Source organism: Nicotiana sylvestris, chromosome 5 (genome assembly GCF_000393655.2).
Source record: "Nicotiana sylvestris chromosome 5, ASM39365v2, whole genome shotgun sequence".
Classification (NCBI taxonomy): Eukaryota; Viridiplantae; Streptophyta; class Magnoliopsida; order Solanales; family Solanaceae; genus Nicotiana; species Nicotiana sylvestris.
Window position 1 is genome coordinate 113,159,198 of NC_091061.1, and position 72,089 is coordinate 113,231,286.

The following is a 72,089-nucleotide window of genomic DNA, read 5'->3' on the forward strand; positions in this document are numbered from 1 at the left end:
CCTAGGATTGATATTAAGAACATGAGGGAGTATTTACAGAACATAAACCCTTTAAAACAACCTCCCACACGAGCTGGAACGACACAAAAATGAGCAACAACAAGAAGAACAAGAGACTTACTAGCGCCACGGAATTCCCGACACTTGATTTGTGTTGTTTGCCCTTTTTTTGGGTCTTGAATCTTGAGAGAACCTTGAGATGATGTTCCTAGGGTTCTAAGGTCTGAAAATAGTGAGAAGAAATGACTTAAAGCGGGTTGGAGGCATCCTATATAGGTCCAAATATCTTAAACCGCCTTAGTGGGCCCCATAGAGAGGTGCTTGGCGCAGTCTCGCAAAAACGTGAATATCTCTCTACTCCGAGATCGTATCGATGAACGGTTTAATGCGTTGGAAACTAGACTCATAGATCTTTAATTTGGTTGGTAGATCACCCCGTAATTCCTTGTAAATTATGAGAAAAGATTAGAAACATTTGACCTAATGTTTAAGTAAAATTATGAACCTAAGTTGCGACAACTTTTGTCGACTTTTGTTTCATAACTCGTTTGACTTCAAGACTTATGATACGGATATTATATGATTAAAATACCTTAATAAATGACCTCTTGAGTGTATTAAGCACCGCTAGATTACCTGAAAATACGAGTTACAACATCCTTGATTCGTTTAACTTCTAATACTGGTTAATCACCCTTATACACTCTTGTATCACTTAAGACCAATAGGATTGACTTCTTATCATCTCAAAGATAATTCCTTCTTGGATTTATGTTAACTAATATATGGCATGAACTAACACATGTGGATATGGGTTGTAACACCCTCCCCCCTTAGGAACATTCGTCCTCGAATGTAAGGGTTTATGGGGAGTTTAAATCATCGTGGATTCCAATGGAAATTTCCGATCAATTTTCCCCTATAAAATGGTCACTAGCAAAACTTGCAAGTAATTAAGCCCAACATATGGCTTCACAAGGCTACACAAAGCATTATGCGTATTTACATTATCTACATATCACCATTTTGTATTAAGGAGGAGTATTCTCAAATTATTGCTTACCTCATAGAGCCGTTTCACCTTCCAATGTATCCTGTCTTCCACCAGCATCCTTGTTATCTTCATTCTGGAATAAGTAAGGGTATTTAGACTTCATCTCCTCTTCTGCTTCCCATGTCATTTCTTCCATATTTTTGTTCCTCCACAATACTTTGACGGAAGCTACATCTTTTGTTCTCAGCTTGCGGACTTGCCGATCTAATATCGCCACTGGCACTTCTTCATATGATAGGTCCTCTGTAACTTGTACATCTTTGATAGGGACGACTCGAGAAGGGTCTCCAATACATTTTCTCAACATAGATACATGGAATACCGGGTGGACAAATTCCAATTCGGATGGCAATTCTAACTCATAAGCAACCTGTCCAATTCGTCGAAGAATTTTATACGGCCCGATATACCTTGGACTCAGCTTACCTTTCTTCCCAAAACGCATAATACCCTTCATTGGTGAGATCCTCAGGAAAACCCAATCACCAACCTCAAACTCTAGATCACGACGTCGGACATCAGAATAAGATTTTTGCCTGCTTTGTGCCGTCCTCAATCGCTCCTGTATCACTTTCACCTTCTCAATAGCTTGGTGAATCAAATCTGGCCCATATAATTCTGTTTCACCGACTTCGAACCATCCAACTGGTGATCTACATCTCCTCCCGTATAGTGCCTCGTATGGGGCCATTTTAATACTGGAATGGTAGCTATTGTTATAGGCGAATTCTATGAGTGGAAGATGATCATCCCAATTCCCCTTAAAATCTAGAACACATGCTCGTAGCATATCTTCCAGTGTCTGAATGGTACGTTCAGCCTGTCCGTCAGTCTGCGGATGAAATGCAGTGCTGAGATTTACCTGTGTGCCTAAACCCTTCTGGAAAGACCTCCAAAAGTTAGCCGTAAATTGAGCTCCTCGGTCTGATATAATAGATATGGGCACACCATGAAGCCTAACAATCTCCTTGATATACAACTTCGCATAATCTTCAGCCGTGTAAGTTGTCTTCACTGGCAGAAAATGGGCACATTTTGTAAGTCGATCAATTATCACCCAGATGGAGTCAAACTTATGATAAGAGCGAGGTAATCCAATAATGAAGTCCATATTAATCACCTCCCACTTCCAGGTCGGAATCTCTATATTTTGAAGCAATCCACCGGGTTTCTGATGTTCTATCTTTACTTGTTGACAATTGGGACACTGGGCTACAAATTCTGCAATAGACTTCTTCATATTATCCCACCAATACTGCTCCTTGACATCATGATACATCTTTGTCGAGCCGGGATGGATGGAATATCGGGATTGATGAATCTCATTCATAATCTTCTCTCGCAACCCTGCCACATTAGGCACACACAATCGGCTCTGGTATCTCAGTGCCCCGTCTTTTCCGATCCCAAAAGCCATACTTTTACACTGTTGAATGCTTTCTCTTAATCGTACTAAGATAGGATCTTCATATTGTCGTGCTTTTACCTCGGCTACCAAAGATGATTCTGATGTATTCTGTACAGTAACACCTCCGTCATCAGAGTCTAACAATCTGATTCTCATATTGGCTAGCTGATGAAGCTCTTTAATCAACCCCCATCTACCTGCCTCAATATGTACTAAGCTTCCCATTGATTTACGGCTGAGAGCGTCTGCCACAACATTGGCTTTACCGGGATGATACAATATCTCGACGTCGTAGTCTTTCAATAATTCAAGCCACCTACGCTGCCTCAAATTCAACTCTTTCTGCTTGAAGATGTATTGTAAACTCTTGTGATCTGTGTAGATGTCAACATGGACGCCGTATAAGTAGTGCCGCCATATCTTCAAAGCATATATTACTGCAGCCAATTCCAAATCATGGGTTGGATAATTCTTTTCATGCTTCTTCAATTGTCTTGATGCATAAGCAATCACATTCCCATGCTGCATCAATACGCACCCCAAACCTATACCTGAGGCATCACAATATACCACATAACCTTTTGTTCCTTCAGGAAGAGTGAGCACTGGTGCAGATGTCAATCGATTCTTCAGCTCCTGAAAACTACGTTCACAAGTGTCAGACCACTGGAATTTGGTAGCTTTTTGTGTTAACTTAGTCAATGGTGATGATATAGAGGAAAATCCTTCTACAAACCGCCTATAATATCCTGCTAGCCCTAGGAAGCTGCGGACTTCTGATGGTGTTGTAGGTCTCGGCCAATTCTTTACTGCATCGATCTTCTGAGTGTCGACACTAATACCCTCATCAGATATCACATGGCCAAGGAATGCTACTGAGTTCAGCCAGAATTCACATTTGGAGAGCTTAGCATATAACTTACGATCCTGAAGCGTCTGTAATACTATCCGCAAGTGGCCCGCATGTTCCGCCTCCGAACGAGAATACACTAGAATGTCATCAATGAATACAATCACGAACACATCAAGATAGGGCCTGAATATAGTATTCATGAGATCCATAAAAGCTGCTGGGGCATTTGTTAGCCCGAACGACATCACCAAGAACTCAAAGTGCCCATATCTTGTCCGGAAGGCCGTCTTTGGAATATCCTTCTCCCTAACCCTCACCTGATGATACCCTGAACGTAAATCAATCTTAGAGAAATACTTGGCACCCTGGAGTTGGTCAAACAGGTCATCAATTCTTGGAAGTGGATACTTGTTCTTTATAGTAGACTTATTCAACTGTCGATAGTCGATACACATCCGTAACGACCCGTCTTTCTTCCGCACGAATAGGACTGGTGCACCCCAAGGTGAAGTGCTAGGCCTAATAAAGCCCTTATCCAGCAAGTCCTTCAACTGCACCTTCAACTCTCGCAACTCTGTCGGGGCCATTCTGTATGGAGGAATAGAGATCGGTTGAGTGTCAGGCAACACATCAATGCTAAACTCAATCTCCCTTTCAGGAGGAAGGCCTGGGAGTTCATCTGGGAAAACATCTGGGAATTCGTTGACCACAGGGATTGATTGTAAAGTAGGCGGTTTCGCCTCCGCATCCCTAACGCGAACGAGATGATAAATGTAACCTTTTGAGATCATTTTCCTTGCCTTAAGATAGGAAATAAACCTACCTTTCGGTGTAGCAATGTTCCCTTTCCATTCAATGACGGGTTCACCCGGAAATTGGAACCTAACCATCTTCGTACGACAGTCAACATTTGCATAGCATGAGGCCAACCAGTCCATTCCCATTATCACATCAAAATCAACCATTTCTAACTCAAATAAATTTGCCGAGGTTTGACGACTACAAATCATCACAGTGCAACCTCTATATACCCTTCTAGCAATCACAGAATCTCCTATCGGAGTAGATACCGCGAGGGGTTTACTTATCAATTCAGGTTCAATGCCAAACTTATTAGCCACAAAGGGTGTAACATATGATAATGTAGATCCCGGATCAATCAGCGCATATACATCATAAGAAAACACAGATATAATACCTGTAACAACATCTGGAGACGACTCGAGATCCTGTCGACCTACTAGAGCATAGGTTCGATTTTGAGCACCACTCGAACTCGGCACTGCACCTCTACCCCTACCACGACCTGTCGACTGCTGAAAACCCCGTGCTGGAGGTCGAACTGATGAGGAAGAACCAGACACAGATCCAGTCGGCTGAGCCATACCATCACCTCCTCTATTAGGACAATCCCGCATCATATGGCCAGGCTGCCCGCACGAATAGCATGCATCAGAACCTCGACGACACAGTCCAAAGTGGGCCTTGCCGCACTGATCACAATGTGGTGTTGGGGGTCTCATCTGACTAGTATCCCTGTGATGTTGCGAGCCAGATGCCCGCGAACTCTGACCTGGACCAGAATAGGATCGATCATATCGAGGCCTCTGAAACTGTGGAGGAGCACTAGCTACAGGTGGCGCCGAACTCCTCGAAAACTGTGGCCTGATGCGGCCTCTGAAGTCATCAGAATACCCTGCAAATCTCGCCCTCTTATGCTGGCCTCTATCCTGCTCCCTAACTGCCCTCTGCTGGCGCTTACGATCCTCTAGGGTCTGGGCATAAGCTTGAATACGGGAAATATCCATGCCCTCCACCAAGGAGGCTGTCGTACACTCATTTATCAGATGTGGTCCCAACCCATTCACGAACATATGCACCCTATCACTCATCTCGGCCACCATATGGGGAGCATACCTTGCCAAAGAATCAAACTGCATACTGTACTCTCGCACACTCATATTACCTTGTCTAAGGTTCAAGAACTTATCAGCTCTAGCTCGTCGTATCTCAACTGGCAAGTAGTGACGAAGAAAGGCCTCAGAAAATTCCTTCCACACAGCTGGAGGAGGGTTCGGACCCCTGGATCTCTCCCAACTATCATACCAGAGAACCGCTAAATCCCGTAGCCGATAAGAAGCCAACTCTACTGCCTCTGTATCACTAACATGCATAACCCGAAGTGTACGATGAACCTGGTCAATAAAAGTCTGTGGGTCCTCCTTGGGGTCTGATCCGGTAAACACTGGAGGGTCTAAATTAATAAAATCACGAACTCTTGTACTAACTGGTTTCTCAGCAGCACCTGTATTCTGCCTCTGAGCCTGAGCAGCTACCAAGCTAGTCAATAACTGCAAAGCACTCCGCATATCCTGGTCTGGAGTGTCAGACGGAGGAACTGGAGGCGCTGGGTGCCTTCTAATATCCTCTGGAGGAGATGGAGTAGATGAGGTATGAGAGGGCATCTCACTTTGAGCCTCACTTTGTCCTGCTCTGACTTGGGGCACCTGACTGGTACCCTCTCCCGCTGCTGTATCAAGCCGTCTACTAATCGTTTGCTTCCTAGTCGAAGGCATCACTGGAAAAAAAACAAGGTGAATATTAGAGACGAACACTTACGACTCAACTCTACGCACGATCTAGATTCAGGAAGAAGGTAACAACCCTAGATGTCATGTAGCCTCCTGATTATAAATGTGGCGCGCTACACATCCATAATCAAGACTCTACTAGACACGGCTCATAGACAACCCCTAGGACAGACTTGCTCTGATACCAAGTTTGTCACGACCCAAACTGAAGGGCCATGACTAGCACCCGACCACACTTGCCGAGCACCAACGTACATTTCATCTAACCTTCATTATTATCTTTTAGGGCTGACGAGATCAATATAAATGGTAGACCTAGATCATGGACAACCAGCAATAAAATATGACGGCATGAACATACATAGCAGGGGATGACCAGACAATCAAGAAACTACATATAAGGTATGAGCTACCACGCTACTATGAAAGACTATACAACAAAAACTAGCCGACAAGGCATACCAAACTATACATGAGCCGACACCTGTCTATGAGCCTCTAAAAGAACATAAGTGTTGCAACATAGCCGGAACAGGGCCCCGACATACCCATAATGTCTATAACAAAAATTGCATACCAAGACCAAGGCAAGTCCGGAGAAGGGATCTCGCCAATCACCGCTGAACTGGACAGTCTACTGTGGTGGGGGAGCTGCACCTGCCTGTCTATCAGGACCTGCAGCACGACATGCAGCGTCCACAAATAAAAGGACGTCAGTACGAATAAAGTACTGAGTATGTAAGGCAAGGAACCATAAATACGATCAGTAATGTAAGCAAGGATAGAGAATATACAACCTGTAACATCTTAGTACCTCTGAGGGCTACTTACATGAAATGCATGATACATATGTATAAATACATAAACCTTTAAAGCATTCGCCTCTGTGGGCATCATCATCATCATATCGTACCCGGCCATAATAGGCTCGGTAAAAAAATACATACCCAGCCATAATAGGCTCGGTAGAATCGTACCCGGCCACGTGGAGCTCGGTAAAACCCAACTGATCAGTGGTTGCACAATAGGTGTCGTACCCGGCCAACTATAGCGTGGCTCGGTAGAGTAAAATAGATACATATATATAATGCATGCTCGACTCATGGAATCACATTCTAAACCTTTCGGAGTGACGTAAGGTCGGTATCCTCTATACACGTTATTAGGACTAACTCTTCACTATGAACCTTATAAGAATCAGGAAGTACCAACAACATTGATAACATAAGAATAAGAGAAGCAACATTAACATCAATCGTTCCATAAGAGGGAAAACAATGTAAGTACTGCTAGCTTCTAAGAGTAGAGTATCTTGGAAGCTCGTTCATTACATTATGTACAATCGGAGTCGTGCAAAAGAAGGAAAGGGATAGCCTCACATACCTTGTATATACTGCCCCAATCTCAAGCTATGCAATTGTCAAAACTCCTTAGTCTACAATAAGAGAAACGATACTATCGTTATCATTTAAGCGTCATAACTATTATGTATCGACCACAACCTATTTTACGATGAAACGGACAGCACCTCCCCTATATATATGACCTCACACCATTCAAAACAGTCACCAAACAGCCCAAACAACATCAATAATAAACATATTGAGCCTCCCAAAATAGTCCACACACAGCCTAATCACTCCATACATACGACGACCACCGTAGTCGTGTCAAACAACCTGGAAATGTTACGAATAACTATCAGCCCATAACCCTACATATATATGGTGTTTCTCCACACCCTTCCTCCTCCAAAACTCCACAAGATAGTAGTAAAATACGCAGCCCAACAACAACGCAAAACAGTCCACAAAACAATAACATTACTACCAAGCCTTTCGATATATATCTCACAAGTTCTAGCTTCAATGGCTTAGCCGCAACTTGGATAATCTTAAATACATATAGAGTAAGAGGTTCCTTACCTTTATACAGAAAGAACAACTCCAATTTGACCTTAAATTTCCATGAAATATCCCTCCAATGCTGCCACAACAACAAAAAAGCGAAACTAGCGATCAATTAGTGTTTTTCGGCACTAGAATCACTTTAGAAGGCTTGAAATCACCTAGGATTGATATTAAGAACATGAGGGAGTATTTACAGAACATAAACCCTTTAAAACAACCTCCCACATGAGCTGGAACGACACAAAAATGAGCAACAACAAGAAGAACAAGAGACTTACTAGCGCCACGGAATTCCCGACACTTGATTTGTGTTGTTTGCCCTTTTTTTGGGTCTTGAATCTTGAGAGAACCTTGAGAGGATGTTCCTAGGGTTCTAAGGTCTGAAAATAGTGAGAAGAAATGACTTAAAACGGGTTGGAGGCATCCTATATAGGTCCAAATATCTTAAACCGCCTTAGTGGGCCCCATAGAGAGGTGCTTGGCGTAGTCTCGTGAAAACGTGAATATCTCTCTACTCCGAGATTGTATCGATGAACGGTTTAATGCGTTGGAAACTAGACTCATAGATCTTTAATTTGGTTGGTAGATCACCCCGTAATTCCTTGTAAATTATGAGAAAAGATTAGAAACATTTGACCTAATGTTTAAGTAAAATTATGAACCTAAGTTGCGACAACTTTTGTCGACTTTTGTTTCATAACTCGTTTGACTTCAAGACTTATGATACGGATATTATATGATTAAAATACCTTAATAAATGACCTCTTGAGTGTATTAAGCACCGCTAGATTACCTGAAAATACGAGTTACAACATCCTTGATTCGTTTAACTTCTAATACTGGTTAATCACCCTTATACACTCTTGTATTACTTAAGACCAATAGGATTGACTTCTTATCATCTCAAAGATAATTCCTTCTTGGATTTATGTTAACTAATATATGGCATGAACTAACACATGTGGATATGGGTTGTAACAATTGGAAGAACTAGACCCACCTCTATGTTATTGCAGCTGGCTGACAGGACAGTGAAACGACCCTCTGGTATACTGGATGATGTGCTAGTTCAGGTAGGGAAATTTGTGTTCCCTGCAAATTTTGTGATCTTAGACTGCAGAGTGGATGAAGATATTCCCATAATTTTGGGAAGACCATTCTTGGCCACAGGGAGAGCTCTCATTGATTGTGAAACCGGGGAGCTCAAGATGAGATTGAACGATGAGGAGATAACATTCAATGTGCAGAAATCTATGAGGCGACCAAGTGAATTCGCCAATTGTTCTCTTATTGATGCCGTGGATGTAATCGTGGAGACTGATGATGAGGTGTTAACCATTGAGGACCCCCTTGCTGCATGTTTAATGAATTTGAATGAGGTGAATGGAGAGGAACTGGCAGAATGGGTGTTGGCATTAGAGGGTAGAGGGTTCTGGGATAGAACTCTAGAATTTGAGCCCTTACACTTGGAAAATCGAGAGACTCCTCCAGCCAAGCCATCTATCGAAGAACCACCAAAGTTGGAGTTAAAGACATTGCCCAACCATCTCAGGTATGAATTCCTTGGACCTAACTCCACATTACCTGTTATTATCTCATCTAGTTTGTTAGATGTGCAGGTGCAACAACTCTTGCAGGTACTTAAGGAGTGCAAGACTGCCATTGGGTGGATCATGGCAGATATAAAGGGGATCAGCCCCGCCTACTAAATGCACAAAATTCTACTGGAAGAGGGACACAAACCTTCCAGGGAACACCAAAGAAGGCTGAACCCTAACATGAAGGAAGTGGTGAAGAAGGAAGTAATAAAGTGGGTAGACGCGGGAATTATCTTCCCAATCTCTGACAGCAACTGGGTTAGCCCAGTTCAATGTGTACCTAAAAAGGGTGGCATGATGGTAGTTAAGAATGATAACAACGAATTGATCTCTACAAGAACAGTCACTGGCTGGAGAATTTGCATGGATTATAGAAAGCTAAATCTAGCCACCCGGAAAGACCACTTCCCACTTCCCTTCATTGATCAGATGTTAGACATACTGGCAGGGAGGTCACACTTCTATTTTCTGGATGGGTACTCAGGATACAACCATATTTCCATTGCACCAGAGGACAGAGATAAGGCCTCTTTCACTTGTCCTTATGGAATTTATGCCTTTCGGAGGATGCCCTTTGGCTTATGCAACGCACCCGCCACATTCCAACGGTGCATGATGACCATATTCACTGACATGGTAGAGGACATAATGGATGTGTTCATGGATGACTTCTCAGTGGTGGGAAATTTATTTGATGAGTGCCTGATAAATCTAACGCGTGTGCTGAAACGGTATATTGAGACTAACCTGGTTCTGAACTGGGAGAAGTGTCACTTCATGGTACAAGAAGGCATAGTCTTGGGGCATCGGGTGTCAAGCAAAGGAATTGAGGTGGATCGTTCTAAAGTGGATTTAATAGCAAAGCTACCTCCTCCAACTTCAGTCAAAGCAATCAGAAGCTTCCTTGGGCATGCCGGTTTCTACCGGAGATTCATCAAAGACTTCTCAAAAATTGCCAACCCTCTCTGTAAGTTGTTAGAAAAAGATCACCCTTTCTTGTTTTCTGATGATTGCAGGGTAGCATTCGAGGAGCTGAAAAAGAGACTGGTCACAGCACCTATCATTGTTGCCCCCAACTGGGAGCAGCCATTCGAACTCACGTGTGATGTCAGTGACTACGCAGTGGGGGCAGTGTTGGGACAGCGGAAGGACAAGCTGATGCATCCAATCTACTATGATAGTAGAACGCTGAGTGGAGCCCAACTGAACTATACTGTGACTGAGAAGGAGATGTTGGCTGTGGTGTTTGCTTTCGACAAGTTCAGAGCATATCTGATTAGTTCTAAGGTAATTGTATACGCTGATCATGCAGTTCTCAGGTACTTGATTGAGAAGATAAAGTCTAAACCGCGCCTGATTCGTTGGGTGTTGCTGCTGCAAGAATTCGACCTTGAAATTCGTGATCGTAAGGGCACAGAGAACCAAGTCACTGATCATCTATCACGACTTGAGGGAGCTGAAAATGTAGTTGAGGCTGAAGATATTCTGGAAACCTTTCCAGACAAGCAGCTGCTCGCTACTAATCTTGAGAAAGCGCCATGGTATGCAGATTTTGCAAATTACCTGGCCTGTAGTATAGTTCCCTATGACCTTTCATCTATACAAAAGAAAAAGTTTTATCGTGACTGCCGCATGTATTATTGGGATGAGCCTTACCTGTTTAGAATTTGTGTTGACAATATGATTCGGAGGTGTGTCCCCGAGATAGAACAATCTTCTGTTTTTCAGGCTTGTCACGCATCGGCTTATGGAAGATATTTTGGAGGGGTCAGGACAGCTGCGAAAGTGCTTGAGGCTAGATTCTTTTGGCCAACAGTGTTTAAATATGCGCACCAATGGGTGAAGGGCTGCAATGAATGTTAGCGGACCGGGAACATTTCTCGTCGCCATGAGATGCCCATGAACCCAATTCAAGAGGTGGAAGTGTTTGATGTCTGGGGGATTGACTTCATGGGTCCCGTCGCTAGCTCCTATGGCAATAAGTACATAGTTGTTGCTGTGGATTACGTGTCCAAATGGGTAGACGCTGCAGCGTTGCCCACTAATGATGCAAGAGTGGTGGTGAGGTTTTTGAAGAAGAACATATTCACCAGATTTGGGACACCAAGAGCGATTATCAGTGACGGAGGCACTCACTTCTATAATAGAGCTTTCGAGAAGTTGCTTGCAAAGTATGATGTACGCCACAAGGTGGCTACCCCTTATCACCCGCAAACTAGTGGGCAGGTTGAGGTGTCCAACAGAGAGATAAAGAGTGTGCTAACCAAGACTGTGAACGCCACAAGAACTGATTGGGCGAAAAAGTTAGATGATGCACTCTGGGCCTATAGAACTGCTTTTAAAACACCGATTGGTATGTCACCATATAAGTTGGTGTTCGGGAAGGCCTACCATTTTCCAGTGGAACTTGAACATAGAGCGTGGTGGGCACTGAAACAGCTGAATCTAGACATCGAGGCTGCGGGCACAACGAGGATCACAGAATTGCATGAGCTCGACGAGTTCAGACATCTTGCTTTTGAGAGCACAAGGTTGTACAAGGAAAGAATGAAGAGGTTGCACGACAAGAACATTGTGGAGCGAAATTTCAATCCTGGAGATATGGTGTTGCTTTATAACTCACGATTAAGGCTATTTCTGGGTAAACTCAGGTCGCGATGGTCTGGACCATTTAGAGTGGTTGAAGTTTTCCCTTCAGGTGCTGTCGAGATTGCCACAGAGAAAGACTCTTGTACATTTAGAGTCAATGGGCAGAGATTGAAACTATATATGGGCATGAGCGAACCAAAGGAAGTGTCTGAGCTACACTTGACTGAATCACAGAGGTCGAGCGAGCCTTAAATGCCCTCATCTGCGTCGTGCTGCGACGTTAAATCAGGTGTTGCATGGGAGGAAACCCACGAATGTCTTGTAAGTGTAATGCATAACTTCAAAAAAAAAAGGTAGCAGGAACACGCCCAGACCGCGGTCCCAGCGTAACCACGGTCAAGGACCTCTTCTGAAAGAAGTCTACCGTGGTCCCAGCGTAACCGCGGTAGGACCGCGGTCAAATACACCCTCTGAAAGGGGTCTACCGCGGTCCCAACGTGACCGCGGTAGGACCGCGGCAGACCAGCGTGGGCCAGGTAAGTGCAGATTTTTTTTTATTTTGTCCCCCCCTTTTAATAAACCTAACCCCCCATTATTCCTCCAAACCCTTCTTTTATTCTCACCACCCGCATCCCCCATCCCATTCTCTCTTCTCTTCTCTCTTTCACATCATCTCTCATCCCTCAAACCCCCATTGTTGCCCCTCCTTTCTTCTTCATCTCTCTCTCTTCACAACCTATCCCTTCCATTCCTTCTCAAGGTAAGCTTCTCTATTCTTTTCTCTTTATTTTACATAACTTAGTGTAGTGTTTTAGTGTAAATATGTTTTTTTTTCTTTCTTTCTTTTCTTTCCTTTTATCCATTATTTGCTTCTTTTAGCCATGATTGATGTTTAAATGGTTGGGTTTTCATTGTGCTTATCTTGGGGCAATTTTTAGAAGGTTTGGAGGCCTAAACAAATTTTTTAGGGTGAAGCTTGGTGGAGGGGTCTAAATGGCCGAAAATTGGGGGTATGTTGTAAAATTTTGGAGCACTTTGTACCCTTCTTAGTTTGTGGTGGTGGTGGTAGCATTTGACATGATTCACTTGTGGGAGATTGTGTGGGGTATTATATGGCGGAATTGTAGAATTAATAATTGGTGTGAGGTCAATAGTGAAGGTTGTCAACTTTGGGCACCTTACTAATTGGGTATACTCGCATTGTTTGACAAAAGGAAACTGTTTGGTGCCATCAGGTGGCGAAGTCTGAGTACCCATCCGACTGGCACATGTTAGGATGCATCTGATTGTTACCCTGAATTGTCTGCAGGTAATATGGCCCGAAAAGGGCGAAAGAGCTCGGCAAGCACTTCCCAAATGCCAACATATGATGCCACCAGGTTCCAGTCACAGGAGGTCGAGGACGCGTTTCATGCTAAGGCCACCAAAAGCTTTATCCCTGAGATTCCTGTTGACAGGGCTGCCCTCCGTATGGAAAAAGCAGACATGTATGAGGAAATCAGACGGAGGGAGATGGAGTTCTTGTTTGATGAACCTGAGACGGAGAACCCGATGATAGTCCGGGAGTTCTACGCGAACTGCCCGGAAAATTTGTGCCGGTCTGTGATTGTGCAGGGCAGGGTGGTGGATGCCTCAATTTTGAAGATTCGCCAGGTCTTGCAGCTGCCCCAGTTCACTGGTGACATTGATCATTACCACGACGCCCCAAGGGGTCACTTGGGACACTATGATTGAGACAATTTGCGCAGGGGGTCGACCAATCTGGATACAGGAAAACATTACCCTTCACTCCAAGTCGTTCACACATGAGGCTAAGTGTTGGTTCACCATTATTTGTAGCCGGTTATTGCCCAGGGCAACATGACAGATGTGAACCACCTACGGGCTATATTGGTGTGGTGCTTCATCACCAAGAAATACTTTGATGTGGCGAGAATTATTGGAGATGAAATGATCCTTCGGTCACCTCTGCTATCTAAGGGTTTTTACTTCCCCTCACTTGTGACGAGGTTGTGTCTGCTGGATGGTGTCCCCACCAATCCTACAGATGGAGCTTTGCCCACAAAAGCGGCATTCAGAGCTTCAAAGATCACAGTGGGCAGAGATGCACCCACAACTATTGAGCTTGATGATGAGGATGAGGCCCCAGCACCTATGGCACCATCCAGGAGATCCTATGATGGAGCCAGATCCTCTCGGCAACCCCATATTGGGGCAGGGTTCTCTAGATCACAGTCCAGCCGACCCATGTTGCATTCTTTGGAGGAAGAGGTGGCAGATCTTCGCTCCTCGGTGGATGGCCTGCATGTGCGTATGGATGCCATGTCTCAGCGGCATGCCAGGTCTGAGAGCCGGATGATGGCTTGGTTCCGTGCTTTGGGGAGGGCTTGTCATGTGGATCCCAGCACCGTCTCCGACTCCGAGTGACGCTCAGGAAAGTCTTCTTACCCTTCTGCACTTTATTTGTGTTATGACATGGGGACATGCCATATTCTTTTTGTGTGGGGTGGGAGACTTGCTTTAATGGTGTATTGTTAGTGTACATATACATTGGTTGTAAAATAAATAAATGTAGGAGACTCTTCCTGAGGACGGACCACTTGGACAGTACTCTTGAGGGAAGTAGTCCATTTAAATTATTTTTTTTATTTTTTATTTTTTATTTTTCTTTTTAGGTAGTGTAGTAATTCCTCCTTAGTTTTTCTTTTGACCACGGTTCTTTTCCAAGGGCTTTTCTTGAACCGGGTCAGGTAGATTTTTCTTTAATATTTTTAGGACTCTATTGGACCAAGATGAGTGAAGGCAAGAATGCGACTCGTAATGTACACACCTGCAAATAACTAAAACGAACTTGAGGGTGCGACGTCTAGGCTCGTTTGTAGACTCATAATTTTATGCCTTAATTCTGCACACCTTCTCTTTCTTGAACGCTCACGTGAGTGTGTTGACAAACTAATTCGGAATGAGTTACATGCCAAGTGTGTGTGATATAATACTTGTATTTTGTGCTTGCATGCGATACCTAAAACTTGCCATGTATGTTTGCAAAGCGAAATAGAAGTTGTTTGGTCTTAGAGATGATTGAGGCATTTCCTTGTGTAGCCTGTATAATTATGAATCCACCTGTACATATTGCCATAGTTAACCCCTTCGAGCCTGAAGCTTGTTCTTTGATAACCTTACAACAACCTACATCCTTGTGTTTGAATAGTTGACTGTTTAAACCTGTACCTCCTAGAAGCACTTGAATTGTTAAAGAGCATATAAAAGTCAAAGTGTGGGGTAGTAATGAAGTGGGAAAAGGAAAATCAGGAAAATACTTGAATGGTGCAATGGCTATGAAAAAAAAAGGCCAATTGCACCTAAAGAAAAGTGGGGGTAGCTTATGAAACAAGTGTGGAAGAATGATTGGGTTGAACAGGGAAATTGGAATAAAGGGAACGATTGTATTAAAAGTTCTTAGGGAGGTTAGTCACTATATCCAAATATATCCTACTAATACCTTAGCCTACATTATAACCAAATAAAGACCTCTTGATCTTGGACTGAACAACTCGATTAGTAGAGTATTACACTAAGGGCAAGCTTATGGTGTATCTGTGTGGCATGTGAATGTTCTTTGCTGAGAGTGAGTGGATTCGTTCTATCTATAGTTCCTTGTTGCTTGATTTTATGTGTGTGGAACTTCTCTCAGAAATGTTATGTGAGGGCATGTGACTCAGGAAGAAAAAGCAAGGTTTCACCTCTGTTTAGAGTAACTAGAATAAGCACGAGTGTGGCATGGCATTAGAGTCTTCATCTGAGGTGTGGCTATTGCACTGCTTAGGTTGTTCTTTCATAATGGCGGGTGTGACATAAACTGGGTAATGCATCGAACGATTAGGCCTAGAAGTGTGGTTCAACTTGCTCGAAGACGAGCAAAGATTTAAGTGTGGGGTGTTGATAATAGGTGAATTGGACTATAATTAGGCCTTAAAGAACCACCTTCTTGTATAGTTTTTGTGGTAAAAAGTGATAACAAAATGTTCTGATTAGTGCTTTTCATGCTTTGCAGGCTATATACAATAAAAGAAGTTTATGGATTACTTTTGGGATCAATTATGGAGAAAAAAAGGCCAATCGTACAATATCCGCTAAGTGCACCACGCGAAGGCAGCAAAAACCAGAACTAGAGATGGACTGCCGCGATCCCGGCGTAACCGTGGTCGGACCGCGGCAGAAGGCTGTTGCGGATTCTGAGAGGCTAGTTGGTCGCGGTCCTGGCGTAACTGCGGTAGGACCGCGATAGGAAGCGAAAAATTGAGGGACTGAAGTGCAAAACACAGAATTTTTAGCCCAAAACCCTATATTAAACAATAGAACTCGTCCAAGGGAAGCATGTAATGTTTTAGAAAGTACTTTGGCAAGAGAAACAAGTGTGAGAGATCACCCAAAACATCATATTTTATTTTTCTTGCAATTTGATCATGAATATTTTCATAGTTTATTTACCCATTGTCATGAGTAGCTAAATCTTTTGTCTAAGGTTTTGATGGAACCTATTGAAGGATGAACTTCTTGATTATGTTAATATAGTTTGCCAGTTTAATCTCTATTTGTTCAACTACGTGTTTGTTGTAGTTAATTGACAGGATCTTCAATTAGTTGTGCCTATTTTGTATGCATAACTCGGGAGAGAGTGCATATTTAGGTAATTGTTGAACAACATCACTCCCAAAGTATAAGAGGGATCTATAACTGCGGGTTTAAAGGCGGGATTAGGAATAACGAGGTCTTGGGTGCAATCTAAAGTGAATTGTAATAAACAAAGCCAGCTAGCGTATCTCGGGAGAGTGCGTCTAGTAAATTATCGTGATTACTCGGGAGAGATTCACGGTAAAAAGAGTGTTCATGGTTGATAGAGATGTGTTGGTAAATCTATATGAAACATAAACAGAAGGGATTCCATCAATAGGGGAAATCACTACCTTATAACCTTCTCATTATTGTTCACAACTTAAGCATATTTAGTTTACAACTGTTTATTGACTTTCAATCTTAGTTATTAAATATACCATCAACTGTTATTCACAACGTTTGGGGAAGTTGATTCTAAAGAATTTAGTAAGTCCAACGAAAGTAATTGATAGGTTAATTCTCTGTGGATTTGACTCTGGGCATAAATACTCAGGTTATATTTGCAACGTCCGCATTGTCCTTTTATAAGGCATAGTTGGGCGAGATCACCCTCCGGGATCGTTGAATCATGGGTCCGGGTCCGTTTATCCAAAATGTTGACCGAAGTCAAATTTGCTCATTTTATTACTAAATTTTATCATTTTTCACAGAATTTCATATTTAAGCTTTCCGGTTACGCGCTCGGACTGCGCACACAAATCGAGGCGGCTCTAAATAAGGTTTTCAAGGCCTCGGAAATACAAAATTTAATTTAAAACAAGTGATGAACTTTGGGGTAACACATGAATCCAACCCGATCTTTGTTTCAATAATCAAATTCCATCAAGTAACAGCAACCTCGACAATTTTCAAGGGCAGATTTGCAGTTTTGAGCTATTAAATGGGACAAGTCTTCATTATCAGTGAATTAAAAATGAATTAAAAAAAACAAGGACCAAGACTTGAATAATGGCCTAAATAATAAATCCACGTTAAGCTATCGAAACAAGGATGCTTCTTCTAAGTTTACAACAAAGACTACGCAAAAGATATCATGACGTTGCTACCTCACAAATTTGAAGAATATTTCTTTTTGAGAAAATTTCATTTTATACTCATTAATTTTAAATTATTTATCTTTTAATGCACAGGCCCAAATTATTTACTATTCCTATTCATAGGACCTAAATTATTTACCCGATTATTTTCACTGTAGCTATTTTGTGTATGTCTCCACCGCCTCTGATCATCTCTTTACCTATTTGCAGAATTGCATTGTGAAAAGGAAAGAAAAAAAGAAGCAGAAATCCCAAATCCCAAGTGAAAAGGGAATTCAATGAGTTTACATTTGGTAAGTAGTATTAAAAGTAAAAGCAGAAAAAGAAGGGGAAAATCTGACCTTTGAAATAGAGGGGAATGAATCTCTCAATTACATCTGTTTTTTTTAATTGTTGGTGATTGTTTTCCAAATATTTGGACTTTAATTTCTTAAAGTTATTTTCTAATTTGAAGCTAATAAGGAATGAATTTGGTTCTTTGCAGTGGGCACCTTATTAGAAGCAATGACAGGAGCTTTAATGGGCCAAGAGACAGAAAGTGGATTTGTTAGGAGCAATGACCGGAGCTTTAATTGCAACATTCACCATTATTGGGCTTGAAGCTTTTGAATTTAAATTTTTATTTTGAAAATTTCTTGTTTGATTCAAAGTGGGTGCTGTTAAATATTGCTTATAATACCTTCTGGAAGTTCATACTGAAATTTGATAGCATTTGGAGCTGATTTGAGATCGAAATTTTCAGTTGAAAATCGAAGAAAAGCACAGCTACAGTATACAGCTACGGTATACAATATGTTGTAGGAGTATATAGCTATACTGCAACAGTATACTATTATAATTTACAATATACTGCAACAGTATATTTTAATAATCGAAGAAGAACACAGTTACCTAACAGTATACCACTACAGTGTACAATATACAATAGGAGTATATAGTTATACTGCAACAGTATACTATTATAGTATACAATATATTGTTATAGTATACTATAATAATATGCAATATACTATAACAATATGCTCTAATAGTATACAATATACTATAATAGTATACTTATTACCCGTAAATTCACTTGCCTTTTCCCTTTTAATTTGCTTTAAGTTTTTACCGAGCGTGAGGAGCAAATTGAAAAATGCAAAAAAAAAATTATAGTATGCTATATAATGTAGCGGTATACTCTTACAATTAGATCCTGTTAGAATTTTTTAAAATTTTTATTGACAACTGATATTATTTCAGTTTAATAATTGAATTAATTTTTTTTTAACTCTTTGTGTATAATTGTATACTCTGTTGGTATAGCTATATACTATACTGGTATCATATGTTAGTTAATATTTTTTTGGTTGTATTAGCTACATTTAATTGGTACACAATTTGATTTTTCTTTAGTAATAATCTATATCTATCTATATTATTATAAAAGCACAAATAATTTATGCTAAATATTGAACGACTAAAATATCCCTCAAACATTGATAAACTTTTATACCCTTAAATATTCATATTATTTAAGGATATAATTGTAAATCAATTGAGGCTAGAACATTTTTCCGATTTATACTATAATATACAAAGTTGATTTTGAGCCAAATTCTTTTGTGACATCTTCAACGTAGCCTACCAAGTCTACAAGTTGATTTTCTAATACTTAAGTAAATCTATGCTGAATGACATTGTAATATTCAATACTTTGCCTAATATTAGAGTCCGAATTCAACTAAATTTTGTATATATTTTACCTTTATTTAATAATTTTTTTCCTTTCCTTATTTCATTGAATTGAAACATATATATTTCTCTGGACCAGAAAAACCCCATGTATTATTCTCATCTGTCTAAATTATTATTATTATTATTATTATTATTATTATTATTATTATTATTATTATTATTATTATTATTATTATTATTGCTATAAGAATTGCTTGTTGTACTTTGTACATATTCCTCAATAATAATTACTTTATGAAACTGGATGTTACGTGTTTCATAATTTGTAACTCAAGACATATTCGTGCAAAGCACGAACATAGAGACTAGTACTATATTAAAAGCACGAAGGCCCTTAGCGAAATGTCATTCGCCTTTTTTACCCTTTAAAAACATATTACATATTGGATAAAATAGTAATTTAAGTTATTTTCTTAATATTTAGGATTTCAATATTAATTATATTTTGCATATCAAATACTTCCTTATCTGAAGTAGGTATGAATCCTAATTTTTAGGATTCAAAATCAAATACTAAATTTTATCTTAATAAGACCGTTAAAGGAAAGAAAAACCACCGACATATTTTTAGCACGTTTGTTTTCCCATACCTTTCATTAATAAGAGATAGTGTGCCTATAATTTGAATTGTAAAAATTCAATAAAATAATATTAATGAATTCATATTTACCTAGAATAAAATAAGAGAATTTAAAACTAACATTTTTTACTATTTCAAACTTGATCTTTATCAACAAAAAGGAAAATATGAAGTTCCTCCAAATTTATGTTAATTATTATAAGAAATACTTCATTTAATAAGTCATTTAATTATTTTTCTAATTTTTAGATATTTGAAATTAATAAAACTTAAGATTTTATTTTATATAAATCATACCCTAAATTATGTATAAACAATAAACAAAATAAATACAAGAAAGAATAAAAAAGATTGAAGAAAGAGGATGTAAGTGATTTGAAATCCTCCTACAAGTCTTGAAGATGTAAGTAGGATAAAAACAACTTCCAATACCTCATCAATAAATGCTGTATGAAACCAATTCTTGAATAATACTGATGTGATCCATTTTCTAATAAGTTATTTAGGTTTGATTTATATGTGTTTTTAAATATTAAGATAATTTAAATATACAAGATTATGACACTAATAATATTATTCGACATTACATTTTGAGTTTCAAAAGAACTATTTTTATTATTATTATGCGAAATATTGAGCACAAATCAATAATAAGCACAAAATTTATCAATTATTAGAACAAGATAAGTTATGGGATTTTTTTTATTTTTAATTAATGATACATTTAGCTAAATATAAATGGCTTTCTTAACTACAAACATTAATTGTGGTTTCTAAAAGGATATTCAAATCTTAAATTTTATTTTTGATATACAGTGATTCTTAGTTTTTTGAGATTTACAAAGATTTCTCTTTTGCGTTCCTTTTTTGTTTTGGAACACGTCTAGCATGGATGATTTTCCACCCCATTCAATTGTTTACAATTTGAAAAAAATTATTGAATAAAAATATAATTATAATTAAATATTTTGAATTTGGTATGAGCTAATCTTAAGAATTTGAATAAATAAAAACTAATTATTTCTTTTAAATATTAAGAACGAATAATTAAGCATTTGAATTAATTAATTGAAAAAGATTCCAATTATATTATTTTCCAAACTTATCATAAAAGTAAAATTATTTTCAAGTTAAAACAAATCTTGGAGTACATAAATTTATTTTCATAAAAAGACCACTGGTGATGACAGAAATCGGAAATAGAGTAAAATCGATTACCGTAAAAATTCAAACTTGAGAAATGAGAATGAAATAGTAGAAGACAAAATGTATTCAAAATGAATTGACATTAATTTTTTATTTTCATTTTTCATCTATTCCAATAAATATCTCTCTCTCTCTTATATATATATATATATATATATATATATATATATTCACACAACATTAGTTAGGTTAATTTGACGAATATTTGAAAAATTATGATAAAAGTATATAATAAATATCTGATCATTGTAGATTCAATATTATACAACAGAAATGACTCAAAGTTTGTTACATTTTTTCAAAGATTATGCCCTCCTTGCATATCCTCCAACATGAAATGTTGATTGAACATTTTTCGCTTTAAAAATAAATTTTATATTGAACAAAACTAATTATTTTTCTAATATTTAAAATTATGAAGTTAACCAATAGTGGAATTATTTGAATATTAATTCCGCTGATTGTGACGCTTAAAACCAAAGTATACACTTTTAATTCTAATTCTAAGTCATTCTTTGAAGTAAATATATCACTAATGAATTATCTTTCAATGTAAATTCTCTCACAAGCTTGCTTTCGTATCCTTTTAAATGTGTTTTTTTTTATTGCTCTTTAATGTGATTTTGTGATCTGATGAAAGTTATAAATTATTAGTTACATGGTTATATGTTTTAAGTTCTATCATTCGGCACTATTTAGGCTTTCAAGGGCTTGTTCTTGTTAAAACTGAAAAGGAAATATGATAACTTGTGAAATTGAAGTTACAAAGTTATGAAATTGGAACAAAATTTAAGTTGAATTATGAACTAATAATTGAGGATTTTATGAGGCCTTTTTTATTTATTGAGTTAGTTATACACAATCAATATTTATGATCATCTTCATAAACTTATGTTTTTATTTAACAGTCAAACCTCTCTATAATAGTCTCGTTTGTTTTGATATTTTTTTGCTTTTGTAATGAGGTGTTGTTATAAAGGACATAAATTATAACATAACATAATAATTAGTCCGAAAAAAACTTGGCTTTTATAGTAAATGGTTATTATATACAGATGTTGTTATAGAGAGGTCTGATTGTATTACTTAAATACATTTTAAATAAATTAGTTAGTACCCACTAAGATAGAATACACGCGCATCGCGCGTACCTTAAGACTAGTATAAGAAAAGAATAATAAAAAATAGTGAAAACAGTAAATGAAATTAGATTATGAAGAGAAAAAAAATATAAAAAAAGAAGTTAAATAGAATTAGAAAAGGAAAAAAGAAAAAAATAAGAAGAAAATGAGAAAAAAGAAAAGGAGAAAAGAGAAAAGAAAAGAAAAGAAACATAAAAATAAAAAAGAATTGGAGAATAAAGAAACAATTTCCCACAAAACCTACTATGGGTAAGAAATGTAATTAGTTTATGGGTAAAAAAACAAATAGGTAGATAAAGGTAAATAGTTTTGTTTTTGTGGGTAACTGTGTCAAAACCCCTTCTTTTTTTACATGTACAAAATTTGAATCACAATCTTAACTGATGTATCAAAATCTTAGTCTGTGTCTCTGTGAGTAAGAAGGACCTTGTGCTTGAGCTAATAAATTTTAAATACCAAACAGCTCCAAACATGACATTGGATTTCAAATACATATCAATGTCAGAAGATTACAGTGACCATTACTTAAGCATACCACTAATTATATGAATCTACTTTATGTAATTAGTAATTTATAAGCTAATCAATCGCTAATATTTCTTACTAATATTACTAATACACTCCTACTTAGTGTAATTCTTAATGTATAGGCTAATGAATCACTAGCGTTACTTCAGGATATCACTAATATTACTTAACGATACCACTAATAAACTTCTACTTATTTTAATTATCAAATTAAAAATAAAAAATCATAAACATTTCTCACAAATATCATTAATATACTTTCATTTAGTGTATAATTATCAATGTATCGGCTAATCAATCACCAACGTTACTTATATAAGGATACCACTAGTTCACTAATTGTTAACGTTACTTAAGGACACCATTAATACACTTCTACTTACAGTAATTATCTGTTACTTGCAAAAATGGCTCTGCAGGCGCACATTAAGCAGGGCTAGCTAACGTACGCATTCAAGCCATGACTCGACGGAAAAACAAAGGCGTAACACCGACGACTATATAGGAGAAGGAAGAAGAAAATAGATTAGTAACACCGTAATCGGGAGTACCTCAAACACTAGGACATATTCAATTAGGTCAACGGATGACAGGAATGGGAAGTACCCCCATGGTGATGCAGACCTCAAAATGTAATGAAATGGAGATTCTCAAGCAAGCGGAAGTAGAGGCTAATTCAGCGGCGAGGAAATTGACATTCTCAATGTAGAAAGGAAACCTTAGCCAACCAACTCCAACTATGACTGAAGTTGTACAGGGAAATCGATCTCAGCAACAAGAGCTCCAATTGGAATACTATCCACCGATAATGAAGGAAGGAACAAAAATTGTTCGATTAAATCTGAATGAGGTAAATGAGCAAACTCAAAAATGGAGGGCAACTTTAATTGGGTATGTTCTGGGTGGATCACCCTCATTTAAGGAGAAGCTTAAATTTATGTATGGAGCATGGAATTTTATCAATACTCCTTTTTATGTATGGAGTGTGGAATTTTGTCAATACTTCACAAGTGTACCTACACGATAAGGGCTATTTCATATTTCGATTTGATACAGAGGATGACAAGAACAAAGTTATTCAACAAGGGCCATATACATTTCAGAACAGACCTATGATCCTAAAACAATGGGAACCTGACTTTCAGTTGAGTAAGGAATTAACAAGGAATGTTCCTATTTGGGTCATTTTTCCTAGTTTACCAATTCAGTTTTGGAGTAAGGAAAATTTGGGTCGGATTGCAAGTTACCTAGAAAAACTTATCTGTTCAGACAAACTAACAGCTAACTGTGATAGAATTTCATATGCTCGTATTTTAATTGAGATGGATATATCACAAAAACTGCCTGATTCTTTGATGATTGAAGTGGCTGATGGAAAATACAAGGAACAAATGCTGGAATGTGAATGGAAACCAGCATATTGTGAGGAATGTCTTCAGCTAGGGCAACATACAGAAAGTTGTACAAAAGTCCAGCAAGCACAAAGGCAGGTTAACCAACAGCATGTAAAACCAAAGAAACAACAGAAGAAAAAGCAACAAGCAGGCCAATGGAGAGTAAAGATTGTAAACGAGAAAGATCAAAAAGAGAAGGAAGATAGTCCAGAACCACACCAAGAGGAGAATATAGATGCAGAATACTCACAGCAAAAGAGAAGAGGAAAACAGATAATGAAGGATCAAGGGCAGATTAATAGGAAGGGGCATTGTTAGATAAAAGCTTAGAAGATTTATTGAACAAAAACAAATATGGTCCTTTGAGAATTCAAGAAGATTGCAGCACTGACAAAGTGACTGAAGGGGTTGTCCTCAATGAGGAGAATCCACTATGATAGTTAGCTCGTGGAACATTAGAGGGTTGAATAAGCCCTTCAAGTAGAAAGAACTCAAGGCATTTCTGCTAGAACATAAAATAACTCTACTAGGCTGCCTTGAGACAAAGATAAAGCCTAGGAGTGTAGCTAAAGTTAGAGCTAAATTCAGTAGAGAATGGAAGGTGTATTCTGATGAAACTATAAATGAGAGGGGATGGATATGGATACTGTGGAAAGAACAATTGGTACAAGTCAATATAATCTTATTTAGTGATCAATTAGTCCATTGCAAAGTAAAGGATAAAAGTACACAGAATACTTTTGACATTACTTTTGTATATGGGAAGAACACTATAGCTGAAAGAAGGAACTTATGGGGTCAGTTAAGGCAAATTCAAAGTAATATTCAGGAGGCATGGCTGCTAACAGGAGATTTTAACAATATGTTGTCTGTTGATGATCGAATTAATGGACAACCAGTACAACAAGCTGAATTGTGGACTTTAAGAGATGTATAGATAATATTGGGGTGGGACAACTAAACAGAAAGGGAAGCCAATGGTCTTGGTGTAACAAGAAGGATGCAAATAAAAGAATCTACAGTAACATAGATTGGGCCTTTGGTAATGCTTCTTGGCTGATGATGTTTAGCTTAAAACATATATATTTTTATGTATATCGCCTCATATTTTACTTTTGTTTCGTGAATTTGGGATGTTAAATTCTATAGTTCATATTAATTTGAAGTGTTTTTATGTGTAGGAATGATTCGGGAGCAATTGGAGGCGAAACGCGCAAGATTTGAGCTAAAACGAACAAAACCGGACGAATTGAGCATTTGGGCGCCACAGGCAGCGCCTGGCGCCACCTGTGGCGCTGGAGGCAGAATGGAAGTTTGCGGCAGTGCCCTGGTGGGTGCCTGGCACTATCCAGGGTACCGGTGACGTGATTATGTCCAATTTCGTCCGGGACAAGGTTATTTCGGCCCTAGACCTACCCAACACGTATAAAAGCAAGACTAAACCTATTTTTGGAGGGGAAACGCCACTTTGGAGGGATCTAACACACTTTAGAGGGGAATTCAAGTGGAAGAACACACACCACGCTTGGAGGAGGCTTCTAACTAGTTTTTCTTCTCTTCTCTTCCTTTAATTTCATAGTTTATTAGTTCTAGAGTTTTGGGTGCTACATGAATGTTGTAGTTTGAAGCTTGAATTGTTCTTATTATTTATCATATTGGTTTATTTATTCAATCTTGCGCTTAATTATTTGATTGCTTGATCACCAATTGAATACTATCTACGAATCTAGGATTGAACTCGGGAGAGGGAATTCTAGATTGCATATAAGATTGAATAGAGCAAGATCTTAACTCTGAGGGGGAGCGGATTTGCGGTTAGAATAGGAATATACTTAATCGCCTTGCTTGGTTACTATACGGGAATTATTAATGCGTTCTTGTTAATCCTAATTCCATAGGAATATAGGCGTTAAGTTAGCTTGAATAGACGAGTTTTACTTTGGGAGAAGGATACGAGCAATATTAACCCCGTCAATCAATAAACCAAATAAATTAATTAGATGATTAAAGTGAAAAACTCAACGGAATTGTTAGCTAACCCATAGCTCTAGAATATTCACTCACATTGAATTCGTCTTTATAATTTTCCAACTTGTTTTCTTTAATCTCTTAGTTTGTTACGTTAGATTAGTTTTAGCTAAATATTCATATATTAGGATTCGCTTGAATAGATTAATTGTTTGGTTTAATTTAGTTGATAGTTAATCACAAGTCCTTGTGGGTACGATATCTGGACTTACAATCCTATATTACTTGTCGACCACGTATACTTGTGTGTGCGTTTGGGAGCAACAAGTTTTTGGCGCCGTTGTCAGGGACTTAGAAATTAACTATTCTACTAGATTAAATTTTTACTTTTGCCCTATTCAAGTTTTTATTTTATTTTTATTTTAACTTACTTTAATATTTTATTATCTTTGTTGGCATGGCATCTTGGAACGATAATTGGTCAAATATTGGTTATTCTTATTATGGTGATCCTTGTCCATATTGTGGAGGATCACACTTAGGGCAAAATTGTGCATCTCAATCTGATGTGTGGAATTTTTGTACTGCGTGTGGTTGTCAAGGTGGCCATTGGAATGGTTGTCCTAATTCTTATTATCCGTCTCAGGGTTCTTATTATAATGTTTCTAATAATGTTTATGAGTTTTGTAGGTGCAATGAAGTGGAGGATATAGAAAGCATGACTCGTATTATGGACATGATAAGGCAAATAGCCGAGCAACAGAACATGATGAGGCAAATAGTCGAGCAACAAAGCCTTGATGCTTTAACGATCAAAAGACTCCAGGCTAGAATGGATGAATTAATGGCAAATTTCCAAGAAAAATCTCAATTCGATAAAGAGAGCGAGTTCCCACAAGAAGATTATTTTGAAGAAGCAGATATAGTGAGCCAATCTTTGCTTGAGGAACAAGCTCAACTGATAAAATCTCATGAGTTTCTCCGTGATGGTCTTTCAAATATGACAGAACAGCTGATAGACGAAAGAACTGAGCTCAGGCAAGAAATAGACCAATTTGGCTTAGATATGCATGACCTGCATAATCAATTGAATAAAAAGGTTGAGGCGTCTGATGTCCTACAACCAATTTTTGTGGATACTGGCCAGCTTGAGGAGCGAAAAGAGGAACTCCAATTATTCGACCAAAATATTATTAATGATACCAAGGTTGACGAAGAGTGCAAAATTGAGGATGTCAAAAATAATACAATTTTGGAGTTGGAGCATATTGGACCTCATTCTAAATATTTTTCAACATTGTGTTTGGTTGGTGACATGGGAATTGATCCAGTCGAGCATATGAAGGAGTCAATGGATGAGGAACAAAGTGCTTATATTCTGAAATTTGTGATGTCAAGGAGACAAAACGACATCCCCCACTTAAAGGCCAAGAAGTGCAAGATGCGATACCTATTGCTTGGTTCATTTATTTGTATACCACCGCCCCAGGAACGTGATAGAAAAATTGATGCAAAATTGGGGGCGCAATTTATATCCTCAAAGTGGAAGGAAAAGTGGTGAAGTGATGGTGTCATTCCGCGACGTTAAATCAAGCGCTTGTTGGGAGGCAACCCAGCCTGTATTTTAATTTTTTTTTTATAGTGTCAAGTTTCGTGTTGTTTTTGTTTTGCAGAATAGGGGAAGTCTGAGTACCCAAAGTTGAAGTTGAGGAGCATGTTGAGCTTAAGTGTGGGGTCGTCCTGACCCTTCAGATTGAGAATCATGTCTGATCTAGGCCCGAGAGGGTCTCAGGGAGTATTTCTCACCTTTGCTTTATTATTTTTCTCTATGATCATGCATCGAGGACTATGCATAAAATAAGTGTGGGGTAGGGAAACTACTTTCTGAAGTGTGATTGCATAAACTATTTTTTTATTTAGTTTTTCTTTTAGAACTCGTAGTAGACATAGTCTAGGTAAAAAAAGAAACGAAAATTGAAAATTTTTTAGAAAAAGTTCAGACTTTCCCCGATGATGGATCTTTTGGACAATTTTCTTGAGGGATAAAGTCCGATTAAAAACACCAAAAAGATTTTGTTTTTAAAGATAGTTAGGTAGTATCCCTTGGTTTTTCTTTGGGTGTCGGTTCTTTTCCAAGGGTGTAGCTCGAACCGGGTACTTTATTTTTTTTAGGAGTACTTTAGGAAGAAACTGAGTCACTCTAAGATACTCATTGACATGGTTGATGCTGGCACATTAGGCTATGACATTCCTTCTGTTTTCCCTTGTATTTGGTTTGAATTGTGAAGCCTAAATAAAGTAAATAGCCTATTTTGTGACGCCTTTTCTCGGTTGTTTGACTTGTATGCCACATAGTGCAATATTGCTTAAATTTCTCAATTATGTGTGCTTGCTTGACTTGAGAGTTGAACAAAACCGTCTTAATTGAGTCATGTGCAACGTGTGTGTAAGGATTTATGATTTTTTGTGCTATCCTGTGTAGTCTAGAACTTGCCCCGTGTGTTAATCGAAGCAAAATTGTAAGTTGTTCTAATCTAGGAGATGACGTAGGCATTTTCTTGCTTGATTATGGATGTGCTTGTCACATAGAAATAAAATTTTCCGTTGCTAGCCCCTTTGAGCCTATAGACCTTTCTTTTGGCACCAACATTACAAGCCATACTCCTATTTTTTTCTTAATTTGAGATAGAACATTTACCTCCTAAGGCACTTAGTCGCTAAAAGAAGTAAGGTTAGAGATTGGGGAGTATCTTTTGAGTGGAACCATGGAAGGGCCCGTTGGTGCACTAAGGTTGAAATCAAAAGTCACTAGCTGGTGAACTTTAATGTATGGAAGAGAGAGAGAGAGAGAGAGAGAGAGAGAGAGAGAGAGAGAGAGAGAAAGGAAAAGAAAAATTGCAAGAAAAGAGAAAAAAATATGATAGTTCAAATAATGGAGAAAATACACACCTCCAATTCTTAATGATTTGTGCTAGTGGAAATATAGAAGTGCTTCATTGAAAAGAGAGCTATGTTGTATATGGCAAGTGAATTGATTGAGAAGAATATGTGCTTGAATCATGAATGTAGTGCATTAAAGTGCTTAGGAGGGTTAGCCACTATTTCTAAATGTACCATACCCATTCCTTAGCCTACATTACAACCTTAAAGTCTTAATCCTAGATTTTGCTAGCTTAAATTAGTAGAGATATACACTACGGGCAGGCTTATGGTATGACCACGGGATGCATATGAACTCTTTGTGAGAGTGAGCGAATTTTGTTCAATTGTGTGATGTCCTTAATCTATATTCAAAAGTATTTGAATGTGTGGACTACTATATTCACTCTTTTGTTTGTTGGTAAGGGCACATGATCTCATGAATGATTGGTAATGTTGTAAACTTTCATGTTGGGTAAGTACATGAATTGAGGGTGCTTAGTGGTTACAAGTCGGCTTTTGAGGTTGGGTGGTGACAAATAGGTTATTGAAATTGATTAAATTGAAGGGTTATATTTGGGCATGCGTAAACGGGAAGAATGTGAAATTTTGTGTGTCCATGCTTGTGTGCCGATATTGATCATAGTCAAGGGTATAGTGTGTGGTTAAAATTTAAGGTTCTCCTCTAGATACTTGTACGTAGTTGGGGGTTTATTATATAGTCTCATTGCTCGAGGACGAGCAAGAGTCTAAGTGTGGGGTGTTGATGTTTAGCTTAAAGCATATATATTTCTATGTATATCGCCTCATATTTTACTTTTGTTTTGTGAATTTGGAATGTTAAATGCTATGGTTTATATTAATTTGAAGTATTTTATGTGTAGGAATGATTCGGGAGCAATTGGGGGCGAAACGCGCAAGATTTGAGCCAAAACGAACAAAACTGGACGAATTGAGCATTTGGGCGCCACAGACAGCGCCTGGCGCCACCTGTGGTGCTGGAGGCAGAATGGAAGTTTGAGGCAGCGCCCTAGTGGGCGCCTGGTGCTACCCAGGGCGCAGGTGACGTGATTTTGTCCAATTTCGTCCGGGGCAAGGTTATTTCGGCCCTAGACCTACCCAACACGTATAAAAGCAAGACTAAACCTATTTTTGGAGGGGGAGACGCCACTTTGGAGGGATCTAACACACTTTAGAGGGTAATTCACGTGGAAGAACACACATCACGCTTGGAGGAGGCTTCTAACTAGTTTTTCTTCTCTTCTCTTCCTTTAATTTCACAGTTTATTAGTTCTAGAGTTTTGGGTGCTACATGAACGTTGTAGTTTGAAGCTTGAATTGTTCTTATTATTTATCATATTGGTTTATTTATTCAATCTTGCGCTTAATTATTTGATTGTTTGATCACCAATTAAATACTATCTACGAATCTAGGATTGAACTCGGGAGAGGGAATTCTAGATTGCATATAAGATTGAGTATAGCAAGACCTTAACTCTGAGGGGGAGCGGATTTGCGGTTAGAATAGGAATATACCTAATCGTCTTGCTTGTTTACTATACGGGAATCATTAATGTGTTCTTGTTAATCCTAATTCCATAGGAATATAGGCGTTAGGTTAGCTTGAATAGGCGAGTTTTACTTCGGGAGAAGGCTACGAGCAATATTAACCCCGTCAATCAATAAACCAGATAAATTAATTAGACGAGTTAAGTGAAAAACTCAACGAGATTTTTAGCTAACCCATGGCTCTAGAATATTCACTCACATTGAATTCGTCTTTATAATTTTCCAACTTATTTTCTTTAATCTCTTAGTTTGTTACGTTAGATTAGTTTTAGCTAAATATTCATACGTTAAGATTCGCTTGAATAGATTAATTGTTTGGTTTAATTTAGTTGATAGTTAATCACAAGTCCCTGTGGGTACGATATCTGGACTTACAATCCTATATTACTTGTCAACCACGTATACTTGTGTGTGCGTTTGGGAGCAACAACTGACAAAATATTGTACTGTTGAAGCTATTTTTGAAAAGCCAGGTGTTTCTGATCATTCTCCTATTATCATTAACACATTGGTAGTTAAGTCCTATTTGCCTAAACCATTTAGACTATACAATGAGTTATTGCATAATAAGGAGTTTGAGCAAGTTGTGGAAGAAGCATGGGGGCAGCAAATAGAAGGATATAAAATGAAATGTGTGTGGATGAAACTGATGAGATTAAAGGATAGAGTGATGAAGCTTAATAAAGAGATGTCATCCTTAGACAAGAAGCTGGACAATCTAAGAAAACAGTTGAAGAACACTCAGGAGAACCTTGATAAAGATCCATTCAATACTGAGTTGATTTCAGAAGAAAGAGAACTGATAAGCCAGATAGTAAAATAGGAAGAAGTTAATGAGCAGATGCTAAGACAAAGATCTAGAGCAATTTGGATAAAAGAAAGAGATCAAAATATCAAATTCTTTCATGCATAGCTAAAGGCAAGTCAAACAAGAAATAGAACTGGTTCAATATACAATGATCAAGGGGTCAGGATTACAGAACCAAAAATGATAGAACAAGAGTTCACAAGCTTCTTCCAATCCTTATTAGGAGAGTGTGCTAAAGAACAGCTTTGTATTGATCTGGAAACAACAAGGAATGGACCTTATCTAACAAAAGATCAACAGAAGGAACTGATCAGACCAATAACAGAACAAGATATAGAACATGCAGTTAAAGAGTTACCTAATGACAAAGCTCCAGGAGTGGATGGCGTCCCTGCAGAATTTTTTAAGGTGTACTTGAAACTTGTTGGAAGTGAAGTCAAGCAAGCTGTTAAGGACTTCTTTGATAATGGGAAACTGTTGAGAAGTATAAACTTGCAATATTATGAAGAAAAATTATGATACTGGGTAAAATTACTATTTAAAAAGTTAGGGTAAATGATGAAATAAAGTAAAAGACAAGGTAACGACGTGACCACACCAAATCGGTCGTTACATAAAGTTACACATTTCGTTGTTACGTAACGACGGATTTAATGATACGATATAATAAAATTTAAGTAACAATAAAAAACAAATATCATATCTAAAGTAACAATACGATACAATAAAATAGGTAATAACCATTCAAACAAGTTGTTAAAGAAAAATTGTGTTTACTTTCGAAAAAGCTTGGCAATATTTTGCACCAGCTCCACATGCAATTAATGGATCAGCCTCTAAAGTACTGAAATAAATTAAAATTGTAATTAATTAATGCGGCTATGCAACAGAATCGATCAGATTCACGTGCTAGTTAGGGATGTGATTAAAGAAAATAATTAGCTATCAAGTCTACTATTTCTACCTAATCTCATTAGATATCGTAAGGTTTAGCTAAAATTTAGTCCACATGTCACTAAATTAACCTTTTGCTATATGTTTAAATCGAATAATATCTTACAAGATGATTTTTAATTTGGTGATAGTATTATAAAAGTTTCATACTGAGTTTGTTAATCATAGACAACCAATCGTTTGACTAGAAGGATCAGGGTCTAATTAAAAAACAACGAGGGTATTGAAAAACTACTACAAGTTCAATTGTTTTTCTTTCCCACTGTTCTGATTTAGAGTAATAACGTACATTGGAAAATTATGGCTAGAGGAAACATCAAATTTAACGTATGTGTATATTTTGTATTTTAATGTGTATGCTTTTGGATTTTAAGTTTTATATTATATTACCTACATTTTAATATTTTGATTAGTACATATAAAATTTATATATATATATATATATATATATATATATATATATAAAAGATGGATTAGAAAAGATGATGTGGCATATCTCTTTAGCCAAGAAACACACCTATCTTTTTTCTCCTTTTTTGAATTTTTTTCTTTTCTTTTATTACTTCATTCAATCCAACTTATTAAAGGTTACAATGTCTATTAAAGAGATATTAATGCTGACCGTTTGTTTTCCCCTATTTCTTTATTACAATTTCTGTTACACCATAGTTGTTATGTTTTTGATGGGTTTTGTCCTTTGTATGTTCTTCCTTTTTAAAATTTTGTGTCTCTTCAATATTCCCAGATCTTCGTCTATGCTAATGCGGAGGTGTTCGATACGAAGAGGTAAACAAAAAGTTCATTGTGACTTTTGTTATTAACTTTATGTAATGCTTTTTTTATAAATTTTAATTTGTTGAGTTTTCAGGTCTTTGTCTATTCACCTTATAATACTATATCCTAATATTTGTGGTTGTTTAACAAGAATGTATACAACTGTTCACATGTATTTATTCTTACAGATTATCGATCAAAAGTTGTGATCTTCTTCTGCCATGGAGTGCAATATGTCAATAAAAGGTCATCGTCTCAATATAACGACAACTTTTTTTTTCTTTTAGCATTGCAATCACTATATGTGCCTGGATATAAAATCTAATCAAGATACTTCTACTTTTGTATTATAATATTTCTTGAATATTTTGTGTCTTGTATTTGAACAAATATCAAAACAAATTGGTAACTAATCTTTTGCAAATTGTACTTCTTTTTTGTGTATAATTTTGTGGGTGTTTTAAATTGGATAAGATTTACATTTCCTTTTGTATATTATGGTGATTTCCATCATCAGGTAACAAAGCGGAGTAGTAATTTTTAATGGTGGAATTTATTCCACATTATGGATAAAGACATTTTAGTAATTTTTGAGTGAAAGAGAAGGTACATTTTTTCTTGCTATTTCATGTTTATTCATGGTGATTTAGTTTATTTTTGAATTTTTTTAGAAAAAACAAGAAATTTAATCTAAATGGAAACAAATCAAGTTTTAATATACATACAAATATATTAAGTATAAATTATATAGCGAGAATTAATTACTTCTAAGATTATATGTTAAAATATGGATTGTCTAATATCAATGTGAACTGCTCTAATTCTAAAGAAAAATCAATACTATTTGTTATTTAATCAATTCATAGAATTCAAGTCTTTTGTATGCATATATATGAAACTTTCCATCTCGTCTGTTTAGACTAAATTCACAAAAATAATAGTCATTCCGTAAATTCACTTACTTTTTAAAAACCCCGCACATCGCGGACGAATTTCCTAGTGAATAAAATAATTGAACTATTTTCTTTTAAATTGCGTAGATGGGAGATTGGTCCAATTTTAAGTTTAGCATTTCATGTCTAACAATGGTAACACTTACTACTATCACTTGATTCACGCTTGCATGTTAATTAATGTTGCATGAGGTATTGGCAAACACATCTCATTATGTTAATTAACGTAAAGAGATTATATATCCAGAAAGACCAAGCTGTGTAATAATTTATAGTTTTAATGCAGTATAATATAATAATATTTTCTATAAAAAGAGAGGAAATGGGGCGTCTAAGGAGTCTTGCTAATTTTGATTGCATTTCCTATGATGCTTAGACATGAGGTTTCTTTTATTGTTTTATTAGACATATATAGCTTCTGATATTAGTGAAGGTGTACAGTTGGCCATCCGATAACATAACATTTATATTTCTAGAGAAAACTATTCTTGACAATTGGTTCCATAGTAAACTAGTAGGAATAGTGCGCAGAGCGTATATATATGTATATATATATATATATAACACATGTCCATTAAAAGGAATCAAATAACAAGGATACATATCCCTTATTAATAACGTTACCATTAATTCTGGCCTGCTACTGACCAAGTTCCCATTTAATTAAAAAATTGATCGAAGATAAAAATAAAAAGAAAACACAAAATATGTTGATCCATCAAAATAGGAACCAAAGTACTTGTGACGTTGTTATGTCTTGCTTTATTTACAAGTTATAATTAACGTTTAATGGTAATTTTTCAAAAACGTTTGGTTCTATATTTAGAAGAATACATCTAAAATCATGAACATAAGACAAAATCCCCCTCTTTTTTGCCTTTCCCTCGTATAATTATTCAGGCCAAATTAAGAAAGTGCAACTAATCTTGAACTACATATTATTGAGATTTTAATCTACTATACATGCAAACGATATGTTGGAATGGTCATTATATGTTGAACTCTCGTAGTAACTAACCAAATTTCTCATTCATGTCAAGATCTTTTGACAACATATTATTTGGTAACTCCCAATCAAAGCAGTGAACCAATTGTGCTACCAACAATCGGACAATAGTGAGGCCAAGCTGCAAACTAGGGAAACTTTTTCTACCAAAGCCAAATGGTAAAAGTTGAAAACTGTGCCCTTTGACATCAATGTTGGGTCCCAAAAATCTCTCTAGTTCGAACTTTTCTGGCTCAGGCCAAACATCTGGATCTCTTCCAATTGCCCAAACATTGACCAAAAATCGAGATCCTTTACGTATATGAAAACCATCAACCGTGCAATCTTCAATGGACTCGTGAGGAATTAATAGTGTTACTACTGGATGGAGCCTAAAACCTTCTTTTATAACCATATCTAAGTACTCAAAATTTTCTAAATCTGATTCTTCTACCATTCTGTTTTTACCAACAACTTGTTCCAACTCATTCCGGAGTTATTTCATTACATCGGGGTTCCTTGAGAGTTCTGAAAAAATCCATTCAACCGTTGTTGATGAAGTATCCATAGAAGCCATCAGCAAGTCCTACATTTATATCATTATTCTTTAGCTATAAACTCAACCAGCACTGCCAGTATAGAGTCCAAGAGAAGAAGCAAAAAAGATATTGCATGTTACAATATAAAAATTATCTACGACTATTTCAATATAGTATCGAAAATTTAGAAAGTTATGTCTGGTCAGTCATGTAAAGATTTTCAGTATACAACATTTACCAAATATCAATATCATTATTACATAGACAAAACTATATTTAATTTTCTAACCTAAATTAGTGAAGTCATAGAAAAAAATAAAATCAGTCACTTGAAATTGTTGAAAATGGCAAACTCCCACATCGGTGGGAGACTTAATTTGGGAAGAATTTCTCCCTATAAAAGAAGGCCTAATGTTTAGGATTTAAACACACCGTTCATTTGCCTTCTTATCTTCTTAAGGCATTTGTATCTTCTCTCTTTAGTATTATTTCACTTGTATTTTTGGAGTGGAATAAAATATTGGTTGTATCCGAGGAAGTAGGCAAAATTGGCCGAACCTCGTAAATTCTGGTGTTCCTTTTATTGTTGCTTTATTGTCTTATTTATTATTTGGCGGCTGCCATAATTTTTGGTATAGTAGTTGTGACTCATTCACACTATATACATTTGGCTTCCGCAACAATTGGTATCAGAACCAAGGTACTGTCTAAGTATGCTCTGTGGTTGCAGCATAGTCTGATCTATCACATCAGAAAAGATTTATCTTGGTACTGTGTCAAGGTTCTGTCTTAGTATGCTCTGTGGTTGCAGCTTAGTCTGATCTTCCACACCAGAAAGGAAATAATCTTGATTTGTGTCGTCAGCTATTAAATAATATTCGTGTCAAAGATGGGAGACAATAAACAAGAAGAATCTACATCAAGTGTCAACAATACGTCATCATTGGCATCTTCGCTTATGACAAGAATTGTGTCAAATGCGAAATTTGCGGTAGAAATTTTTGACGGATCAGGACATTTTGGGATGTGGCAAGGCGAGGTTCTAGATGTCCTTTTTCAACAAGGGCTAGATCTTGCCATTGAAGAAAAAAGACCAGATGTTATTGTAGAAGAAGATTGGAGAATTATCAATCGTGTTGCTTGCGGTACCATTCGATCCTACCTTGCTAGAGAGCAGAAATATCCATACACAAAGGAAACTTCTGCAAGTAAATTATGGAAAGCACTGGAGGATAAATTTTTGAAGAAAAACAGTCAAAATAAATTGTACATGAAGAAGAGACTGTTTCGCTTCACCTATGTTCCTGGTACCATAATGAACGAACATATCATCGGTTTCAATAAGTTGGTTACAAATTTGCAAAATATGGATGCAACTTTTGATGATGGTGACTTGGCCTTGATGTTATTGGGGTCACTTCCTGATGAGTACGAGCACCTTGAAACTACTCTACTTCATGGGAATGACGAAATTTCTCTCAAAGAAGTTTGTTCGGCTTTGTACAGCTATGAACAAAGAAAGGGAGAAAAACAAAAGGGCGGAGAAGGAGAAGCACTGGTTGTGAGGGGTCGTCCTCAAAATCAAATGAGGACAAAGAAGGGAAGATCCAAGTCAAGATCTAGACCCAGCAAAGATGAATGTGCCTTTTGTCGAGAAAAGGGACACTGGAAGAAAGACTGTCCGAAGTTGAAGGCCAAACATAACAATGGAAAGGCCATTATGGATTCAAATGTAGTTGATTGTGATGATTCGGACTTCTCATTAGTTACAACAGAGCCATCAACATCATCAGACATATGGTTGATGAACTCGGCTTGTAGCTATCATATGTGTCCCAACAAGGATTGGTTCGTGGATTTTCAAGAAGGAGAATATGGAGTCATCCACACAGCGGATAACAGCCCTCTTACCTCATATGTCATTGGTTTAATACGATTAAGGAACCATGATGGAATGATCAGAACATTAACAGATGTTCGATATGTACCGAATTTGAAGAAGAATCTCATCTTTGTGGGAGCCCTAGAATCAAAAGGGTTCAAAATCATTGCAGAAAATGGAGTGATGAGAGTATGCTCCGGTGCACTAGTGGTAATGAAGGCTAATCGGAAGAACAATAATATGTACCGCTATAGTGGCAGTACAGTTATTGGGACACCGACAGTGACATCCAGTGACGACAAAGAGGCAGAAGCAACTAGGCTATGGCACATGCGCTTAGGACATGCTGGAGGAAAACCCTTGAAAACTCTATCAGATCAAGGATTGTTAAAAGGAGTAAAGGCTTGCAACTTGGAGTTTTGCGAGCATTGTATCAAAGGGAAACAGACAAGGGTTAAATTTGGTACAACGATCTATAATACTAAAGGCATTTTGGATTATGTACACTCTGATGTTTGGGGTCCTTCCAAAACACCTTCATTGGGTGGGAAGCACTATTTTGTAACATTTATTGATGATTTTTCCCGAAGAGTGTGGGTGTATACAATGTAGAGCAAAGATGAAGTATTGGGAATTTTTCTCAAAGGAAGACGATGGTGGAGAATCAAACAGGCAGGAGGATCAAGTGTATTCGCACAGACAATAGAGGTGAATACAAAAATGATCATTTCAATAAGGTCTGTGAAAAAGATGGCATCGTCCGGCACTTCACTGTCAGGCATACACCACAACAGAATGGAGTGGCAAAACGTATAAACCGGACCTTGCTGGAGAAGGTACGGTGTATGTTGTCCAATGTCGGCTTGGGAAAAGAATTTTGGGCTGAGGCAGTTACATATGCATGTCACCTCATTAATCGCTTACCATCTGTTGCTATTGATGGCAAGATGTCATTTGAAAAATGGTATGGAAAGCCTGTTGTAGATTATGACTCTTTGCACGTATTTGGCTCAACTGCATATTATTATATACAGAGTCAAAATTGGATCCAAGGGCAAAGAAGGCTATTTTTATGGGGATTACTTCTTGAGTCAAAGGATATCGCTTATGGTGTCCTATGACAAAGAAAGTAATATTCAGCAGTGATGTTACCTTTGATGAATCTGCTATGGTAAATAAGGTAACAGAAGATACCAAACAAAATGAGGGTGCTTCTAAGCAGGTGGAGTTTGAGGGAAAATTTATTTTTCCTACACAAGAAGCAGAGGAGGAAACAAATGAAGATTATCCTATGGAAAAAGATCCAGTAGAGAGGGAGATTCCAACTCAAGAACCTCAACAACAACTTGAATCAATTGCAACTAGCAGGCCAAAAGGGACAATACCAAAACCTGTTCGTCTTATAGAGACGGTTGCTTATGTCGCCTCAATTGTAGCTGATGATGTTCCTACCACTTATAAAGATGCAGTCCAAAGTTCAGAAGAAGATAAGTGAAGGATTGCCATGAATGATGAAATACAATCCCTTCATCAGAATCATACATGGAGATTGGCCAATCTCCCGAAGGGAAAAAAAGCAATTGGGTGCAAATGGGTATTTGCAAAGAAAGAAGGATTTCCTAACCAAAAAGATGTTCGCTACAAAGTAAGATTGGTGGCCAAAGGATATGCTCAAAAGGAGGGAATTGATTACAATGAAGTGTTTTCTCCAGTTGTAAAACATTCCTCCATTAGAATTATATTGGCTTTGGTAGCACAGTTGGATTTGGAACTAGTTCAGATGGATGTAAAAACTGCATTTTTACATGGAAACTTAGAGTAGGAAATCTACATGACTCAGCCAGAAAGGATTCAAAGTTGCTGGAAAAGAAAATATGGTGTGCAAACTTGAAAAATCATTGTACGGATTGAAACAATCTTCTAGACAATGGTACAAGCGATTTGACGAGTTTATGTTGCGGCAAGGGTACAAGAGAAGCAAATACGATCATTGTGTGTATTTGCACAAGCTTAAAGATGGTTCCTTTGTATATCTTCTCCTATATGTTGATGATATGTTGATAGCTTCCAAGAATTCGGAAGAAATTGATAAGTTGAAGATTCAACTGAAGAAGGAGTTCGAGATGAAGGATTTGGGTGAGGCAAAGAAAATTCTTGGCATGGAGATAATTAGAGATAGACGTTCAAAGAAACTCTGTTTATCTCAAAAGGAATATTTGAAGAGAGTACTTCAACGTTTTGGCATAGATGACAAGACTAAGCCAGTTAGTACTCCACTTGCTTCCCATTTTAAGCTAAGTACTACTATGTCGCCAATGGATGAAGCTGAACGAGAGTATATGTCAAAGGTACCATACGCAAATGTTGTTGGTAGCTTGATGTATGCAATGGTTTGCACAAGGCCTGACATTTCACAAGCTGTTGGAGTTATTAGCAGATATATGCACAATCCAGGGAAGGAGCATTGGCAAGCTGTGAAGTGGATTCTACGGTATATTCATAATACTGTAGATGTCGGGTTAGTTTTTGAGCAGGAAGACAATCAGTCTGTAGTTGGATATTGTGACTCAGATTTTGCGGGTGATCTGGACAAACGAAGATCAACTACTGGTTATGTGTTTACTTTTGCAAAGGCACCAGTTAGTTGGAAGTCTACTTTGCAGTCAACAGTTGCTTTGTCTACAACAGAGGCAGAGTACATGGCTATTACAGAGGCTGTGAAAGAGGCAATTTGGCTTCAAGGATTGCTAAAGGAGCTTGGTGTTGAACAAAAAGGTATCACAATTTTTTGTGATAGTCAAAGTGCTATTCAATTAGCGAAGAACCAAGTTTATCATGCAAGGACGAAGCACATTGATGTTCGGTATCATTTCGTACGAGAAATCATAGAAGAAGGTGGAGTCACGGTGAAGAAAATTCATACTACAGAGAATCCTGCTGATATGCTGACAAAGGTGGTGACTGCGGTCAAGTTTCAACATTGTTTGGATTTGATCAACATTGTTGAACACTGAAGATTGAAGATGAAGACACAACCAAAATTTGTTATTGAGAGAGAATTGAAAATGTGGAATTTTGCCAAGGTGGAGATTTGTTGAAGTTTGGCAAAATGCCAAAGTCCCACATTGGTTGGGAGTTAAGTTTGGGGGGGATTTTTCCCCTATAAAAGAAGGCCTAATGTTTAGGATTGAAACACACCTCTCATTTGCCTTCTCATCTGTTTAAGGCATTTGTATCTTCTCTCTTTAGTATTATTTCACTTGTATTTTTGGAGTGGAATAAAATATTGGTTGTGTCCGAGGAAGTAGGCAAAATTGGCCAAACCTTGTAAATTCTGGTGTTCCTTTTATTGTTGTTTTATTGTCTTATTTATTATTTGATGGCTGCCATAATTTTTGGTATAGTAATTGTGACTCATTCACAGTATATACATTTGGCTTCCGCAACAGAAATCATGAAAGACTTGGGGAAGAATATTGTTTAATCAACTAAGCTTAAACTACCACTTTTGCAACTTATTGTAATATTTCAGAATACTTTTACGTTCAGACGATGAGGAATTTGAGTTACCTAAAAAGACTGAATCTATTTTGTCACATTAGAGGATCTAAACTTACCCGCTATAAAATAAAGTGATATATAAGCTTTACCAACGTAGTATTAAACACAAACCTAGTATCTAAAGCTTTATGACTTTATTGTTATAGTAGGTACGTAATTAATGTCCAATTAATTTATAGAACAAAAGTATTTTTGTTACGATGGGTAAAATTTAATGATTTTCTTATGAAACAAAAATATATATTATCCAGTGGTGACTATACGTGAAACTAACCCTAACTTCAGACAGACAAAGAAAGGGCATTTAGAGTGAACATTACCAGCAAAATTGCTTTGACATGGCGACGATCAAACTCAGCTTCTCCAGAGTGCATAATGCTCATCAGTGTATCAACAATATCTTTAGCTTGCTTATGCTCATTAGTGGATTGATGAACATGTTCGTCGATAACTCTCTCCAAAAATTCATCAAAAAGCTTAGCTAATTCTTTCATACGACGAGTCAATCGTTGGAGATCAAGCACACGAAGAAAAGGAATGTAATCACCAAGTTTTGGCATCGCTATTATACGCAGTCTCTTGAACCAGAGCCTTGAAACCCTTCTCGCCAAGATCCTCGTCCATGTACTTCTTCCCAAATAACATCATGCACGCCATGTTTGTGCTAAGAGATCCAATTTTATCACTAAGATTCACGACAACATCGCCATCAGAAGCAGCCGCCTGTTTGAGGAAATTCACAAGAGTTCCAACTTGTTGTTTCCTCATAGGCTGAAAAGAATGGATCTTGACATTGCTAAGCAATTGTAGAGTGCACAATTTACGCATATTTCGCCAATAAGGTCCGTACTTGCTAGAGACAAGATTTCTCTGATTATAGAAAATGTATTGAGAAACTTCACTGTAAGGTCTACTAGCAAAAACAAGATCATGGTTTTTCAAGAATTGTTCTGCAGCATAAGGAAAGGAAGCAACAACGACAGGAACAAGACCAAATCGCATGGACATTATGGGACCATATTCCTTGGCTATTTTATAAAAATCTAGGTGAAGATTCCCAATAAGTGGAAGTCCTCTTGGTCCTGGAGGAAGTTTCTTCTTCTTCCTCATTAATTCTTGAAGAAAATAAGCAAGCATTGCAACTACTACAAGAGCTAGCCAAATAGAAGCCATGTAAGCAAGCCAAATAATGTTGCAATAGGCCAATTTCTAGTAGTGATATAAGACAGATAAATTAAAGCAGTTGGAGTATTTCATTAGCACTACCTAATTGCAAAGTAATGAAATATTTGCGCCTTAATAAGTATTACTAGGTACAAACTATCCCTAATCCTAAGCATGGTGGTTCGGCTATCTATTGGAGTTAGGCAATAATTAATGAAGTTAGATATATATTAAATTTAAAGATTGAACTAATTGGAGCAAATAGTAGTTTTCTCTTCCTGTTTTTCGTTTTAGACGTCCAAAACCGTATTATTGAACTTCTTTTGTACTTCTTGTCATGATTAATTTAAATGAGTAACAATAATTCGGGTAAAATTCAAAATAGCCAGATTATAAGTGGTAATTGAAAAATAGTCACAGTTTCAAAAGTAATCGAAATTTAGTCACTTTTCATATAAGGATAAATCTAAACGAAAACACTGTTCAAAATCCGGAAAATTTTCCAGCATAATATGCTGGAAGTTCATACACAGATGCTCAAATCTTCAATATATTGTGCTGGAACTTTTTGTGTGTTGGAGTTTCAGCATATTATGCTGGAAGTTCATACCTATGTGCATCAACCTCCAGTATATTATGCTGGAACTTTCCGTGTTGCAGCAAAATAGTGGCTATTTTCAATGACTTTGCAAATGCTGGCTATTTTTCAATTACCAGTTCGAAAACTGGCTAACCCGTGCTATTTTTACTAATAATTCTGTTTTACTTTTACAAGGTCAAGTGACAAGTAAATTCAATTCTAAGATGAGGAATTGGTTCGGAAACTATCTATCTAGACTATAGGATGAAAGCAAAAAAAAAAAAAAAAAGTTATGAAATTTTGAAGAATTTGTAGATTTCAATGATCTTTTTTATATCTTTAATCTTTTAAAACATAATTACCATTCCATTTTTATCGTTTTAATAAAAATTTAAATATCCATTTATTTTTGTTACATATAGTACAAGTTATGGATGCCAACCTACTCCATTTTCTTACTAGAAACTAAGGTAAGCATGTTACAGATTTGTTAATGCAATTTTGTTAGTTCGTGAATTGGCTTTGATAAATGCCTAATTATCATAGGACCTAATACAAAAATTATACAAGTTTTATACACTTTTTCGGCTACTAAATGTAAATATTTCTGGCACAATCTAAAAGTGAAAAGCCTGATATGTTACTCCGGAGTTAGAGCATTTCGGCACCTGGAAATTCTGTCTACCACGTGCAGTTAAATTTATGCACCAATCGTAATCAGTCATAGATGTAGCAAACTACATTTAGGTCCAAATGAATTAGGAAAATGTGCATCATACGAACCCAAAACGAACAAGTTTGTCCAACAATGTGGAGAAAGGAAATGTAGGGACAAAGACTATAGAATGTTGAGAATTATTCTGTTCTAATTCATGGCTTATTAGAAGTAGAGAATGCCCTGGCGACATATTCATGGATAAGAAAACATTACAACTAGTTTGATAATTGAGTAATGCTGCTTTTTCTGCCCGAACCAAGGACTCACTTAATATAAGCTTTTATTCTTATCCTTGGTCGGAGATTTCTTTATAAAAATTATGAAGTTTGAAGAACGGGAGTAAGGAGTCGTTGACCTGGAGGATTTGCACCATCCTACCACCCGATTAGAACCCAAAAACAGCCAAGGTCAAATGTAGTAAGTAATTAGTAACATATTTATACTTTTCCGCACACTACATAGCAATAACGTAATTAAGACAGTTTCGTTTTGCATAGTGACAGACAGTTACATCCCAAACACCCTGGCAAATACATCGCCGGACCTGGACCCCTGGAATGTAAGATTTCCATTCCCAGCATAGTATCCGTTGAGACCTAATCTGTCATTTCTCTGAAGTTCCGCCATCCTGCCAACTTCATTTCTACATTGGAACTCATCCAAAACGTTATGATGGTAGCCATTAGAACTGTGGCCATTCGCAAGCTTCTGCTGGGATAAGTGTGCGTACAGAGATTGATCAAGGTTTTGCCGCTGATCCACCATCCTTGATGAAAAGCCACGTAAGTCATTTAGGCCAGCATACTCATCTGCACCGTGAAACCTCTGCTCCAGATGTGCAGATGGAGTTTGTGAAGCAAGAACACGTGAGAATTTCCCTTCTTGATCAGCATAATTTTGTTGCATCAGAAGCCAGAGCCTTGCCTCATCTTCCAAAGCTCTCCTCTGAGACCCAACTTCCAGGCCTGAGATACTTAAACCATTTGTTGGCTTGCCTTTACCACAACTTAGTATGGCAGGGTCAACAAAATCAGCCTCACCTGCAGTTCTAGTGCTTCTCGTTGATGGGGGGTGAATCAAATTTGATGAACTATTTACTAATTGACTTCCTGCATAGATAGAAGTAACTGTAAAAACCTATTGTCAAATTTTTTTTGAAACAGAAAAAGCTTGCCATTAAAATATCCAACAGGACAGGAGAGAATTACCAGAGAGAGTATGAGGGAATCCTCCAATTTCATCAGACAACGGAAAACCAGGAGGTAGGTCCCTTGAGGGTATTGAGAACCCGGGTGGAGCCAGACCTTTTGGTCTTGAGACTGCTAAGACAGTTCGAAAGATTCAGTTTGAAATTAAATGGGCCCAAAACTTAATGATATAATGCTTTCATATTAAAATGCTTAGCAGTAACATGGTACAGGAAATTAGGAGGTTCCATCACAAAACTCAATTAACTCATGAAAACGCACATGCACATATAAAGTCCTATGTAATTCCTTCTTGGAGCACATTTTGCGGCCTAACAAACCATTTCCTCCCTAGAGATCAATACCAAGCAGAGCTAGAACTTTTTAATATTCCTGCTAGTGCTGTCAACAGTTTTAACTAGTTGAATTATAAAGTGGCAATCAAGTATTAGGTGAAATGCTTGTCAGAAAACATACCAAAGCAAATTAAATTTTAATGCAAGAAGAATGATGCGCAAGCAGCACTAAGTTTAGAAACTAGTTTAACCCTGGTTTACAATAACTGTGATGATGGACGGGAATTGAGATGTGCCAGAGCATTTGGTCCCCCACCTCCCACCCCCACCCAAACTGCCACTTCTGGGCTGTTCAACTCTGTCCCGATAAAAGATCTCACACCCCCACCCATGTATTCCTCACCAGACAACTAGCCCACCCTGCCCCTGCCCCTGCCCCTTGGCATCTTTTTTATTGTATTGTACACTTAACTCTGCCAAAGAAGAAGTAAAGGCACCACCTTTGTTTCTTTGTTTCTCTGAATTAAACTTGAATCCTTTTGGCTCAATCTAGAGAATTGGCAGGGGGGAAGGAATTTTATGGTCTATAGTGGTATAATATGCTTGAAGATAGAGAAGCAACCAACAAAGGTAGATGATGGAGATTTAGTAAGCAACAGTAGCGCATGAGGAAGGACTTGAGAAGAGACAGCCTGAGAATAGCCGTACAACTGTGAGCCTTGGTTCAAAATTTACCGCCAAAACATTTCCTTTTGGCCCAGCTATAAGTTGCCTAACAATTTTGTCACCCAAAAGGAACCATGGCTCATGTCTCTCCTGTATTGTATCAAAGAGGTCAGATATAGGCCCCCTCTTTCTTTATAGGTGACTGTTTGATACAACACATTATATTCAGACTAAATCTGACTATAATTTTTTATTAAAAAAAAACTCAGTCCCGCTCTACAGCTGTAGCAAAAACCATTATTCTACAGCTCTGCAAGTCACTCCCTTACCCTGCTAGCAGGTCCACAGCCTCTGCAGCCCCATTTCCATCGCCGTTAAATAAAATGTTGTCTAGTGGATACAGGAAAAGACATCATACAATAGTACAACATAGGAGATTGCACTTGAAAGGAAAAGGAAGACAGACCCATGAATGACAAACGTAGGCAGCAAAAATCAACTACTTTAGGCATCAAATAAAGAAAAAATTCTGTTAACACTTACTCTGATACTGAGACTCATGCATATGCTGCTCTTTCCTTTCTCTGAAGTCATGAAGGATGGATGACTGATTTGACATCAGACTGATATTACTAGAAGAATCCAAATCAGCCCTTTGACTTGAAAACCCATCTTGCTTCATAAATGAGAACCCTTGACCACTGTGCAAAGAATTCCAGGAACCACGCTGCCCATTAGGTTCATTACACAAGCCAGTTAAACTGTGACGCGAAGTCAGGGAATTTTCACATGAACCAAAGTCCATAGCTAAAATGTTTGAAATTATACTGTTCTTCACGGGATTGAATGCAGAACTTTCATCAAAATTATTCAAGCTACCATTTTCAGTCCTTCGTAAGTGCTCCACTATTTCTTCATTGGAGAATGAGTTAGAACCTCTATAAATTGTATCAGACTTCACGGAACTTTGAAATTTCAGGTCATGTAATCCATCATTTAGTGTGGAATTTACACATGAAAGTGGCGGCAAAGTTTCTTCTGCTTGGTTATGTAATGATCTATGCTCCATGCCATTGATACTCGAACTACATGCCCTATGCAAGAGCGAATTGCCACCATAATCCTCTGTACATTTAGCAGAGCGGGATGACATAAGAAATGGCTCTTGACAAATACTATTCAAATCCTTCGATCGTTGACCATCAAAAGATGTGGAGTCTTCCCTGAATGGTTCATCTGAAATTTCTGTAGTGTTTTGATCCCTCAAATGATTGACAGGCTGGTTAGGAGACGGAACTTCAAATAGAACTCTATCAGAATATGTTTCTTGAGCATGATTATCTTTGTTAATTGGTATGGAAGATAGATTGGAACACAAATCCAAAATTCTACTATCCTCACTGCTATTTCCATCTTTCTCTGCACGAGAACTATTAGACAGTCCAACATCTACAAAACTTGTCATTCCGTTTGGTTCACCAGCACCTCCATCCTTATCGCTAGAAGGGACTACACGAGCCATATAGCTACGGTGATCCACTGTATCATTAGTTACACCCTAAAATCACAAAAAGGATGTGGTGAGAATGTTTTCAGTTCAAGCCAGAAATCAAGAAATGATAGCTTCCAAAAATATCAGAGCTTACAACAGAAAAAATATAGCATCTTCTGCACTGAAAATTAGGGAAGTGATTGCCTTAGATGCTTTGCTACAGAAATATACTACCAACAAGCATAATAAAACACTAAAGATTTTACACTTACTGCACTTCGGATGGTAGAATTCTCTGTAGAAGTAAAGCTAGTATTGGACAATTCATCAATTGGAGGTGGTAAGACATTTCCTGAGCGCTTCATTGCACTACTAGTGGCACCAACAATTTGTTGAACCCTACTTCTGAATAAACGCCAAAGCGCAAAACCGCCAGTTAGCATACACTCTTAGAGAAATTTATCAACCAATTAAGACAGTGTATAATCGACCCTTTATCTATGCAAGTAAAAGGCCAATAAACAGAAACGGTAAAAGAACCTGTGAGGTCCAACAAAAAGAAGCATATAAAGAGATTCAGTCAGAGATGTCATGCAAGATCTCCATTTACTATAACATCCAATTAGCAAGAGAACTTGTCACTTTCCAAGACGAGAGAGTAATATATTCTGAAAAAATGAGAAAAATACAAACTGCCACCTCACTATTGTTCCATAGCAGTAAAATCTTTCCATAAATGCACCCCAAGATGCAACATAATTCATCATTTCTAACAGGAAGATAGTAGATTCATTCACATAACAAGAGCCAAGAAGCACCACTTCTGTCACTATATGTTAGCAGGTTTGACTGGTAGACATTAACCTGAAACTTCAATGCCATGTAACAAGTTCTGAATATTTGGTAAAACTTAAGGTGCTTGTATTAACAAACTAAACCTACAGCAGAATAAAAAAAAAATCAGATTGCATAAACACAAATAAAAAATTCTGTTCTAGAGCTGGAACCAAGATGCACATAATTAACAAACAGCTGTACAACCAAGCTTAACATGATATCCCCAGATTAAGATAGTTCTCTCTATGGAAGACGAATTGGTAACATTTGAATAACCATAGCTAGAGAATTTTTTGATAACCTGTAACCACAGCTAGAGAATATCAAGAACATGATGGTTTCGAGCCTCTATGACTTGCCAAATCAGGTTTACATACTTCAATCATATTAAGACAAAAAAATAAAGCTCTAGAAACGGAGAACACTTGAAGCAATAATCAAGTGGATGCGGATCAATAAAGGTAAATTGATGCAACATTTTATGACTAGGCGGTCAAATATAAACCAGTTAGATGTAGCTGTTTGCTGCTTGAGTTTCCTCATTTATCTCCATGATAAACATTCAGGAAGTTGCAATTGTCTAGAATAATCTTCCGCAAGTAGTAGTTGTACAAGATAATATCTACTTAGATAAAACAGGAGTATCTATCTTGTCAAAGAATGTCAAAGTCAACAGCTAGGAAACAGAGTTTCCAAATGAAATTTTTGCAGGAAAATGATTGGATTTAGACATATTAATTTCATACTGCCAATCTGAGACACGATAGTTTCTTTATGTGCTATTCTTCAGCCCATCTGAAGAACATACTCAGGAAAAAAAAAATAGAGCTAGTTAAAGTTCATTATGCGTGATCCAGTTATATGCTGCTCTATGTCAACTTTAGTTTGAGGATCATAATTCATAAGCACTTCAATCAGTCACAGAAACCTAACAGAGATAGCATGTCTCAAACTGGAGATGCACAGGGTAAATATTTGCATGGCCAATACCTTGTATGAATTGCAGCTACCTCATCTTTACCAAAACTATCTTCATCAGCGCCAAGGCTATGCAAATATAGACAAGAAGGATTACTGCAAGGCTGGACAAAAGAAGCACATGTCAACATTTCTACTAAATTGGTTGCTTTTAAATTCTTCTACAAAGGTTATAACAGAAAGAGCAGAGATTACAAAACACCATGTTCAGTACCATGTTTCTCAACCAAGCATGACAATATTTTGCAGTCCCAAATGATGCTCTGCAAGGGCAATTTCACTTTGTCACTAAATCAAAATCAAAAAATCAACTAAGCCTCAACCCAAACCAATTGGAGGCGGATTATGAATCCTTTGTATCTAGTTCTCTCTATTTGGGCTATCTTCATTCCAACACTAAACAATTTATCTTTTATAAAACAAATTAGAGGTTCTCTAAATTACAATTTTCACATTTGTCACTAAATTATAAATGATGATAATGTTTGACAAAGAGAAAGTGTTAGGCCCTTACCTCAAATACCTTCCTTCCAGGACAAAACCATGTACAAATTGAATACACTGTATGGCATCTTCCTCTTTAGAGTACGTAATATATCTACAAGGAAGAAAATGACAAAGAAAACAATTACACAGGCAAACAATAATTTTGAAGAAAATGGGGAAAGCCCCAATCAAACAAAAAATTTGACAGCAAATCACGCACACTCTACAAATAGGCAAAGTCCAGTGAATATGGATTTTGTCATTTCAGCATCATCTAATAACACCTACAATTCAACACTTGCAAACTTCCATAAATACTGGACACATTACAGGCAGACATCCAATCAAACCTTCAATTTTCTCCCACATGCAGTTTCTGCTGCAAGATATTTTATTGATATCTCTCACAATCAATTCTTTTTATAAGTATTGACAGCTCTTACAATCTATCATGTACAACATTTTAGCCTCTCTACTACTACTAAATTTTGAAGGAAGGAAACTACCATTAAATTCAAATTGTACGGTTCTGCAACATTCTAACTGAAAATGATAGAAGTATCAGATAAAGGTGAATGTGATAATACTTCTACCTGGGAGAAACTCAACAGTAAAATCACAACTTTTTGGGGATAAGGTAACAGGAAATTCAGTCATTAGACGCCTTCATAGATAAAAATAGAGATATTCATATGATAACCTCAATTTTTCATTTGTCGTAGTTCCAGTAATAATCAACAAACCTAACATCACCGTTGTCACAAACTAGCTCTTTTTTTAATGTAACTTGAAACAATAAGGGCAGTTGCATCAAACAAAAAAAATAAAATAAAAAATAAACACAAGCAAATCCAACAGTCATAATACAAATAACATAGAACCAAGATGATAGACATATGTCAAACTCACACACTACAGGTATCATTGGTTAATAGCTGGATTGAACCACCGGCCGTCCGAGAAAGAGAAATTTTAGAAATTTTCCCATATTGCCCAAAATATTCCTTCCGCTGTAAGAGCTGCCCAAAAAATATAAGAATATTGCTTAATACTAGAGAATTAAAGATAATGAAACCTTCTTCGAGCAAATGGTAAAGGAGAATTCTACAAGTGATATTCAAAAGTAGCAAATGTATAACATAAAAGCTACATACATCTTCATCTGCAAGACTAAGAGGCAGCCCAGTCACATATGCCATTTTACGTTGAATGACCCGAACATTTGTAAGATCCTTCCTGACTTCGTTAGCTTTTGGCTTTGCCTTTGGTGGTTTACTTTTCCGATTTGAATTGTTGTTCTCTGCCCTGTTTTTATAATTGTCCGTTAGATTCTGTCTCCAACACTTTGAGAAGTAAATTAGTCAATCAGGGTAATAACCTTTCAAAATTTGCTTGCATTGCCACAACTTTATCCTTTTCATATTTAGTTCGACATGCAGGACATCGTCCCTCGGATGCCTCTTTCTCTGCTATGTCCATTATGTGATGCCAACACCAAACACATACCTGTATTGAATTGAGGTTAAAAACCCAAAGAAAAACAAAATCAATTGACAAACGTAACTTTATAAATTTGGTATTCCTTCCTAAAAGAAGTTAATCAATAACAATATCACGAGAGAAGTTGAAGAAGTAGTCTCATTTAAGTTCCCAGTATGTCTTTGAATATAGAAGATGACATCTCCAGAACTATTTGGAAGAATTGAAACCAACTAGCAGACCTGATTCAAGCACAAATTAAGTACCGCCCCTTCACAAATGAACTCTGCTAACTATCATATGATTAAAAGTTCTCTTGCTTACTTAGCTGAAACTTTTATACAGGACTAATATTGAAATATGAAAGCATTGTTTGCTTCCGCAGCAGGGAATAACTGTATGCCCATCTTAATTACAATATACCTAAATGTCCTTCATTAAGCTTTTACTCAATCAGAATTTGAGAGAATCAATGCGCAAAAACGATATACACTAGTGCGTACATAAAATAGATCACACAAGTAAATTTCCAATCCACTACTCAACAATAGAGCAGATCTACTACCCCGTTCAGAAATATCATAAGAACTTTAAAATTTCATGAAGTACTTCCCACAAAATTAACTTTTGAAGATTATGTAACTTGACTAAAGATAGAAAGTGTTGTGAAAGCAGTATGAAAAAAGTACCACTCACTCAAAAGCAGCATAGAAGAGGATGAACATAAGCTTCTAAATAACATCATAAGGTCTTTGATGGTATGCTACTACATCTATTTCTGAAACTTCATGATGAAGATTGAAGGCAGTCCGGTAAATGGCCATCAACCCATCTAAATCAATTCGTCAGTAGCTAAATTGTGAAAGTATTTGAGGCAGTAGTTTGAAAGACTACTAAACCAATTCACCCATTCAAATAAGTTGTACTCCCTAAGAAAGAAATGAGGGAACCACTTGAAAAGTACATAACCAACCTTTATCAACAATTCTTTAAGATACATCAAACATCAAATTTCTAAAGCAGAGTCAAAAACTATCAGCAAAAAATTTCACAAAGCCTAACATAATTGAATGTCAAAAATCATAGCAATTGGAATTAAAACAATGGAAAAAAAAAGTACCAAGATGAAATTCAGCTGCTCCTAAGGTTAATTTAACGTTCAATTCCAAGTAGCATTATCTATCAAACGACAGGAACTTAAAAGAGGAATATTCCCATGAAAATATTTATTAAAAAAAAAGACCTGATAACCACATTTGCAAGGCTTAAATTGCTGATCGGTCCAGTCCATTTCTTCGGCACAAAGAGGACACCTTTTCTCTTCTTCATTGCTCATCATTGTCCTGTCAATCAATTAAATTTTCACTCCTTCACTAAAAGCTCAACAAAAACACATTAACAACACGCACCATAAATTTTCCTCCTATATATACAAAGACGGTAAAAAAAACAAATGCTAATTCTTCTAAACCCTAACCAGCAGATAAACATACAGGAAAAAATCCCCATTCCTATTCCCTACATTTGAAATAAACGAGAAACACACATTCAAATAAATAGAATTTCCGAATTCCGAAAATGCGGTTTAAGAAAATCACACAGATAAAAAGATGCGGCATTTTCCCACGAACACAAACGAAAAGATAACAAAAACGGTGCGTATATATATATGTACATACATTTTGGCGTCGAATGAAAAGCAAATGCAGGTGGTTTGAAGCAAAAAGGAAAGAAGAAATTCCAATGGAGATTAGGGTTTTTAGATAAAAAGTTTCGGCTAGTGAGAGAAAATATTTATATATATAGGAAAATGTATAGTATATATTATTGTGTGGGGGAAAGAAAAGGAACCAAAAGGAGAAAAAAAGGAACTTTTCTTTTCAGAAATTAAAAAAGGAACTAAAAATGAATTATTTTGATGGGAAGAAGAGAGAGAAAGAGACGCGAAAAAACAACAGGGAGAGAGGTGGGGCACAAAGGATTGAAAACCACAGGATTTCAGGCTTGCATTTATGGATGGATTTTATTTGTTTGTTTGTTTCATGATTCCTCCTTTTTTTATTTTTTCAGAACACTAAAACAAAATAAATTTCTTATTGTAAGAAGAAGAAAAAAAGGCAATCTTTCCCCTGAATTGATCTAGCAAACCGACGCATGTGTGAACAAATAAAGTCAAACTTGAACGTTAGTGTTCAAGTTAACTTGTGTATATCTTAATTATTTTATTGGGTATTTATTTTATGTTTGATTTAATTTAAGAGGAGGAATGTCAAAATATCAATCTGTCAACGGTTTGTTTAGTGCTCTAAAAGTTTTTTTTTCTTGGTATTAAGAAGTTTCTAGTGTATTGTTATACGTTTAGAAGGCATTGGGTTATAATTTTGGTATAATTATGGAATAGTCAAAGATTTAAAAAATAGTTAGGAGTCAAAGGATTGTATCATATTTTATCAGATTAAGTACATCTTGTCACTTGTTTTGATTGATTTTGATTTTAAAAAATGATGCCAAACCATGTTCGCTTTTAAATGATACTAGTTTTCGGGTACGCGTGTACCCGTTAGAATAAGTAAAGTTTTTAAATCACATAACTATTATATTAAAAGTTATAATTAAGTTATATAGTAAAAGTAAAAAAAAAATATAAATTTCTGAAAATTATGATATTGATCTTATTTGGTTAACTCAATAAAGGAAAAAACTTTCACATAAAAGTTCTCAAATTATGTCAATCACTATACTACACTTAAATTTGTTACATTATATATAAATAATCTTTTAGAAATTTATTATATATCTACCTGTATTTTTTAAAAAAGATTGTTGTATTCTTAAAATGTTAATTAGCACATATTCGTTTGTAAATTCAATCCTTGAAATCATGTGCCACAAGTGTTCTAATGCCAACATGGCAGTAAGGTCATACAAGCCAATGAAAATATTTAGTAATTTTTTTAAAAGAAAATTTAAAGGAAATACTTGAACCCATAATAAGGATTGAACATATTAAAACGAATTATTTGATAATGCACTGATGTATTTTGATCCAATCGAAATGAGTGTACTAACAAAATATTAAGCCAGTAACTTTTTATTTTGTCATCACGTTTGATCGAGTTAGACTCCTCCAATGTTGTAGTTTTCTTCTGGAGAACGATAGTCCTCCAACAATAATATATTAAATTAGCCTATAATTGAAGTAAATTGGTATTATACAATATCTCAATCTCAAGGCTCGAGGATAATATATATATATATAAAACAGGTAATGACTACACGAGTCCGGAACCAAAATGTGGTTTTTTTTACTCAAAATACGCAAATAAGTGTTAAAAAAAGTTACCAAACTATATATAACGCCACAAAAAGTGGCGCTATACAGTAACGGTAACTGCACCGTTACTGTATAGCGCCACTTTTTGTGGCGTTATATATAGTAAAACTGACACATCTTACATAGCGCCACTATTAATGGCGCTATACCCCTTATTACCGGACCCCACCAATAATTTCTGGGTTCAATAATTCAAAAGCGTATAAAGCCACTTTTTGTGGGGCTATATACAAAAAAAAACCTCTCCGGCTAGCCATTTCCTATTTAAACATCGTAGAATCGCCACAACTTCATTCAAAAAAAAATTAACTCTTGTTGGTTTCTATTGTTGTTAAATTCTCCAGGATTTTTTCATTATGTCTGAAGAACGTAGAATAAGAGTATCATTATATTGGGGGGTGAGGTTGTGATGGAGAATAACTCTGTGGGCTACAGTTTACCTGCTAAGTGTAATGTTAAATTGCCACTTTCAATGGAGTACGAAACATTGATATCGTTGTTATGCAAAAAAATGAGTGTGAGAAAACGTTCAGTGATACTCAAAGTAACCGGAAGATATCCGTATTCCGTTACGCCGCAAGGGGTTGCTTTTTACTCAGAGTTTAACATCGACGATGATGACACTTTGAGTGATTTCCTGAGGACTCCGGACGAATGCCGGGAATTTCTTGTAATCACAATGTTGGAGATGTACGTGAAGGTCGAAGACGTTCCAAAAAATGAGGTTGTGCGTAGTAGAGATAACCCCCAGTCATCGGGTGGTTATTCTGGATCAGTTTTTGCCGGACATGTTCCGGATGAAAGATTTTTTCTTGATTTAAATTTATCACCGTCGGCGAATGAGCAGCGAAATAATTTATACCCTGCTTTCCATAATTCACAAGAAGAGTGGTAAACTTCAATTTTCATTTGTGTTAATTATGTATATTTTTGGCGTATTGAATTAATTTTAACGCTCATTTATTTAATAGGGGGTACCGGCCGGATATGAATTTTACAAGTGGCCCATCCGGTAGTCATCACCTAACTGAAAACGTCCATCATGGAATGTCATCACATTACGACTTGTAAGTGAAATGATATAGCCATATATAAAGCATTTATTAATTTAGTAGCTTATATTTTTGTTGAAATGTGCAGTGAAAACGAGCAAGTTGAACTACCCGTACTCACTCAATTGCCCAAAAACGACGTATTACATCAGGATCTGGCAGATGCACAGAGTGAGGAAGAGAACAACGATTACGATAACAATGCGGATGAATCGGGAGACGAGACACCATTTGCTCGTGAGGATGGTGATGAAGAGGACGAGGAGGAAGGACCCGATTTGAAGAGAGCCTCCCATAGACGAAAAGTGTACGAGTCTGAAGTGTCGTTTCATTCAAGGGAGATTCCTTATATTGATAACTTGCCAGCCGTGCCGGATGTGGAAGCTCTCACAAGGGATTTTGATGAAATCCGGACAGCAATGTGGGATGAGTCTAGACCAACGGTGCTTGCAAAGGGGATGCTTTTTCCTGATAAAGCACGCGTAAGCAGGGCTTGTAAAATGCACAATGTTAAAGAGTGTCGTGAGATGCAAGTATCGGAGTCAAGTCCGACGGTATACAAGGCTATTTGTCGCAGGTGGTTTTGGCCATGTAATTGGATGTTGCGTGCGTCGAAGAAGAAGACAGGTATGTGGAAAGTGGGTAAATACATTCCCACCCACACATGCGAAATGGACACTTTCAACGGGAATCACTTCAACTTGGATATTGACTTGATATCTCTTGTACTTATTCCGCACATCGAAGCGTCCATAAGGTATAAAATCAAAGAGTGCATTACAGCAGTCCACCAGGAATATGGCCACACAATTACTAAAAGAAAGGCATATCTTGGGCGCAAAAGAGCGTTTGAAATAGTCTATGGTAACTGGGATAAGTCATTTGCGGATCTGCCTAGGTACATGGCTGCACTGCAGCACTTTAACCCCGGAACAGTTGTTGAATGGAAGCTTGAGCGGAGTCCGGGTAAACCAGAATATATATTCAATTACGTGTTCTGGGCGTTTAAGCCAGCAATTGATGGTTTTCCGTATTGCCGGCCCGTAATATCCATAGACGGAACTCATGTCTATGGAAAGTACGATATCAAGCTATTGATAGCCATGGCAGTGGATGCTAATGGACAGATATTTCCTCTAGCCTTTGTTATTTGTGCCAATGAAAGCACAGAGACGTGGACAATATTTTTGAACCACATGAAAGAGCACGTTGTCAAACAGCGTTCATGTATTTGTCTAATATCTGATCGGCACGGGGGTATATTAAGTTCTGTGGAGAACCTTCCTGCCTGGCAAGAACCTTATGCATACCACCGTTACTGTGTGAGGCACTTTAAGGCCAATTTCAAGAAGGCACATCCCAAAAAGGATCTACATGATTTGATGTGAATGGCAGCAACAGACCACCAACAACATAAATTCCGGAGGCATATAGATTCTATCAGGCAAGAAGACGAGGCAGCATATCGTTGGTTAATGCGACATGACCCTGAAAAGTGGACGTTGCATGTAGATGGTGGCAGACGCTGGGGAATTCTTACTACAAACGTGTCAGAATCCTTCAACGGGTTATTAAAGTCGGGAAGAGGATTGCCCGTCACAGCCATGGTGCGTATGTCGTTCAAGCAGATGGCGGAGAGGTTTGTGCAACGGTCTGCAGCTGCAACGGAATTGATGGAAAGGGGTGTTGAATTTATGCCAGTGCCTATGAAGAGATTAGAGAAATACAGACGGCGAGCACATTGGCATTCCTTTTTGCAATATGATAACGAACGAGGTATTTTTGAAGTTCGCACCGCTATCCATAATAATCGGGGTAATAATGTACATACTGTAAATGAATCTACAAGGTTATGCTCATGTGGGAAATGGTCAATCTACCACATGCCTTGTTCACATGCCAGCAAGTGTTTTCAATGTGTTGATTATGCGGAGACCAACTATATTGATCAACAATATAGTGTTTCCAAATACCTAAACACATATAGTGGTCAGTTGCAGCCAGTGGGTGCTGAGCATTACTGGCCCCCAGAACCATTTAAAATGGTGTGTAACAAGTCCTATTTGCGTAAAAGACAGGTGCAGAAGAGAACGCGTATACGGAACCAAATGGATGTTAGTGATACCGTATATGCGCGCAAATGTGGTATATGCTCGCAAACAGGACACGACCGTAGAAAATGTCCTTTGGGTGGCAACAGTAATCAAGCTCAGGGCGGGTGTTCTTCTATTGTACCTAACTACCCATGAGTTCATGTTGTAATAATTAGTTGTTATGTATACGATTTAAGTATTTATGAAATAAAATTTTCTTGTTTGTTAATTATGATTTGTACTTTCCCATTTTACCTATTTAAATAATAATTTAATATAATTATCGGTATATTTATTATGTGTGTGTTGTCTTGTCGACATCACGATATTTAATACGCAAAATATAGCGCCATTATATATGGCGCTATGTGTGTCTTGTCTTGTCGAACTGAAAAAGCTGACCGGCTGACATAAATTCGTCTTGTCAACATCATGATATGGCGCCATTAGATATGGCGCTATCTAATATAGCGTCATTAGATATGGCGCTATATGTGTATTGTTTCGCCTATAAATAATGGGGTCATTGTAGTTATTTTGTGTGCTAAAAATTTCCCCCATAAATATTTCATTAAAAGTAAGTAAGGTTTTTTATTATAAGCAAATATTTCACAAATGACTCAACCTGGTCGTCCACCAATTTGCTTTTGTGGAAAACCATGCATGATGGATTGTGGGTGGGAAGGTGCTAACGCTGGACGCCGCTATTGGTGTTGTATGAACACGTTATACAAGCAACCCAACGAACCTACTTGTGAATTTGATGAATGGGTTGAGGAACCATATTATCAGAAAAGCTACATGGAGAGATTACATGATTTTCATAATATGTGGTTATACCAGCAGAGAATACAAAAGGAGGGAGATAGAATTATTACAGAAATGAGGGAGAAACTGAAGGAGGTGGAAGATAAAAAATGGAGAGCAGAATGGAATTGTGAAGCACACAAGAAACGCAAAGAAAAATATAAACGGGAACTTGCGGAGGTGAAGGTGAGAGTGAAAGAGTTAGAAGAAGAAAAAGAACAAATGGAAGAACGATTTAAGTGGTTGGAGCGAAGAATAAATGACAACTGAGGATGGAGCATTGGCGTGTATGTGTTTAGTGTTATTTTCATATTTCATGTATTTTTATTATGTTGGCTTGTTATGTTTGTGTTTGTGTTGTAGTAATGTTTTCCTTGTTTGTTGTACTAAATTTTGTTTTAATTTAAGTGGAAGTTAAGTTTAAGTTGTTGTGTTACTATACCAAATACTATAAAACGAAATGAGAACTAAAAAAAGTAACTGTCATATTCGATTAAATATTGTTGTTAATGTATACAAAAATATTATTTACACCAAAAAAACATAAAAATGGAAGACTGAATCAATGTGTCTGGGTCAATATAATCTGGCTGGTGTGCCAAACACTGATCCGATCGGCCTCGCTGCAGTGTCTGGGCAGCCACATCCATGAAGCGACGACTATAGTCCTGCATGATCACAGGATCATGGACATAACTCTGCATCTGCTGCCCCATACGGTATGCAATCCAATCGCCTGCACAAAAGTTTTTAATATAAACTACGTATTTGACTCGAAATTACTATTAATGTAATTGATAATAACAGAAAACATACCAGAGCCTCATGTCTCCCGGCGTATGAGACGTACCGACCATCTACCTGATGAACTGGGTTCCCGATAAAAAGTCGGGAAACAGTGCGGTACCATGCCATATAAACTTCGATAGGAAAGTATTGCGGAGCTGGGGTCAAGTCCCCTCGGTTGTCCCAAATACCCAACTGCGCTGTCAGCCAATCAATAAATGTGTCGTCCACCCTCATCCGATCATCCCTCTCATAATGTAAAGGATCCCATGCAGGCCGAGTCAGTATAGGCTGCGGAAATCCAAACTGACGAAATACTCGCTCTGAGGCATGATGCTCGACAATATCGAGGCACGTGAGAGGGACGGAAGCCCTCCAAATATGGCCGTCGTGCGTGTTATACGCTGGCAGGGTACCTATCAGCTCTTCGTTGTACGGCGTCCAGATGAACTATCAAATAATAACACAAACCGTTAGTATGCGCAACACCTAGTTAAACAATAATTGGTAAGTTTAGTTAGATATTCACCTGTGCGTCCTCCAGAAAATCCAACACATCCCTACAGAAGGGGAGATTATGATGGCCATGATACTCTCGTGCAAGTCTACGACGCAATACCCACCTACAAGCTAGAGAGAGATCATGAATATGTACATTAGCCGATAGTTGTGGTAGAGGTGGCCGAAGCTGCAGAAATCGCTCCCACACCCAAACCTAACATACAAAGTTGACGTAAAGATTAACTATAACTAGGTAGAATTGTAACTAAAGGACATATTATTTGAATAAGTTGTCACCTGTAGAAGTGGAAGAAAGCCAGAAACGTCTCTCTGTGTGCCAATGGATGCCCGACACATCTGCCTGTACAAAAATGATAGGACAGCACCACCCCTGTTGTAGCTGACTGTATCATCGAAGTCCGCAATATGATGCAGAAAACGGAGGCTCACTAGGTTCCCCGAAGTGTTCGGGAACAAGACTCCCCCCCCCAAATAGAAGGAGCAACAACAGCCTCGTATATTGCTCCACATCCACCTCCGCTGAGTCGTCGGTGATAGTATCGTGGATCTGCACCAAGTGGTCTCTAATGGGGACCAACTGCATACGACTGCTCCCAATTGCTACATCTGGGTCCTCGGACCTGAAGCCCGTGAGCCTGTGCAGCATATCCATATATGAATCCCGATTAAAATATCTCATATTCCCAGGCAGTAAAACTGGCAAGCCATCAGTGGACAGGCCATATAAAATCTCGACGTCCTGGAGTGTGATGGTGGCTTCGCCGATGGGCAGATGGAAAGTGTGCGTCTCCGGTCGCCACCGCTCAATCAACGCCGTGATCAAAGCATAGTCGAGCTGTATCCGGCCAATGCTAATGATCCTATATAATCCCATCTCCTCCAGGTGATGGACCACATGGGGATGTAGAACGCCCCCAGGAGTCAAAAACTCCCACAATAAATCCACTCTCCTGCCCCGAAAAGTCTGCGTAAGCAACTCTCCCCCCCCCCATATATGCTCGGATCTATGCTGGGGCTGTAAGGGTAGTAGCTCCGACGTCCGAGGGCCGGGATGTATAGGTGCATCCATGTCGTCAACTGTAAATTCATAATTTTTAATAACTATCATTAATAATTATGTGTTTTTTTATAATTTAAATTTATATTTTTTAACAACTTAATTGTAAAAATTAAATATATACTTATGAGTTTCGTGCTAGATTTTCTGAGGCCTAGTGGTACCAAACTATCATTAATAATTTTATATTTTTTTAATAATTTTTATTCATATTTTTTAATAACTTAATTGTAAAAATTATATATATAAATTTTTTATAATTATGGGTTTCGTGCTAGATTTTCTGAAGTCTAGTGGTACCAAACTATCATTAATAATTTTATGTTTTTTTAATAATTTTTATTCATATTTATTTAATAACTTAATTGTAAAAATTATATATATATATATATATATATATATATATATATATATATATATAATTTTTATAATTATGGGTTTCGTGCTAGATTTTCTGAGGCCCAGTGGTACCAAACTATCATTAATAATTTTATGTTTTTTTTATAATTTTTATTCATATTTTTTAATAAATTAATTGTAAAAATTATATATATATATATATATATATATATATATATATATATATATAATTTTTATAATTATGGGTTTCGTGCTAGAATATAAGATAATTAAACAAAATGAATTCTAAGCTAAAATACTACACAATACTACGCTACAAGGCTCTAAATTTTACTACGCTAAAAGGGTCTACGTTTTACTACGCTAAAAAGGTCTACATTTTACTACGCTAAAAAATAATCTAAACTAAACGGCATAAAAACACATAAATATACATGAGGATATTAACAAACACATTTTTAGACTAATTTACATATTTTTATACAACACTAAAATTAAATCCGGATAAAATTTAACATGCTAGTTTCGGAAAAAATAAACACAAACCGAAATAGAACACATACAAATCAAGTAATATGCATTGTTATAAAAGTTTCAACTTAAAATAAATCGAAATACCTCGATTTAGAATTTTCGGAATGTAAATAGATCGAAATTTTGACTCCGGAAGAGTGAATCCACAATAACACGAAGCTCTACTCGACAGTGGGACCACCAATCTTCAACTTTTATGTGTCGGGGGACCCAAATTTTTTTTTTTAAAATGGGGCAGAATCGGGGGGGACCAAAAGGGAGTAAAATAATGGAGATGAAACGAAGAAGAAGAAGACGGAAGGATTTTTAATAAGGGGTATAGCGCCATTAATAGTGGCGCTATGTAAGATGGGATTTTGGAGTATAGCGTCATTTATAGTGGCGCTATGTAAGATGTGTCAGTTTTACTATATATAACGCCACAAAAAGTGGCGCTATACAGTAACGGTAACTACACCGTTACTGTATAGCGCCACTTTTTGTGGCGTTATATATAGTTTGGTAACTTTTTTTTAACACTTATTTGCGTATTTTGAGTAAAAAAACCACATTTTGGTTCCGGACTCTATATATAGTTGAACTGCAACAAAGGCAATACCTTTCAAGACGTACGAAAATTAGACACCGCATAAAAGAGATTACATAAAATAAAATTTATGAGATAAGAAAAATTATTTACCTGAATCAATAAAATTGTCATAATTTCGTATACAGGGATGCTGATTACCAAAGGTTACTCTTGAAGAACACAAATTTTAAATTATAATATAGTAAAGTAAAAGAGGTAATCAAATTAACTTTTCGTATCAAATACGAGCAGCTTGAGCTGGCATAACAATTAGTAATTTTAACTATAGAACATAGAAAAACAGATGGCATAAAAATTATAGTAATTTTAACTATAAACATAGAACAAAAATAATCTTGAATTGATAAAATATTCAATTGTTATGACTTAGAATGCCCAACCAATTTTATGTTACGAATGCAATGATCGAAACAACATGTACAATATGTGTAAATAAATCAATTTTAAACTAATGATCATATATCAAATATTATAAATAAAAATTATAATTGATAACTTTTCAATTTGCAGTTATTTGCTTAATCTTGAGAATATGTTATAGGTTAGAAAATTTACCTCAAAATCACACGTAAATTTATCTATATAGATGTCGATACAATAAAGAGCTTATGATAAAAAATATAAAAATTGTGGTTTCTCTTATAGATGTGGTCAGCTCCTTATTGACCACCTTATTCTAAGCTATTTTGGTCCTAAAATTCTAAAATCCTAAAGAGAAGACGTAAAACCTACTATTGATAATCTAAACCTAATTAAACAAAGAAAAGATACAATGTAAGTAAAGCATTACTATAAAGTAAGAAAAATCTATTCTAGTCTAGATCCTAAACCTAAACGAAACAAAAAATATACAAAAAAATACGGAAAGAATCCTAAACAAAGTAAAATCTAAAGAATCATGAACCAAAAGGAAATCACACGCTATTATATTTTTTCCTAAAATAAAAAAATTAATTACTACAATTACAATTTTATCCTATATAGAATTCACTTACAAAGGGTAAAAAAGACGATCAACATTTCGATAGGGCCTTCGTGCTTTTAATATAATATAGATAAATATATAGTAGATGCTAGCATATTATAAGTTGACTATTAAAAGCTTCCTCTTCCCCCTCCCCCACCTTTTTTTTCTGTTCAAAGGCAATGTTTATCTTATAAAAACTAAAAAGTTAACCAAGTAATTGTTACGATCTAAATTCATGAGTCGTAACCGAGCTACTACTCATTAAGATATCAACTTAAATCAAATAAACACAATATCATAGTACATAGGACAAAATCATAAGATGAATATATCTAAATCTCTCACAATATAACAGAAGTCTCAAAATATAACGCAAGGTTTAAACATATCACAATCCACCATACATAATCAAAAGAGCATCTAAAATAGACGGTAAGTACAAAGGATCAAGGGACACAGTCCGCAAATAATATATAATGAAAGACAGTCTGAACCCACTACAACATATCTGGTTGACTTGCCTTCGTTGGAATCGGAACACTAATAAGTATGGATTTTAACCACTTATTAGTGCCTTCTTGCTATAGTTTTTAGTCTGAAAGTACTGATTTTGTCCCCTAATCTAATAAAAATGCTGGAATTGCAGGTGTGCTAGAAAATATAAGTTCAATGAAGAGAAATGATTCAAAAAGGAGATGTTTTAACCAAATTCAATGAAGAAGAGAAGTGTCGAGAAATGTGTTGTCTGCAAAATTATAATTGTGGTCGCAAAAGAAGGAATGCGGCCGCAAAGGAAGAACTGAAGCTTTAGGAATTTTTGGCAAAAGTGTGGTGGCACTTGGTCCGCAAAACAAGTTTGCATTGACAAGTTTGAAAGATCATAAAATGAACAGTTGAATAATTCTGAAGCCTCCTCAAATGAGGTCAGCATAACTTGAAGTACGGCCCAAAAAGTTGACATGCGGCCGCAAAAGCTAAAGTACGACAACAGAACTTCCCCTATTAAAAGCACAAGCAATGTCAATCCAGCAAAGTGCGGACCGCAAAAGCTGATGTGCAGCTGCAGAACCCTCCGAAGAGCATTTCTGTTAGAGATTTTGGGCGCCCTAAAAATAGAACTTTATGAATTTTTTAGGGCATCTTTTCACTATAGCAGCTACGAGTTAGTTACTTTTAGCTATTTTGAGCAAGTTTGAGCTACGATTGGAGAAAATCATCTACTCTCTCTTTTATTTTTTATTTTAAGTCTTTTATTTCTTCTTATTTTCATCTTTTCATGTCTTTTACTATGAGTAGGTAGATTTTTATCTCGGGTTCAACCCTAGTGCGTAAATCTTATGGGTTATTAATATTATGCTTGGTATTGATTGGGTTAGTGTTATTTAGCTATGTTTATGCGTTAAAGTTATTTGATGCTACTTTTTCTACCTTTTACTGGAAATTGTTGCTCCCTGATTGTTACTATCTGATGCTACTTTTTCTCCTCTTTTTCCTTATCGTCTTTTGTCTCCCTCATCTGTCTTTCTCCCCATCTTTCTTCTTCTTCTTCTTCTTCTTCTTCTTCTTCTTCTTCTCTTCCTTTCCACCTTTTCTTGAGCTGAGGGTCTATTGGAAATAGCCTCTCTACCTCCCCTGGTAAGGGTAAGGTCTGCGTACACATTACCCTTCCCAGACTCCACTTGTGGGATTATACTGGGTATATTGTTATTGTTGTTATGCGTCAAAGTTAGAATTGATGGTTGCAAATATTGATTCATGCGTTTTTTTATCTTGTTCTTACTTGAGAGAAAGGAATTTAGTCTAGAAAAATTTCTAACAAGAAATTAAACTAGTTAAGTTATTGATTAGTTTAATTAAGGCGGAATGGCTTCCTGACCACTTAAATTTTACGGGATTTTAAAAGTCGATATATAAACTTTTAACTTTTCCATTTGAACGCTCGAACTCATTTTTTCCGTAACTAATAAACACATTTGACCATTGACCATACCTATGTGGCGTCAATTGGTCCTAATCAGCATGCCGCGTGAGGAACACGATGCACGAGAGCGTGAAAGCCCCCTTCCCAATGCCCAACAGTACAAAATGGGTTGTATTTAGGTGACTTATTATTTTCTAAAATACCCTATTCCTCCATTTTTTAAAATTTTAAGCTCCATTCCTCCTTCTTATAAAATCTGAAGTTCCATTTTTTATTTTTTTTCAGACCGTGAAAAATGATGGAAAGTCGTATATTTTGTCATTGTGGATTTAAAGCTAAGTTTTGAATTACTTTGACCAAAGGAAGCTCTATCAAAACAAGATTAACAGATAATAAATGAAAACAAAAAAATGGGTGAGCGATTATGATTGATTTTCGAAGGTCGTGAGTGATTATGATCGATTTCCAAAGGGATGAGTGATTATGATCGATTTTGGAAGTTCATCCAGCACCGCTGACCTCACGCCATATCCACTACCATAAATAAGTCCTTTTTGAATGTTGAAGCGAGAAGCCTTAGAGAGTGAGCGGCCAATACGTGAAAGTATCATATTTTTTGTAATTCTCATAACATGAAATGAACAATTTCAAAACCCTAGAAATTGATTCCGAAATGGGTATTTTGAAGCCAATTGATTGAAAATGTCACCGAAAATGTTAACAAAAGCTATAATTTGATCAGATTTATAGGATAATTTTTCTTTTTTTTTTTCATTTTTTGTGAATTACACTAGGTTATGGCATTTGGAGCTATAGTTTAGGTCGGATAATTTGTAGAGTTTGCGTGAACAAAGGAACATGGAAAACCAGGAATGAACAGGAAAGGGTTTGGTCAGAGAGAGGTTAAAATGAGGGGAGGGGGATCGGTCTATGGAATAAAACAGTGGACCCCGATCTGTTGGGTTAGTGTTTTCATGCCCTTGACGTATAAGACATCCATTGGTCATTTGTTGACTGGATGGACATGTATGTGTATGTGTAATACATGCACGCATGGTCTCTTGTTAGATGTGTTTATTAGTTATGGAAAAATTGAGTTCGGGTGCTCAAATAGGAAAGTAGAATATTTATGTATCGGCTTTTAAAAACCCGACAAGTTTAAGTGGTCAAGAAGCCATTCTGCCTTTAATTAACGGATTTGAACTAGAGATAGTGAAAATCCCATTTGGGTTATATTGAATTGGACTTCTAACTACCTATTTGGACTTGATAAAGATAAATTGGGCATAATCACTCCTTAATCGAGAGGTATTGAATGAGTGCTTAACTATTGAGAGTCATAACAACCCCGATCTATCAAGCAAACACAAATTAACTTTACCCATTAGGTTTATGACTAGGTTAAGATTGCAACCTGATGGCAGGCTAGGAACTCGTGTTTTAGCTATATTTTGCACTCTAATTACTATACTTTGATTATATTTGAGCCTAATTGCTAGTACTTGGTAATTATTACGTGTATTATACTTTATAGGATATGATTCTGAGTTAAAAGGATAGTTTGGAGTTAAACTTGTGATGACCCAAAAGATCATCACTTATTTTTAAATTGAATTCTGTGTTCTGAGGCCTTAAAAACCTCATTTAGAGTCACCTCGTTTTGCGTGCACAATCCGGGCACGTAGCTGGAAAACTTAAATATGAAAATCTATGAAAATGATAAAATTTGGTTATAAAATGAGTTAATTTGACTTCGGTCAATGTTTTGGGTAAACGAACCCGGACCCATAATTTAACGGTCCCGGAGGGTCCGTAGGAAAATGGGACTTGGGCGTATGCCCGGAATCGAATTCCGAGGTCCCAAGCCCGAGAAATAAATTTTTAAAGGAAATTATTTTCTGAAATTGTTTAAGGAAATTTGAAATGGAATTTGATTAGAACATGATGGTACCGGGCCTGTATTTTGGTTCCGGCGCATGGTACATGTCTTATATATGATTTAAGATATTTGTGTAAAATTTGGTGAAAAACGGATGTCATTTGACGTGATTCGGACCTAATTTGCAAAAGTTGAGGCTTAAGAAGTTTTAAAATATTTCTTTGATTTTAAGGTTTAATTCGTTGTTTATGATGTTATTTTGGTGATTTGATCACACGGATAAGTTTGTATAATGTTTTTGAGTTAGTATGTATGTTTGATTTGGAGCCCCAAGGGCTCAGGTGAGTTTCGGATAGGCGCCGGAGTGTTTTTGCACTTAGAAGTTTTTGTTGGTTGCTGGTGTCCAGGTTTTTGTTCAATGCAATCGCATCAATTCTTTTGCGATCGCATAGAGTTAATTTTGGTAGTAATCAATTTGTTCTATGCGATCGCATTGATTTTTCCGCGATTGCATAGAGTTAATTTTGGTAGTCATCAATTTGTTCTATACGATCGCATTGATTCTTCTGCGATCGCATAGAGTTAATTTTGGTAGTCATCAATTTGTTCTATGTGACCGCATTGATTCTTCCGCGATCGCATAGAACAAATTATCGCATAGAGTAAATTTTGGGAGGTCACAATTTGTTCTATGCGATCACATTGATTCTTCCGCGATCGCATAAAGTAAATTTTGGGAGGTCACAATTTGTTCTATGCGATCGCATTGATTCTTCCGCGATCGCATAGAGTAAATTTTGGGAGGTCACAATTTGTTCTATGTGATCGCATTGATTCGTTCGCGATCGCAGTGACTAATTTCCCTTACCCTATGTGATCGCATTCCTTTCTTCGCGATCGCATATAACAAAAATCCGCCCAGTTATTTAAGCTCAAAAACAGAATGCCTTACCGGGAATTGCCATTTTTCATAAACCTCTTCTTCTCCAAAGCTCTTAGGCAGTTTTTGAAGCACTTCCTCACCATAATATCTTAGGTAAGTAATCTTTAACTTGTTTTCTTCCATTTTCATGAACATCTATTAGATTATAGGCCTAAAACATGTGATTAAGGGTAGAAAAGTAGGGATTTGGGTAGAGTTAGGGCTTTTTGATTATTTGGGAATTTGACCTCGTTTTGGGGTGGGATTTGAAAACAAATTATATATTCGGGCTCGTGGGTGAATGGGTGACCGGGTTTTGGTCTGAACCTCGTGTTTTGACCAAGCAAGGCCGGGGTCGATTTTTGGATTTTTGGGAAGAATGATTAGAAAGCTATAATTAAGCATTAGAATTGGATTGTTTAGCATTTATTGATGTTATTAAGTCAATTATGTATAGATACGATTGAGTTGGAGCCAAATTTGAAAGGAAAAGCGGTGTTTGAGGCTTGAGTTGGCCGTGAAAGCTTGAGGTAAGTATTCGGTCTAACCTTAGCTTGAGGGATTAGGAGTTGAGTCCTATTTTCTATTTTCTTCTTGTTGAGTACGACATATAGGCATGGTGACGAGTATCTATACGTTGATATCAAGCATGACCGTGAGTCTTAAATTGATACTTGTTGTATTCTTAAATGATACTACGGATGCTTTAGTGGGTGAATTCTTGATAATGAGTAAAGACTTAGCTTATTTTCATGGAATTTACTTATTTTTTGAGAAATGGTGATAACTGAGATGAGCAGGAGTTGAGTTAAGATTGGTTATAGCTGATTCTCCCTTGCCGGGACATATATACTTGTACTATTGAATTCCCTTGCCGGGATAGTATAGTTTATTGTTGATCCCTTGCCGGGACTGTTATTATGGTTACTGTTGACTGTATATTTGGAATGGGTTGCACACCGCAACAAATATTATATTGGATCAGGTTGCATGCCGCAACAGATATATATATATATATATATACCACGCCGCAACAGTGTTAAATGATAAGGGATCGGGTTGCGTGCCGCAACAATATTGTTATTGTATTGTTGTAGATATTGAATTGTCCTTTCATATTTTATTAAGTTTCTGTTGGATTTGATATGTTCCCTGAAGCATGTACCCCCTCCCACTTAAACTGCTTATTCCTGTTTATTTTCCGCCGTATATTATATAATTGCACAGGTTTATCTGGAGTTTGGTCCTAGCCTCGTCACTACCTCGCTGGGGTTAGGCCAGACACTTACCAGCACATGGGGTCGGTTGTGCTGATACTACACTCTGCACTGTGTGCAGATTCCGGAGCAGCTTTTGGGCAGTAGCTGGAGTGCTTCCTTCGGTCCACCCGGAGACCCAAGGTAGACCTGCAGGCATCCGCGGGCCCTAACGTCTCCCTCTATCTCTATTTTCTGTTTCATGTTCATTTTATTCAGAGACAGTGTATTATTATTTCTTCAGACCTTGTATGTAGTAAATCTTAGATAGTATGTGATACTGTGACACCAGGTTTTGGGTATTTGAAGTTTAAAAGTTGTAATAGATGCAGATTTCAGATATTTAATTGTTATCTTCCGCTTAATTATTTAAAGTTACGATGTTATTATGTTATTGCTTACATTTGTTAAAAGGAAGAAATTTTGATAACGAAGTAAGTAGTTAAGGTTTGGCTTACCTAGCTCTCATTAGTAGGCGCCATCACGACTCCCGAGGGTAGGAAATCCGGGTCGTGACAAAACCAGGATGCATTCGGGGATCGAGGACCAAGTGTGAATATCAAAAACTGAAATAAATAGTTTACTCCGAGAAAATTATATTGCCACACGCACGGCATGGCGCGACAGTATAGCGGGAGAAGCTCTGTCAGAAACCACTCTCTGAGCTTTCCCACAACAACATCGCATGAGGCGGCGCGCCATGCGCCACGACTGTGCAAATTTTACAAAGTATTTTCCAGTTTTGACTTGAAAAGAGTAGCTACATTTGGACCCATTCCTACATCATATAAATACACCAAAAAACATGTTTTTGAGGTGTCTTTTGACGTATAGAAGATTGGAAGAGCATTGGAGACTCAAAGAACAATGATTCATCATTCTTTCCTCAACTCAACACTCGAGTATGGATTGAATTCATATTTTATTATTCTTCAACTTTATTTGTGATGACTTTCTCCATGATTATGGAGTAAAAACCTTACGGTTTGACGGATATGGTATTTTAATTGATATTTATGGATTTTAACTCACATTTGTTCTTTCGTGTCGTGCAGTTTTGTTTCTTAATGCTAATTGGATTTCTACTCTGTTCTTTCGTAGATGGCGATAACACGCGCTTCCTCATCCACCGCTCAACATCCCGAGCCCCCAGCAGCAGCTCCTACGAGGGGCAGAGGGCGAGGTCGTGTTAGAGGCCGAGGCAGGGGCAGAGCTCAGCCCCGAGCAGCAGCACCAGTGGCGGAGCCTCAGGTTGATTTTGATGAGGAGGTTCCGGCCCCAGCAGTTCCGGTGGGCCCAACTCAGGTCCCATAGGGGTTTATTGCTACCCCAGTTCTTCAGGATGCTCTAGTCCAATTAGTGGGCCTCATGGAGAGTGTTACCCGGGCAGGCTTGCTTCTTGTAGCACCAGCCATCTCTCAGGCTGGAGGAGGAACCCAGACTCCTGCTACTCACACTCTGGAGCCGGTAGCTCCCCAGATTCAAACTCCAGCGGTTCAGCCAGCTGGAGCAGTTCAGCCGGGTGTGGTAGCTCAAACTGGTGATGGAGCAGCTATGGCTGTCGATGCTTTGTGGAGGCTAGATAGGTTTACCAAGCTCTTCACTTCTACTTTCAGCAGTGCATCTACTGAGGATCCCCAGGATTATTTGGACAGCTGCCACGAGGTTCTCAGGAACATGGGTATTGTTAAGACCAATAGGGTTGATCTTGATACATTTCGCTTGTCTGGATCCGCCAATACTTGGTGGAGAGATTATTGCTTGGCTAGACCAGCCGGATCGCCAGCCTTGACTTGGGAGCAGTTTACACAGCTATTTCTGGAGAAGTTCCTCCCCATTACTCAGAGAGAGGCTTATTAGAGGCAGTTTAAGCGCCTCCAGCAGGGTTCTATGATTGTTACTAGTACGAGACCAGATTCATCGACTTGGTTCGCCATGCTCTTGTCATACTTCCTACCGAGAGAGAGGGTGAGGAGGTTTATTGATGGTCTTATTCAGCCGATTCGTCTTCAGATGGCTAGGGAGGTTGGGAGTAAGATTACTTTTCAGGAGGCGGCCAATGTGGCCAGGAGAGTGGAGATGGTCCTGTCGTAGGGAGGTGGTCATGGGTCGGATAAGAGGCCCCGTCATTCAGGTAGATTCAATGGTGCCTCGTTTGGAAGCAGAGATTCATATGGTAGAGGCCATCCTCCTAGGCCCTTTCAGTCAGCTCTTTAGGTTTCTCACGGTGCTTCACGTGGTCGTGGTTCTTACATGCAGTATTCTGATCAGCAGCCCTACAGTACACCACCATCTCCTATTAGTGCACTACCGCTCTAGAGTTTTTGGGGTGGTCATTCAGGTCTCCAGGGTCAGTCTCAGTTTCCTCAGCCGCAACACTCAGATGGATGTTATGAGTGTGGTGAGTATGGTCATATCCGGAGGGCTTGTCCGAGGTTGGTAGGTACTCAGTCGCAACAGCAGGGTTCCCGTGCTATGGTTCAGGCACTAGGTGTTCCACAGACCGCCCAGCTAGCTAGAGGTGGGGGTAGAGGTGCCAGAGGTGAAGGTAGAGGATTTCGAGGTAGAGCTTAGACCGCTAGAGGTGGAGGCCAGCCAGTTGCAGGCCGTCCTAGAGATGTAGTCCAGGGTGGTGGGCCCCAGCCCCGATGTTATGCTCTTCCAGCCAGGCCCGAGGCTGAGGCTTCAGATGCAGTTATCACAAGTACTGTTCTGGTTTGTGATAGAGATGCTTCAGTGTTATTTGATCCAGGGTCTACATACTCGTATGTATCATCTTATTTTGCACCGTATTTGGTCATGCCTAGTGATTCATTGAGCGTTCCTGTTTATGTGTCTACACCGGTGGGTGATTCTATTATGGTAGACCGAATCCATCGCTCTTGTGTAGTTGTGATTGGGGGTCTTGATA

The 72,089-nt window shown here is 37.3% G+C and overlaps 5 protein-coding genes and 1 long non-coding RNA gene across 11 annotated transcripts; 3 read left to right on the plus strand and 3 right to left on the minus strand.

The window, feature by feature from the left end:
- Positions 1–23,851: 23,851 nt before the first annotated feature.
- LOC138869172 (uncharacterized) lies at positions 23,852–25,241 on the plus strand. Its single transcript, XM_070146769.1, has 2 exons — positions 23,852–24,617; positions 24,835–25,241. The coding sequence occupies exons 1-2, from the start codon at positions 23,852–23,854 to the stop codon at positions 25,239–25,241; spliced, it is 1,173 nt and encodes a 390-aa protein (XP_070002870.1).
- A 1,488-nt stretch (positions 25,242–26,729) lies between these two features.
- On the plus strand, positions 26,730–31,583 carry LOC138869173 (uncharacterized). Its single transcript, XM_070146770.1, has 2 exons — positions 26,730–27,732; positions 31,234–31,583. Exons 1-2 carry the CDS (start codon positions 26,730–26,732, stop codon positions 31,581–31,583), a joined length of 1,353 nt encoding a protein of 450 aa, XP_070002871.1.
- Positions 31,584–33,189: 1,606 nt separating this feature from the next.
- Positions 33,190–33,720, plus strand: LOC104238272 (uncharacterized). The gene is made up of 2 exons (XR_713847.2): positions 33,190–33,308; positions 33,485–33,720. It is a non-coding gene; the product is annotated as an uncharacterized lncRNA (long non-coding RNA).
- Positions 33,721–35,141: 1,421 nt separating this feature from the next.
- Positions 35,142–42,392, minus strand: LOC104238273 (cytochrome P450 71AU50-like). The gene is made up of 2 exons (XM_009792592.2): positions 41,537–42,392; positions 35,142–35,820 (listed from the first exon to the last, which is right to left on the minus strand). The coding sequence occupies exon 1, from the start codon at positions 42,387–42,389 to the stop codon at positions 41,760–41,762; it is 630 nt and encodes a 209-aa protein (XP_009790894.1). The 5' UTR covers positions 42,390–42,392; the 3' UTR covers positions 35,142–35,820; positions 41,537–41,759.
- LOC138869174 (cytochrome P450 71AU50-like) lies at positions 35,263–35,691 on the minus strand. Its single transcript, XM_070146771.1, has one exon. It carries the CDS (start codon positions 35,689–35,691, stop codon positions 35,263–35,265), a length of 429 nt encoding a protein of 142 aa, XP_070002872.1.
- A 1,699-nt stretch (positions 42,393–44,091) lies between the features above and the next one.
- Positions 44,092–52,920, minus strand: LOC104238274 (uncharacterized). 6 transcript variants are annotated; one of them, XM_070174593.1, is made up of 13 exons: positions 52,779–52,920; positions 52,343–52,442; positions 50,999–51,126; positions 50,775–50,925; positions 50,530–50,639; positions 49,649–49,732; positions 49,349–49,397; positions 49,147–49,238; positions 47,592–47,724; positions 46,371–47,385; positions 44,887–45,000; positions 44,719–44,805; positions 44,092–44,643 (listed from the first exon to the last, which is right to left on the minus strand). In XM_070174593.1, coding segments are annotated over exons 1-13 (2,523 nt in total). In that variant the 5' UTR covers positions 52,781–52,920; the 3' UTR covers positions 44,092–44,185. The 6 variants fall into 6 exon arrangements, with proteins under 6 accessions (XP_070030694.1, XP_070030695.1, XP_009790895.1 ...); XM_070174594.1 differs by having other exon boundaries at positions 44,719–44,787; positions 52,779–52,919; XM_009792593.2 differs by having other exon boundaries at positions 44,092–44,805.
- Positions 52,921–72,089: the final 19,169 nt, after the last annotated feature.

Coding starts and splice junctions, on each gene's coding strand:
- LOC138869172 (XM_070146769.1), top strand. CDS start 23,852: ATGGAGCATGGAATTTTATCAATACTCCTTTTTATGTATGGAGTGTGG. Junction 24,618..24,834: donor GATTAATAGGAAGGGGCATT/GTTAGATAAAAG, acceptor TAACTCTACTAG/GCTGCCTTGAGACAAAGATA.
- LOC138869173 (XM_070146770.1), top strand. CDS start 26,730: ATGGCATCTTGGAACGATAATTGGTCAAATATTGGTTATTCTTATTAT. Junction 27,733..31,233: donor GATGCGATACCTATTGCTTG/GTTCATTTATTT, acceptor TTGAAAAGCCAG/GTGTTTCTGATCATTCTCCT.
- LOC138869174 (XM_070146771.1), bottom strand. CDS start 35,691: ATGGTAGAAGAATCAGATTTAGAAAATTTTGAGTACTTAGATATGGTT.
- LOC104238273 (XM_009792592.2), bottom strand. CDS start 42,389: ATGGCTTCTATTTGGCTAGCTCTTGTAGTAGTTGCAATGCTTGCTTAT.
- LOC104238274 (XM_009792593.2), bottom strand. Junction 49,239..49,348: donor ATGCTTGGTTGAGAAACATG/GTACTGAACATG, acceptor TCTTTTGTCCAG/CCTTGCAGTAATCCTTCTTG. Junction 47,386..47,591: donor ATTCTACCATCCGAAGTGCA/GTAAGTGTAAAA, acceptor TTGTGATTTTAG/GGTGTAACTAATGATACAGT.